At 36.6% G+C, this 72,089-nt stretch overlaps 3 protein-coding genes and 1 long non-coding RNA gene across 13 annotated transcripts; 2 read left to right on the top strand and 2 right to left on the bottom strand.

Annotated features, from left to right (window-relative positions):
• Positions 1-29,358: 29,358 nt before the first annotated feature.
• Positions 29,359-32,936, bottom strand: LOC113336638. Of its 10 annotated transcripts, none has more exons than XR_003353984.1 (5): positions 32,672-32,936; positions 31,982-32,161; positions 31,640-31,842; positions 30,491-31,559; positions 29,359-29,829 (listed from the first exon to the last, which is right to left on the bottom strand). It is a non-coding gene; the product is annotated as an uncharacterized LOC113336638 (long non-coding RNA). The 10 variants fall into 10 exon arrangements; XR_003353981.1 differs by having other exon boundaries at positions 29,359-29,966; XR_003353980.1 differs by having other exon boundaries at positions 30,480-31,559.
• A 1,656-nt stretch (positions 32,937-34,592) lies between these two features.
• LOC113336871 (transcription initiation factor IIF subunit alpha-like) lies at positions 34,593-40,030 on the top strand. The gene is made up of 10 exons (XM_026582564.1): positions 34,593-34,748; positions 34,862-35,056; positions 35,195-35,353; positions 35,809-35,954; positions 36,143-36,507; positions 37,094-37,209; positions 38,321-38,458; positions 38,551-38,772; positions 38,881-39,099; positions 39,781-40,030. The coding sequence occupies exons 2-10, from the start codon at positions 34,886-34,888 to the stop codon at positions 39,868-39,870; spliced, it is 1,626 nt and encodes a 541-aa protein (XP_026438349.1). The 5' UTR covers positions 34,593-34,748; positions 34,862-34,885; the 3' UTR covers positions 39,871-40,030.
• Positions 40,031-44,344: 4,314 nt separating this feature from the next.
• On the top strand, positions 44,345-48,000 carry LOC113336753. The gene is made up of 3 exons (XM_026582423.1): positions 44,345-44,770; positions 46,556-47,264; positions 47,352-48,000. The coding sequence occupies exons 2-3, from the start codon at positions 46,565-46,567 to the stop codon at positions 47,870-47,872; spliced, it is 1,221 nt and encodes a 406-aa protein (XP_026438208.1). The 5' UTR covers positions 44,345-44,770; positions 46,556-46,564; the 3' UTR covers positions 47,873-48,000.
• A 630-nt stretch (positions 48,001-48,630) lies between these two features.
• LOC113336903 (protein HOMOLOG OF MAMMALIAN LYST-INTERACTING PROTEIN 5-like) lies at positions 48,631-51,937 on the bottom strand. The gene is made up of 6 exons (XM_026582604.1): positions 51,733-51,937; positions 51,514-51,614; positions 50,968-51,077; positions 50,577-50,652; positions 50,280-50,420; positions 48,631-49,690 (listed from the first exon to the last, which is right to left on the bottom strand). The coding sequence occupies exons 1-6, from the start codon at positions 51,824-51,826 to the stop codon at positions 48,857-48,859; spliced, it is 1,356 nt and encodes a 451-aa protein (XP_026438389.1). The 5' UTR covers positions 51,827-51,937; the 3' UTR covers positions 48,631-48,856.
• Between the last annotated feature and the right edge of the window lie 20,152 nt (positions 51,938-72,089).

A 72,089-nucleotide genomic window follows, 5' to 3' on the forward strand; every position in this document is an offset into this window, starting at 1 on the left:
TAGACGCTCCTAGTATTTGCAAAGAGGTAAAATTTGTCAAAGCTAAAGATTCTTCTAAACCAAAACCTTCCATGATTGACAAAAGTAAAGTATCTCTACCAGCTGCCGATGATGAAAAGAGGAAATTCTGTCAAGCTCCAAAGCAAGCACATACACATCCAGGTAACACTAAACATAACTTTTTCCATTTTACTAAACATTGTTTTTATTGTGGAAAACCAGGTCACTTGCAAAGAAATTGCAGATATCTTAAACGAGATAAAACCAGATTTTATTCTGTTAAGATTACAAGATCTGATGTTCCGAACTGGAGAAAAACTGAGTCTCATAATATTAGTTCTTCTAGTATTCCCTCCAAGAATCTTCATAATTTTAGTGGGGAGAAAAAGAAATTTGTTGCTCCAAATCTACCCAGAAATGGGTACCAATGAAGATCATTAAAGCAACAAGTACTATTAAGAAGGATCTCCTAGACAAGAGTTCGACAAGGGATAACATCTTAAAAAGGTATGGAACAGTTATTGAAAGTTTCAAGGAAGTTGTTAAATTTCTAGAGTCCATGTATGATTTTATTTCGAATACATGTGGTGAGCAAGATTTTGTTCACCTCAACACAACCTGATTGTGTTGGAAGTGCATCCTCACTAAGAAGCTCTAGTAAATGCGGTGAGGATTGCAAAAGAATTGGGGAGCACATATTGTGTTTGATAATTTTTGAATATGTGGAACAATTTATTGTTTCGAGCTGAGTCTAACTCGCTTGCATATTTCTCGAAATATGTGTTGGTAAGCTTTCGCTTTAGCCAAATTCATCTTTACCTAGTGACGAAAGTCATGTTATGTTTCAATCACTTTGAAAATTGCTTTGACGAAAAATGGTATGTGAATAACGGCTATATCCGTCATCTGAGAATGTTTATGTGATTGAAATGAGAGTTTAGATTACATAACCATTGGTAGGATATAAGCATTATTGTGGAAACACATATATGTATAAGTCCTTATTCCTTGAACCAAAGTTTGCAAACTTTGTTGATCAAGATAAACGGAATGTGGCGTGATCCAAGTCCGCGAACTCAGTCCGCGAAATGGCGGAAGTTCTCTGCCTGAGAATTTCTGCTGGAGTTTGTGAACTCCTTCCGTGAACTTAAGTCTGCAAACCCAGTCCGCGAACTTGAGTAGGTGATATCTAAAAACGATAATTCTTGAACTCATGTTTAATAAACTAAGGAATGCTTTTTCAAACCGTGGCTATATAGTTCATGAACCGATTCGAGTGAATCAAATCGTTTTTTCTTCGATTGTGTCTTGTGTAGTTACATAAATATCTAAGCAATTGAACAACTCTTTAACTAGTTCATTTGAGTCATTTGAACTAGTTATGGTGAAGAAGAATATGGTTGAATACCACGAGTATGATTCTTAATTACCTAACTTGATGTGTGATTGAAATTCTTATGTATAACAGGTTAGAAGCAATAAATGCCATGGATGTTGGTTTTTATTGTCAAATAATCTTTTTCATACTCTTATGGTAACCATTCTTGGTATAAATCCTTATGGAAAAGGTTATTCTTCCTTCAAAGCATATCATGTCTTGTTTATACAAGTGTGTATCTTAGAAAAGATGATCTCAATACATGATCTTCATAATTTTACCATGAGATAGTTCTATTGTTTCTAGTAATATGATCTCATGAGAGACTTTCAATGGTTGGTTCTTAACTCATATCTCCTTGTAGGGTTTCTAAAATCCAATAAATCCTTATCTCTGGAATAAGGTCGTTCGTGTTGTTCTTTCGGGAATGACATATTATGGGGGAGAGTTCTTAATTGAATTTGTGCTTAATTGTTATATCTTTGATGCGAGAAGCGGTTGTGGAACATGTAGGGGTTAACTTATATCTTAATAAACTCCTTGATGAAGTCACTAAGTTTTTTCACTGTGATATCATCTAAAATAAAGTTGATATGCATTCCTTTGGTCAATAAGTTCCTCTATGAAAATTTCATTAGGATCCCACTTGTTTTCGTACCTTTGCCAATTTATATTGACAAAAAAGGGGGAGAATTATTTTGTAGTTCACACTAAATATACATATGGTTTACGGATCATTATGTAAGGGGGAGTGGTTTTCATTATGAGATGAAGTATTGACTAAGGGGGAGTCATACATATCACCGTAGTATTATTTTCAAAGTTGTGATACAATTGAACTTTGATGCTATGTAATAATACTATGATGGATCTTCAATAAGTACAGGATCAGCACACGCATAGTTGAAGAACCAAGGAAATCATGCATGTAGGATTTTGGAGTTGTAATGCTTTTAACAAGTACAATCCATATGTAAAATGGTTTTGTCACTAAAATTGACAAGAGGGGAGACTGTTAGAGCATTGCTCGGTTGAACCCACTAGCGTTGGTATGTCAAGTTAGTTGTCAATTTTAGTTGCCAAAATGCATTCTTGATTTAGTATACTATATATAGTTTCGGACTAGATTAGGTCTAAGAAGAGCTATTCTTGAAGGATAAAGACTGAGATTATAAGAAGACATCAACAAGGACTTCATCAACAAAGGTATGAGTTAATTTATTTCATTTGGATTCTTGTTCAATTCTACCTTTCTAATCTATCCAAACAAATGCTCACTCTATGGAACAATTCCTATGACGGTAAATGTACATTTATGTATATATACTCGAGATTATTTGAGTCACGATTTTGTGACAATAACCTCTATCCCTGGAAAGGTTCTCATGTTATAGTAAATGAGCTTACGAATTCAACGAGCCAAGAATCACTCAATTCCGAGTTATAACGATGAAGTTATGAGTGATTTATTAAAGTAACAGTTATAAGTGTTGCTGTAACTGTTACAGTTCGTTAGTAGGAAACAACCCATGGACTGCTTGTAACGGTTCACGGACTTGGGCCCAATTACGTGACTAAAAAACATTTTTGGTCAAGTTGGTGATGTTTCCTTATCTAGGCAAGATGGCTATTAATCCAAACATATTTGATTACCTTATTAAAGTGTTTGTGATAACTTTAAATTCATGCCTAAGTTAAAATGTGATTTATTCACGTAAATACAATATTTGCTAATTAATTATTTATTTAATTATTTTGGCAAAAGTTGTAACTTAGGAAAGATAGCTTTGCTTAGTTTTCAAGCTATGTTTCACTATAAATACAGAGTTCGTGAATGCTACACGGTTTTCATCCCCTTTGAAAAATTTGATGTAAGCTACATAAGGTTATTTTCCATGTCTTCTGTTCTTCGTGAACAAGAGTGAGATAAAAGTTTTTGTATTGGGGATCACAAAGCCGAGTTGGATTAATCTTCGTGATTGATTATACAACTTGTAATCTAGGTTTTTCACCTCTTGTATATTCTAAGGTTTTCTCTTCTGATATAAAACCATTCAAGAGTTGTTGATCATAAACCCTAGGTTTTGATAGATTTCAGTTATCGATCGTATACCAACAATTGTTAGTCGAAATCGGAAGCTAGAAAGAAAACTTCGATTAAGGCATCTCGTAAAAATCCTTAAGAAGTTTTAAACAAGATATCTCTAGATTTATTCTAGTTTTTCTTGTGGTAGATTAATTAGGTTTCTCTTCCATTATTGAAGAGTATAATAATCCCTAATCTACAAGTTTGTTTTGATATTACTTTTACCTTGTAATTGTTTTTATCAAAATAAACACAGGATTACCAAAACGTTGATTCACATCTAAAGGGAAATCAAACCGGTGTTTTGTGCAAACAAAATATCGAATCGTATCAATCGTGTTGTTGTATCTTCTAAAGAGAGCCTTAGGTTCTGCTAGAAGATTTACGAGAATAATTCCTAAAGACAATCGGTGTTGTTCTAGGAGTTCTATTTGTGCTGAAGAAGGTATTACATCTAGTACGAATAGGTAGTAGGAATTTGGTGTAACATCTTATAATCAGTGTGTGTTTATTCTGGACTAGGTCCCGAGTTTTTCTGCATTTGCGGTTTCCTCGTCAACAAAATTTCTGGTGTCTGTGTTATTTCTTTTCCGCATTATATTGTTTGTTAGAGCATTGCTCGGTCGAACTCGCATGCGTTGCTATCTCAAGCATGTTTTTCAATGTTAGTGATCAAAACTATAAGTCTTGATTTCTGGTCTACATAGCTAAGTCTCGGACTAGGATATAAAGTGTAGTTGAGCTCAAGGACTTCATGGCGATTCATCATACAACAACGAAGATCTACTCAAGGAACCGGTGGAACTTCATCAACAAAAAGGTATGTGGAGACTTGAACTTATCTGTCACTCAAAATTCTATCTACTCTATATCCTACTTCTTATGAGACAAAAGTCGTATGCTATATCGACTTGATCATACACATTTGATATTTCGAGCTGAGTATATCTTGTATACCTATATCTCGAAAACATGTGTTGGTAAAGCTTTTGCTTTGACCAAGTTTATATTTACCTAGTGACGAGTGTCATGATGTTTCAATCACTTTGAAAATCGCTTTGATGAGAAATAGTGTAACAACTATATAACGTCCTCTAAGAATGTTTCAATGGTTGGAATGAGGGTTTAGATCAAAATAACCAATGATGGATATAAGCATTGTTGTGAAAATACATACGTGCATAAATCCTATTCCTTGAACCAAAGTTTGCGAACTTTGTTGATCAAGAGAAACCGGTGGAATTGGCTTTTCCAAGTCCGCGAACTGACGGAAGTTCTCTTCCCGAGAATTTCTGCTGGAGTTTCAAATTCGTTTGCGTGAAGACCAAGTCCGCGAAATCAGTCCGCGAACTGGCGGAAGTCTCCTTGCCGAGATTTTCTGCTGAGTTTGGAAACTCTGCCCGGTTGCCTTAAGTCCGGGAACTTGTTTACGAACTTGAGTGGGTTATGATCTAAAGATGTGCTCTGAACATGAAACTTAAAGTACTAAGGAATGCAGTATGCAAACCATGGCTATGAAGTTCATGAGTCAATTCATGTGAATCGAATCATCTTTGTTTCAATTGTGTCTTGTGTAGTACATAAGATTTCCTTGCAATTGAACAACTCTCTAACTAGTTCTTTTGAAGTCATTTGAACTAGTTATGGTAAAGAAGAACATGGTTAATATGAGATGCTCATATGGTTAACCGTTTGGTTACTATTATGAACCAACATGTAAATACACGTTTGGGCAGGTTTTCACAAACCCAGTAAACGTATATTTCATTTGTGTATGACAAGCTAAGTTTTTGATCTAACAGTTGAGAAATATTAGCTTGAATCTAAATCGGATTTTCATCTAACGGTGAATAATGAATGCTTAGTTACCAAGGTAACCTAGATTGCAAACCCTGATTTGAAGACTATATAAAGGAGACATTTAGAATTGAGAAAACTAATCCCCACACGTCTGTGTGATACAAGTTTCTATGCTAGAGTCGATTCTCCTTTAACGTTTGGTTTTCTTCTCTAAAATCAGGTTAACGACTAAAAGACTTCATTGGGATTGTGAAGCCAGACCGATACTACTTTATCGTAGTTGTGTGATCAAATCTTGCATCTTCTATCGTACGAGTACAATCGAAACGATTGGCTTGAGATTTGATATCTCCGATAGGCAAGATATAAAAGTAATCACAAACATCTTCGTCTCATCGTTTGTGATTCCGCAACATCTTCTTTCGTTAATCGATTAAGATTGTTGTGAGGTGATTGTTTAATCGAGGTTGTTCTTCGGGAATATAAGACCGAATTATCAATTGGTTCATGTTCACCTTGATTTCATATCAAAAGACGGAAAAAAAGGTTAGGGTTTTTCTGTGGGAGACATATTTATCCTTTCATAGACTTTTCTGTGTGAGACACATTTGTTTGTTATTAAGCCTGCGATTTTCGGTCGTAACAACTCTTAGTTGTGGGTCAGATTAGCTAAGGGAATCAAGTGCGCAGTATCCTGCTGGGATCAGAGGCGTATGAGCATAACTGTACCTTGAATTAGTGGGAGACTGATTGGGGTTCAACTACGGTCCATTCCGAAGTTAGCTTGTAGTAGGCTAGTGTCTGTAGCGGCTTAATACAGTGTGTGTTCAATCTGGACTAGGTCCCGCGGTTTTTCTGCATTTGCGGTTTTCTCGTTAACAAAACTTCTGGTGTCTGTGTTATTTCAATTTCCGCATTATATTGTTTTATCTTTATAATTTGAAATAATACAGGTTATGCGTTGAAGTTTAATTAATTAGAGATCCGACCTTGTTGTTGTTGATTTCATTGATTAACACTTGGATATTGGTCTTTGGTACCATCCAAGTTATTCCTTGTATTTGATTAAGGACTCGCTGATTTCTATTAGCTCGAGTAAATCAAACAAGAGAAAGATATTAACTCCTTAAGATACTTTTATCTAGATTGAGTCTGACTGTCTAGTTGATTCTCTAGCAAATTATTTCGGAGTTAGTCATACAGATTGCTAAGCGAAATATTGGGTGGTGTTGTTAGACCCCCGCTTTTTCCTTATTTATCTTTATAATTGAAATATCACAGGTTGTGTGTAAGTTCAATCAATTGGGAATTCAACCCTTGGTTGTTGATTAAATTAATTGACACTTGGATATTGGTTTTTGATACCGCCCAAGTTATTTCTTATATTCATTCGGGCTCGCAAATTCCTATTTGTTTGATTGAGGATTGAATTGAGAAATTGATAACTCTTTGATATACTTTTCTTAAGATTGAGTCTGACTGTTTAGTTGATTCTATTGAAAGTATATTGGAGTTAGTCCATACAGATTCCCCAACGAATTATTGGGTGTGGTTGTTAGACCCCCGTTTTTTCAGGTATTATAATTAGTAGAGATGGTGATAAAATTAAGAATCTTCAGCTTATGTTAAGAGCTAAAATTCAAATTGTTAGAGCATAGATCGGTGGACCTCGCATGCGTTGCTATATCAAGCATGTTTGTCAATGTTAGTGATCAAAACTATAAGTCTTGATTTCTAGCCTATTAGCTAAGTCTCGGACTAGGATATGAAAAGCGTAGTTGAGCTCAAGGACTTCATGGCGATTCAATGACAACGACGAAGATCTACACAAGGAACCGTGGAACTTCATCAACAAAAAGGTATGTGAAGACTTGAACTTATCTATCACTCAAAAGTCTATCTATTCTATCTCCCAATTCTTATGAGATAAAAGTCGTATGCTATATAGACTAGATGATACACATTTGATATTTCGAGCTGAGTATTCAATGGTTATCTTTTTATCGAAATCATGTGTTGGTAAAGCGTTTCGCTTTGATCAGGTTTATCTTCACCTAGTGACGAAGTCATGAAAAGTTTCAATCACTCTTGAGAATTGCTCTGACGTGAATCAGTCTGTGAATAACGGATACATAGCGTCCTCTGAGAATGTCTCAATGGTTGGAATGAGAGTTTAGATTACATAACCATGTATCCCTTGAAACGAAGTTTTCGAACTTTGTTGATCAAGAGAAATCGGTAGGATTGTGGAATTGGCCTAGCCAAGTCCGCGAACTCAGTTTGCAGATTCAGGTCCGCGAACTGATGGAAGTTTTTATACCGAAAATTTATGCTGGGATTTTGCAAAACTCTTTTGTGTGCTAAGTCCGCGAACTGGCGGAAGTTCTCGACCGAGAATTTCTGCTGAGTTTGGAAAACTCAACCGATTGAACTTAAGTCCGCGAACTTGTTTTTGAGCTTAAGTGGTTATGATATAAAGATGTGCTATGAACATGATACATTAAATTACTAAGGAATGCTTTTGCAAACCGTGGCTATAATCTTCATGAGCCTATTCAATCGAATCGAATCATCTTTGTTTCAATTGTGTCTTGTGTAGTTACATAAGATCTCATAGCAATTGAACAACTCTTAACCAGTTCATTTGAAGTCAATTGAACTAGTTATGGTGAAGAAGAACCAGGTTAATATGAGATGCTCATATGGTTAACCTTTTGGTTACTATGTTGAACCAACATACGCGTACATGTTTGGGCATGTGTTTCACAAACCCAGTTTACGTTTACCAAGTGTGTATGACAAGCTTTGTTTTTCGATCTAACGGTTGAGAAATATTAGCTTGAATCTAAATCAGGTTTTCATCTAACGGTGAATAAGGATTGCTTTGTACCTAAGGCAAAACCCTGATTTGAAAGGCTATATATATGGGACTTCTAGATAGAGCAAAACTTAATCCCCACACGTCTGTGTGATACTAGTGCGCTCGCTAGAGTCGATCTCCATTAACCTTTGATTTTTTTCTCTAAAATCAGGTTAATTGAAGCCAGACCGATACTACTTTTATCGTAGTTGTGTGATCTGATCTTGCATCTTCTATTGTACGAGTACAATCGAAACGATTGGCTTGAGATTTTATTATCTCCGATAGGCAAGATAAATAAGTCATAAACATCTTCGTCTCACTGTTTGTGATTCCTCGATAATCCGCTTGTGTAGTCAGGAAGGATTATTGAGAGGTGATTGATTAATCTAGGTTGTTCTTCGGGAATATAAGACCGGATTATCAATTGGTTCCTGTTACCTTGATTTTATATCTAAAGACGGAACAAAACCTAGGGTTTATCTGTGGGAGACAGATTAATCCTTTGATAGACTTTTCTGTGTGAGACAGATTTTTTTATTGTTAAAGCCTGCGATGTTGGGTCGTAGCAACTCTTGGTTGTGAGTAAGATCAGCTAAGGGAATCAAGTACGTAACATCCTGCTGGGATCAGAGGCGTAGGAGTACAACTGTACCTTGTATCAGTGGGAGATTGATAGGGGTTCAACTATAGTCCAGTCCTAAGTTAGCTTGCAGTAGGCTAGTGTATGTAGCGGCTTAATACATTGTGTATTCAATCTGGACTAGGTCCCGGGGTTTTTCTGCATTTGCGGTTTCCTCGTTAACTAAACTTCTGGTGTTTGTGTTATTTCTTTTCCGCATTATATTTTCATATGATTGAAATAATACAGGTTGTACGTTAAGATCATCAATTGGAAATCCAACCTTTGGTTGTTGATTGATATTGATTGATCCTTGGATATTGGTCTTTGGTACCATCCAAGTTATTCCTTGTGTTTGATTAAAAAGACTCGCTATTGTTTTAGCTTGAGTATTAATCAAAACAAGTGAGAGATATTAACTCCTTGAGATACTTTATTCTAGATTGAGTCTGACTGTCTAGTTGATTCTCTAGTAAAGTATTTTGGAGTTAGTCCATACAGATTGCTAATCAAATTATTCGGTGGTGTTGTTAGACCCCGCCTTTTCAATTGGTATCAGAGCAGGCAAACACATTAAAGACCTCATCAGTCTGTGTTTGTAGCGATCTGACTATATGGACTATAAAGTCTCAATTGACGCTTCACCAGTTTTGAAAAACAATCGCAAGAAATGGTCTGACAAACTGATGTCTCTTCAAAAAGGGTTGGATGAACAAATCCGGATCAACTACGGTCTTGTTGCAGAAATTACTGTTCTTAAGGATTTGATATCTGAAAACGTTCCCTTTGAGAATTTAAAAAACCTCAGTTGTTCCTATCTTAAAAAAAGTCACAAGTCAGATAGTAATCAACGACAAGATGTTGAGAAAACTGACATGACAAGGAACCAGTCAGAAAATCTTCAAAGCGTAGGCTCATGTTGTGATCTGTTCGATCATATACAACAAGCGTGTATGTCTTTTCAAAAGAGTCTTAACGTTGCAAGTAATCTTTGTAAGAAATCTAAAAAACTGTATGACTCTCTAAAAGTTCATACAACACTACCAGGAAACTCTAAATCGATAAATACTAGTAGTATGGGTGCCTTTGCCTTAAGATATACAACCCCCTTTCAGTGGTTTCTAGATAGTGGATGTAGTCGACATATGACAGGAGATCTCACTTGGTTTGTCTCATCTGTTGACTATGAAGGAGTTCATGTAACTTTCGGAGATGGAAGTTGTTGCTACATTAGCAAGAAGGGAACGATCAAGCTACTCAGCGTTCCAGAAATTCATGATGTGGTATACGTTAAAGGTATGACTGCCAATCTTCTTTCTATTAGTCAAATTTGCGACAAGGGACATCGAGTTGTCTTCAATGCGAATAGATGTGACATTGTTGACAAATCTGGGAAAGTAATTTTCCAAGGAACTTGTGGTAAAAATAACTGTTATCTTCTCGATACTCAGTTTAGCAACCGTTGCAACTTGACTAAGGTGGAATCTACACATCTTTGGCATGAGCGTTTTGGTCACATCAATTATCGTCTTCTAACTAAGATCATTAACAAAGAACTTGTTAGAGGCATTCCCAAAATCAATGCAAAGATTGAAGGCGTATGTGGTGCCTGTCAAAAAGGAAAGCAAACGAAAGTTCACCACAAACCATCTCGAGATATTCTCACTAAAGCTCATCTTGATTTAATTCATATGGATCTCTTCGCACCAATTCAACAACCCACTGTTGGTGGTAAGAAGTATGCTTTAGTTATGGTAGATGATTACACCAGGTTTACCTGGGTGGCACTCTTGGCTCATAAGAATGAAACCCTTGGTGAATTTAAGATTATTGTTAAAAGGATCCAGAATGAACAAGGTCGCAAACTAAAGAAAATTAGAAGCGACCTTGGTACTGAATTCAAAGACACCAAAGTATTTGAGTTCTGTGACAAACTGGGGATCATTCAACAATACTCTCCACCGATCACTCCACAAGCTAATGGAGTTGCAGAAAGAAAGAACAGGAACATCCAGGAAATGGCCAGAGTAATACTCCACAACAAAAACTTACCTTTAAGGTTTTGGGGAGAAGCTGTCTTTACAACGTGTTACTTGATCAACCGTGTATATTTGCGGTCTAAAACCCTTAACACTCCTTATGAGTTATGGTATGGTAGGAAACCCAACTTACACTACCTTAGGGTTTTTGGAAGTAAGTGCTATATTCTGAAAGATCGAGAACAGAAAGGGAAATTCGACACCAAAAGTGACGAAGGTATCTTTCTTGGCTATGCCTCTGATAGTCGTGGTTTTCGAGTATTTAATATCAAAACACAAGTCATGATGGAATCTGCTAATGTTATCATCGATGACATCAGTAATTTTCATCAAGATAATTTTCCTGCTGAATTGTCTCCAACAGAGACAATTGAGAAAGTCAAAGAAATTCCAGAATCAGTTGAAGTTATCCCAACTGTTGCTGATCCTGACATTTCTAGTGACGAGGAGAAAAGCACTGATCAAGCCATTCCTGAAGAACAAGAACGTGTCCCTCCACGACATCTATGGGTTCAAAGGAATCATGATCCCAACAGTATCATTGGGGGAGGGATTCTACAGCCAGAAAAAGAGGTCAACTTCAAAATATATGCAATTTTCGTTGTTATCTTCAGCAGGTGGAACCACGGAATATTGATGAAGCTCTGAAATACCCCTTTTGGGTAAATGCGATACATGAAGAGTTAAATAAATTTGAAAGACAAGATGTCTGGGAACGTGTACCTTGTCCTCAAAATGTCAATATTCTCGGTACCAAATGGATATTCAAGAACAAGTATGATGAATTTGGCACAATTGTCAGAAATAAAGCTATACTTGTCGCTCAAGGATATTCACAGATTGAAGGAATCAATTTTGATGAAACCTTTGCACCTGTGGCACGTCTTGAGTCCATTCGACTTTTATTAGCTCATGCCTGTTTTCTCAAAGTTAAGTTGTTTCAGATGAACATAAAATCTGCATTCCTGAATGGAATTCTAAAAGAGGAAGTCTATGTTGCTCAACCTAAGGGATTCGAAGACCCTGATTTCCCAGATCATGTGCTGAAACTCAAAAAGGCGTTATATGGATTAAATCAAGCACTAAGAGCCTAGTTTGAGAAACTCACTACCTCCCTTATTAGGAAAGGTTTTTCAAGAATGGGATCTGATAAAACACTGTTTACCAAATGGAGCGGAAAAGATGTTGTCATTGCTCAAATCTATGTTGATGATATTATCTATGGATTAACATCTGAAAAATTCTCAAAAGACTTCCAAGTCTCTCTTGCTAAAGAATTTGAAATGAGCAATGTTGGTGAATTAAAATTCTTTTTAGGATTACAGATTCAACAACATAAGGAGGGAATTTACTTATCCCAAGATAAATATGCACGTAATCTCGTGTCAAGATTTTGTTTGGATAAGTCTTCTCCTAAATTAACTCCCATGCCTACTACTGGTAAATTGCACAGAGATGAGAAAGGAGCAAAAGTGGATCAAAAAATGTTTCGATCCATTATAGGTAGCCTTTTGTATCTTACAACCACTAGACCTGATATCTCTTTCAGTATTGGTTGTGTGCCAGGTTTCAGGCGGATCCAAAAGAATCTCATCTTGCAGCCGCAAAAAGAATTATACGATATATAAATCACACGGCAGGGTATGGTCTCTCGTACACTTTTGATACTAATACTGACCTTTCTGCTTATTCTGATGCTGATTGGGCAGGGTGTGTAGAAGACAGAAAAAGTACATCAGGGGGCTTCTACTATATAGGTCTCAATATTGTAGCATGGCATAGCAAGAAGCAAAATTCTCAATCCCTGTCTACATGTGAAGCAGAATATATTGCTGCCGGATCATGTTGTACTCAACTCCTATGGATGAAACAAATGCTTCCTGATTATGGAGTAGATACTGGAATAATGAAGATCTTTTTGTGATAACTCCAGTGCGATTCGAATTATTGAGAACCCTGTTGAGCACTCAAAAATGAAGCACATCGACATAAGGTACCATTTTATTCGTGATCTTTATGAAAATGGTATCATTGGGATGGAATTTGTGCCTTACGAACAATAATTGGTTGATATTCTCACCAAACCATTAGACACTGCAACTTTTCAACACTTGCGGCAGTCTATTGGTGTTGTTTTTGTTCATTAAAATGTTTCACTGACTCTTGCCCCTATGATTATCTTTATCTTTTGAGCAATCGAGTCTAAAATTCCAGTAGGTACTTTCCAGTTCAGTTTCTGTAGGGTTGTTGTTGACTTTTTAGTATCTTTTTAAGTGTTCCAAAATCCTTCTTTTCTCTTGAAATTAAGGTCGTTCTTGTTGTTCTCTCGGGAATGACATCAAATGGGGGAGAGTTCTTTTGAACTTGTGTTTAATGGTAATATCTTGCGGGGTGTGCGGCTGTGGAATTTTAAAGGGGTTATCTTGTATCTTTAAACTCCTTGATGAATGTTGTTAGCTTCGGCTATAAGATTGCATCTAAATTAAGATGATGTGTATTCTTTCTTTTGGTATATGAAATGTCTCTTGTGGAAATTTCATTATGAACCCGTTCTTTTACCTTTGCCAATTTTATTGACAAAAAGGGGGAGAAATATTGTAGTTCACGCTACTAATACATATGGTTTTTGGATCATTGTGTAAGGGGGAGTGGTTTCCATGATCGAGATAGAGTATTGACTAAGGGGGAGGGATACATACCACCATAGTATTATTGTTAAAGTCGTGATGCAATTGGACTTTGATGCTACATAATAGTACTATGACACTGTATAATAATGATCGAGAATCTCGATTTCATTCATTATTATTGCTATGGATCTTCAACAACGGTGATGCTAAACTTACAACTTTTGGGATCATTGGAGTACTTGGAAGGACGAAGATTTCAAGGAACGTTGAAGATTAGACTATGGAATAGGAGCCACTAAAGTTTATCTTTTTTGTATTCCATATGCATTAATAGTTTTTCACTAAAATTGACAAAGGGGGAGATTGTTAGAGTATAGCTCGGTCGACCTCGGATGCGTTGCTATATCAAGCATGTTTGTCAATGTTAGTGATCAAAATTATAAGTCTTGATTTCTATCCTATTAGCTAAGTCTCGGACTAGGATAGGAAAAGTGTAGTTGAGCTCAAGGACTTCATGGCGATTCAACGACAACGACGAAGATCTACACAAGGAACCGTGGAACTTCATCAACAAAAAGGTATGTGAAGACTTGAACTTATCTATCACTCAAAAGTCTATCTATTCTATCTCCTACTTCTTATGAGACAAAAGTCGTATGCTATATACACTAGATCATACACATTTGATATTTCGAGCGGAGTGTTCAATGCTTATCTTTTTCTCGAAATCATGTGTTGGTAAAGCGTTTCGCTTTGATCAGGTTTATCTTCACCTAGTGACGAAAGTCATGAAAAGTTTCAATCACTTTTGAGAATTGCTCTGACGTAAATCGGTCTGTGAATAACGACTACATAGCGTCCTCTGAGAATGTCTCAATGGTTGGAATGAGAGTTTAGATTAGATAACCATGTATTACTTGAACCGAAGTTTTCGAACTTTGTTGATCAAGAGAAATCGGCAGGATTGTGGAATTGACCTTGCCAAGTCCACGAACTCAGTTTGCAGATTCAAGTCCGCGAAGGAAGTTTTCATACCGAAAATTTCTGCTGGGATTTTCCAAAACTCGTTTGTGTGCTAAGTCCGCGAACTGGCGGAAGTTCTCGACCGAGAATTTCTGTTGAGTTTGGAAAACTCAACCGATTGAACTTAAGTCCGCGAACTTGTTTGTGAGCTTAAGTGGTTATGATCTAAAGATGTGCTCTGAACATGATACATTAAATTACTAAGGAATGCTTTTGCAAACCGTGCTATAATGTTCATGAGCCGATTCAATCGAATCGAATCATCTTTGTTTCAATTGTGTCTTGTGTAGTTACATAAGATCTCATAGCAATTGAACAACTCTTAACTAGTTCATTTGAATTCAATTGAGAACTTGGTTAAATGTGATGCTCATATGGTTAACCTTTGGGTTACTATGTTGAACCAACATACGCGTACACGTTTGGGCATGTGTTTCACAAACCTATTTTACGTTTACCAAGTGTGTATGACAAGCTTTGTTTTTCGATCTAACGGTTGAGAAATATTAGCTTGAATCTAAATCAGGTTTTCATCTAACGGTGAATAAGGATTGCTTTGTACCTAAGGCAAAACCCTGATTTGAAAGGCTATATATAGGGGACTTCTAGCTAGAGCAAAACTTAATCCCCACACGTCTGTGTGATATTAGTGCGCTAGCTAGAGTCGATCTCCATTAACCTTTGATTTTCTTTTCTAAAATCAGGTTAACGACTTAAAGACTTCATTGGGATTGTGAAGCCAGACCGATACTACTTTTATCGTAGTTGTGTGATCTGATCTTGCATCTTCTATCGTACGAGTACAATCGAAACGGTTGGCTTGAGATTTGATTATCTCTGATAGGCAAGATAAAGAAGTCGCAAACATCTTCGTCTCACTGTTTGTGATTCCTCGATAATCCGCTTGTGTAGTCAGGAAGGTTTGTTGAGAGGTGATTGATTAATCTAGGCTGTTCTTCAGGAATATAAGACCGGATTATCAATTGGTTCTTGTTACCTTGATTTTATATCTAAAGACGGAACAAAACCTAGGGTTTATCTGTGGGAGACAGATTTATCCTTTGATAGACTTTTCTGTGTGAGACAGATTTTTTTTATTGATAAAGCCTGCGATTTTGGGTCGTAGCAACTCTTGGTTGTGAGTAAGATCAGCTAAGCGAATCAAGTATGTAGCATCCTGCTGGGATCAGAGGCGTAGGAGTACAACTGTACCTTGTATCAGTGGGAAATTGATAGGGGTTCAACTATAGTCCAGTCTGAAGTTAGTTTGCAGTAGGCTAGTGTCTGTAGCGGTTTAATATATTGTGTATTCAATCTGGACTAGGTCCCGGGGTTTTTCTGCATTTGCGGTTTCCTCGTTAACTAAACTTCTGGTGTTTGTGTTATTTCTTTTCCGCATTATATTTTCATATTATTGAAATAATAAAGGTTGTACGTTAAGATCATCAATTGGAAATCCAACCTTTGGTTGTTCATTGATATTGATTGATCCTTGGATATTGGTCTTTGGTACCATCCAAGTTATTCCTTGTGTTTGATTAAAAAGACTCGCTATTGTTTTAGCTTGAGTATTAATCAAAACAAGTGAGAGATATTAACTCCTTGAGATACTTTATTCTAGATTGAGTCTGACTGTCTAGTTGATTATCTAGTAAAGTATTTCGGAGTTAGTCCATACAAATTTCTAATCGAATTATTGGGTGATATTGTTAGACCCCCGTTTTTTCACAAATTACAAGAAATATGGAGACAAGAAGAGACTATAATAATGCTCCTTTATTAGTTAGTCTTAAAAAACTGGTTAGCTAACTATAGTTACTTATACAATTTAGTGATGTCACATCTCTATTATCCAACGATCATATAAATACGAGTTTTTTTTTTATCCCAACCGCGAGATCGATATATTTTCTCATAAAACTTAACTATCGTTGTATTTTTCTTTTTTACATAGTATGTTGCTAAGTTTAATTTCCGTAAAACCTGTGACATTCCAGTGCCACAGTGTAGCAATCTTAGAGAAAGTAAAGATCTTAAAAAGACAATTAGTTTCTTTTTTGTGTTTTCAATACGCAGATAGAAAGGCAAACAAAGTCGCAAATTTGTTGGAAAAAAGGGAAGTAAGGAAGCTACTGCAGTTTTTTGGACAAATTATGTGCCTTTATTTTTCGTTCTGTTTGTACCATAATATTTGGGTATTAATATGGGTTAACTACATCATTTTTAAAGGGAAATATCCATCAGTCCATGCCTGGTAACCGTATATATATATGTTGGCTCATCCATATCGGCCCGTTTTTGGCAACCCACTTTCGCTAACCCAAAAGGAAATTCCAGATGTTTTTATACGTCTTGCTTCCCAAGTTACTTGCACATGAAGTCTATATCAGAATTAGGGTATGCAGAATTATATAAATACATGTATCCTAAATCCAAACGTGGGAGGGAAATTCTAGGTTAGCTAACTGTTAGAGCACCGCGCGGGCGAACTCGCAAGCGTTGCTATCTCAAGCTTGTTTATCAAGTTTAGTTGTCAAAACTATAAGTCTTGATTTGTAGTCTACTTATAGCTAAGTCTCGGATTGGGATAGTAAGTGTATTTGAGCATTAGACTTCACGACGTTCATCGATTGAAGACAAAAAACTACTAAGGGGAGCTTGTAGAACTTCATCAACAAAAGGTATGTGGATAATTGAACTCATCTATCACTCAAAATTCTATCTACTCTATCGATTATACACATTTGATATTTCGAGCTGAGTTTAACTCGCTTACATATTTCTTGAAATATATGTTGGTAAGCATTCGCTTTAACCAAGTTCATCTTATATTATTCTAACATCTTACATGATTTGTGTGAGACAATCATTTGATGTAGACTCAGAATGTTTCGTATTGATCATTCGATCACTTGAAAATTTCTTTGAAGCTAATAGTTTGTGTGAGACAGCTATTGTCGTCTTCTAAGAATGTTTCAATAAGTGAAATGGGAGTTTAGAACAATTAACCATGATTGGATATAGCACAATGTGCATACTTGTATGATAACTGTTGCAAGTTATTCCAAGTCCGGGAACCATAGTATGCATACCCGTAAGCGTACTGGTTGGTTAATGAAAGTCCGGGAACTTAGTATGCATACCGGTACGCGTACTGGCGTGAGTTGAAGTTCCAGAAATTCAACTGAGTTTGGAAGGTATGCGTACCCATTCGCATACTGGCGAACCCAAACTTAGTCGAACCACTTAGGTATGCGTACCCGTTTGCATACTTGAGTAGGTTATGTTATAAAATCGGTGTTCATGAACTAATATATTTATATAATAAGGAATGCAATCTTTTGCAAAACGTGGCTAAAATGTTCATGAATTGATTCGAGCGAATCAAAATCGATTTTGCTTCAATTGTGTCTTCTATACTTCTATGAGAATATAAACAATTGAACAACTCTAGAACTAGTTTCATTTGAGTCATTTGAACTAGTTATGGTTAAGATGAATATGGTTGATATGAAAGTGTTCATATGGCTAACTTCGTTAACTATTGTTGAGCCAACAAAGGTGTACACATTTAGGTACGGTTACTCATATCTAAATGAAGTCACTCTTCATTTGTGTGTAACAATCTAAGTTCGAACTAACGGTTGAAAGATATTAGCTTGAGTCTAATCAGGTTTTCATATAACGGTGAGTACTGAATGCTTTGTTACCAAGGTAACATTGATTGCAAACCATGATTTGAAAACTATATAAGAGAGAACTCTAGCAACTGTAAACCTAATCCCCACACCTCTTGTGTGATACTAGTTGCGACTAGAGTCGATTCTCCTTTAACCTTAGGTTTTTTCCAAAACCCAGTAGGTTAACGACTTGAAAACTTCATTGGGATTGTGAAGCCAAGCCCAACTATTTTCTCTGTAGTTTCCTGTTCTGATCTTGTTGTTTTCTATCGTCATTGAGTACTATATTCTCTAAGATTTGCTCGAGATTTAATCTTCGATGGGCAAGATAAAATGTAGTCACAAACATCTTCGTCTCATCGTTTGTGATTCCGCAATATCTTGTTTCGCTACCATACGATTAAGATATTTATGAGGTGATTAATATTACTAGGATGTTCTTCGGGAATATAAGTCTGTTTTATCAATTGGTTTTTGTTCACCTTGATTTATCAAAAGATGGAACAAAACTAATAGGTATATCTGTGGGAGACAGATTTATCTATTCAATAAACTTTTCTGTGTGAGACAAATTGGTTTATCAAATCTTCGACTTTGGGTCGTAGCAACTTTTAGTTGTGGGTGAGATCTTCTAAGGGAATCAAGTGCTCATAATCCGGTGTGGTTCTAGAGGCGCAAGGAACGCGATTGTACCTTGGTCAGTGTGAGATTGGTTAGGGCTCAACTGCATTCTAGTCCGAAGTTAACTTGGAGTAGGCTAGTGTCTTTAGCGGCTTAATACAGTGTGGTGTTCAAATCTGGACTAGGTCCCGGGGTTTTTGTGCATTTGCGGTTTCCTCGTTAACAAATATTTTTCGCATTATATTTGTTTATATAATTGAAATATCACAGGTTGTGCGTAAGTTCAATCAATTGTGAATTCAACCTTTGGTTATTGATTATATTGATCGACACTTGGATATCGTTTTTTGATACTGTCCAAGTTATTACTTATATTCAATTGGGCTCGCAAATTCCTATTTTTTAATTGCATATTGAATCAAGAAATTGAGATACTTTTTTTAAGATTAAGTTTGACTGTCTAGTTGATTCTATTGAAAGTATATTGGAGTTAGTCCATACAAATTGCTAAGTGAAATATTGGGTGTGGTTGTTAGACCCCGGTTTTTTCAATTGGTATCAGAGCAGGCAAACACGTTTAAGACCTCATAAGTCTGTGTTTGTAGCAATCTGACTCTATGGACAGAAGTGTTATCTCTATAAACGTACCACCAGTCTTCGATGGCTCGAATTACCTATGGTGGAAAATTGCTATGCGTGCCTTTCTTCAAGCGCGTGATTTTCAATCATGGGTTTATGTTGTCAATGGATATAATCCTCCAGTTGTTAAATAAGGCAATGTAACTTCTCCAAAGGATATCGATGATTATGATGTTGTCGAGATTCTTGCTGCAAAGCAAAATTCTGACTGATTGAATGCAATCATCCATGTCCTTACCCCAGATATTCAGCACCATGTTACTACGTGCACTTGGTCCAAAGATGTGTGGGATATCTTAGAAACCGTATTTGAAGGGAATACCTGTGAATAAGAATCTAGGCTTCAAAACCTAAATTCTGATTGGGAAAACCTTTGTATGGCAGGTGAAGATTCATTTGACGAGTTTAATCAAAAAGTGTCTGAATTGTTAATGCATTTTTTGCGTTGGTAAGACTATTCCTGAAAAGGACATTGTGATGAAAATTCTCAGATCATTGCCATCTAGATACGATTCTAAAAAACATGCCATCGTTAAAGGAAATAACCTTGAAACTCTTTCCAGAAATACTCTTGTTGGGAAGTTAAAGATCTTTGATCATGAGAATGTATCCAAATCTGGAAAGGATATTGCTTTCAAAGCACAAAAGAACACTAAATTACTTGATAAAAGTAAAAGTGTTGCCATCTCTGAAGATGATCCTTCTGAGACTGATTTATCAGATGAAGATCTTGACAAGTCAGTCTCTTTGATGACAAGACAGTTTAGAGATCTTCTTTTGAAGAGAAGTAAACGGTTCACTAGAGATAAACCTAAGTCATCAGTTAAACCTCATAATCGTGTTCCTCCTAAAAACAGGGATACTGACGATACTGATGACGAGGATATGCCACAGTGCTTCAAGTGTAAAGGTTTTGGTCATTTTGCGAATGATTGTCTGAATCGTAGAAAATACACTGGAAACAAAGGTCTTGTTGCAACTCTTGATGAAATGTCTGATCACTACGATTCTAATGAAGACGAAAAATCAAGTGTTGCACTCCTCTGTGAAAATATTGATTTTGATAATTATAGCAATACGTACATCAACCTCGATATTCTTCCGGGAGAAACTTCAACCACTTTGGAGGATAAAAAGGATTTCTCTTTGTCTACTGGAAATTTTATTTAAAAAATTTCAGGTTCTACCGTTTGTCTAGCAGCTTGCACATCTATGGCGTCTGAACCATCCTCTCTATTGACATGTTCTTATTGTACTCTCATGGGTCATTGACTCTCTAATTGTTTCAACTGCAAACATAAGATAATATATGTCAATAAACTTCAACGAAGAGCAAATCGATTAGCAAACAAGCTCAAACTTGTTCAGAAGTCGTCTGAGGTATGTAAACTTATCTCTTCTCCAATGAAGTTAATTTCAAAGATAAGAGTAGAAAGAATACGGTCTAAACAGTCTATTAAACAGGGTTTTAAGAATTCCGTTCAAGAAGATTATGGTGTACAAATCATTGTTCACCCCAGCACAACTTAATTGTATTATTGGTGTATCTTGTCTCATGTGCCTGTTCAAAAGAGACAAGAGTTTGCACATTTCAGGCTTTAGAGAAAAAAAAATTGTTTATTTTTTTCTCCTTTTAGTTTTTTTTTTCGCCTGTTGGAATACTTTTTCATATCTAACTGATATTGAAAAAGGTTTCCCTGTTTGATTATTAAAAAGAGGGTTAAAAATGACAATTCTACATTCTTTAGGGTTGTGAGTTGTGCGTACGTGAATCCTTTTAGATGTATAAAGGTTCCGTAACCATACATTCCTTTTTCCTTCTCTAAAAAACTCTTTTTATCACAAGGGTGCTTGTTGAGCTTGATTTGTGAATTTCTCTCACAATCTCATACTTGTATGGAGACTCCAAGCATCATGTATTCTGAAGGAAAAAAGGTTAATATGATTGTTAGTCCATCAATCATGAAGGAAAAAGATATATCTCCGGTACCCTGTTCCTTGAAAAGAAAAAGGAGGAATGTGAGGAAACCAAGGGATGCCCCTTCAAATCTTCAGAAGTTTTCTGGTATTCTTGAAGAGTTGAAGGAAACAAGAAAGGAGATACTGCAAATAAAGGCTATTATTTTTAAGACTCTTGAAATTCAGAAGGCCCTGGTTCGACATCAGTCAAGAAGGGTTGTTGGAATTGACTCATATCTTCATGAACCTTATGTTCCAATGGCTGTTGACGACAAGGAGTTCGGGGACGATAAAGAATTTTTCAAAGGTATTAATGTCTAGGAAAATTGTTATGAGAATTTATTCTTGTGTTTTAAGAAGAATAACTAGGGCTTGGAATAACAATTATTGTGAGTACATATAGCTATTGTCAACGTTTTTCATCTTGCAATGTTTTTAGATTTATTTATTTAAATTCTAAAGTTTATTTGGAAGATGTTTTTGAAGTATTAATATTTATTGGTTTAATATATTGCAAAAAATTGTTATGGGATATGTGTGTTTACTTCCGTGAACTATGTCTGTCCCATATACGTCAAAAGTTAAGCCTATTATGTCATTATACAAATATTGATGGAAGATAGGATGAACTTTTGATCGCAAAGATTAAGTCTATTATATGTATTTATGCAAATATTGATGAAAAATAGAATGAATCTTTGTATATTCCGCAGTATTGATCTTTCCCTGATCCACTTCTATGTGAAAGTTTTGCGTGGCTCCGTAAGTTCTCTTATGTTGAGCATTCCCGATTAAATTAATCATGGGTTCTGTTGTGGTTAATTTAATTGAGTTTTCTGGAGACAAATTCATGTTTCATGTGATTTGTTGATGTCCAAAGAAATCCATCTTTTCTTGTAAAAATAAGGTCACTCTTGTTGTTCTTTCGGGAATAACATTTTATGGGGGAGAGTTCTTAGTTGAACTTGTGCTTAATTGCCAAATCTTTGTGGGGAGTGCGACTGTGGAATATTATAGTAGTTTTCTTGTATTTTATAAAATCCTTGATGAATACACTAAGTTTCGACTACGTGAAATCATCGAAACAAAGTTGACATGTTCTCTTTTAGTCATGAGGTATCTCTATGAGAATTTCATTATGATCCCACTACTTTTCGTACCTTTTCCAATTTATATTAACAAAAAATGGGAGAATTAATGTGTAGTTCACACTACAAATACATATGGTTTACAGATCATTATGTAATAGGAAGTGGTTTTCATGTAAGATGAAGTATTGACTAATGGGGAGTGATACATATCACCATAGTATTGTTGTCAAAGTTGTGATACAATTGGACTTTGATGTTGTGCAATAACACTATGACACTGTATAACAATGATTGAGAGCTATTCCTTTCTCATTGTTATAGCTACGGATCTTCAACTACTATGATGCTGAGTTGAACACGTTCAGAATCACTAGAGTACTTGGAAGTGACGAAGATTTCGAGTAATGTTGAAGAACCAAAGAAATCAAGCATTTGGATGATAAGCTACAAAGTTTACTCATTTTGTAATCCATATTCATTGATAGTTTTGTCACTAAAATTGACAAAGGGGGAGATTGTTTGACTACTGCTCGGTCGAACTCGCAAGTGTTGCTATCTCAAGCTTGTTTGTCAAGTTTAGTTTCCAAAACTATAAGTCTTGATTTCTAGTCTACTTATAGCTAAGTCTCGGATTAAGATAATAAGTGTAGTTGAGCATTAGACTTCATGGGGTCCATCGATTGAAGACGAAGAACTACTAAGGGGAGCTTATGAAACTTCATCAACAAAAGGTAATATCGATATTTGAACTCATCTATCACTCAAAACTCTATCTACTCTATCTCCTATTTGATACAAAAGTCGTATAACTATATAGACTTCAATTATGTGTTGGCAAGTGATTGGTTTTTAATAGTGGTAAGTAGATTTGTCGTTCACTCGGAATTAATGAGATTGATTTCAGGTTTAATAACGAAAAATAATAAAAATAAAGAAAATATATATACACAAATATTGCCACAGGATGAAGAATTTACTGGGACTCAGGATTCCACTGCTTTTCATGTTCATGGGGTTCATAAATTAATCCTAGACATTTATAGCTCAAAAAAAAATAAACAATAACTCTATTCTCTGCCAAAGTAGATTTCATAAAACATTAGTTATAAGTTGTGAGCATGACGCATCAAAAGTAATTAAAACCAAGCATGCGACATCAAACAAAATAACAAATAATTAATAGAAATCATAAAACCATTAAATTCTATGCAAATAGTTATAAAAGAATTATTTTAATTACCACATGAATGAAAAACAGCCTCCTCCGTCGCCCCAGTGATGGATTTAACACCTCATGTTGTAGACACTCTCAGAAGATTATTTTATGGCTCGAAAAGTGTTTACAATGGTGAAAATGAAGGGAAATAACAAAAGCAGCGAGTTTGCAACGATGTAATGTTACAAACTCTCCGTTACAAAGAAGTAGTTGTGAACTGAAGCTAACCGTTGCTAATGGACCGTTACCGACTACAAAAATATAAGACGCTGAAAACGACTGTCTTTCACAGTATTATGTTCTTCATGTTCATCTTCATGCAGCAGCAGCAGAATTTCTCTGCAACTCTATTTTCTCGCTCTGTATCCTCTCCTAACTCTCCATCCTCTGATACAACTCCTCAGAACTTTATATATACTCGATAGGACTTGACAAGACCACATTAACTCCATAAGTCTTCACAATAAATCGCAGTTAAGAAAATATATTATCGGGTTGTTTTCTTTCCTTTCTTGCCTACGCCATGCATCTGCAGCTGTCAATTATGCGTATAATATCTCCACAATGCCTCTGTTGCGACTCAACATACTCCAAACATACACAGAACACGTTACGAACACATTGTAACTCAAGCAGAACCCATGAAGAACTCGTGTCCTCTGTTTGATTCCCCCCAACGATCCAGCCCAAGTTTGTCGAAAAAAAACACCTTACCACCCCTGTTCAACCGTAGAAGGGTGATTACAACTCCATGGGGCGATTAAATCTCGCAAATTCTCCCGGAAATTTCTAACAGAATTATCGTGTTTTCTAACTTCTTCCATGTTTTCTTCAATGTGATTATCCAGCCCAAATTCGTTGATTCCGACGACCATACTAGGCTTGTTTAGTCCATTCAAGTCCAAACCAACGAATTTCTCCGATTAAATCTCCTCAGAAATTGCCCAGAGATCGAACCCTAAAATATGTTCTTCGCTGCAACTATTCCCGCCAAAATCTGAAATTCAAATTAAGAAGATGACCTCCCCTTATCCTATACGGGTCTGCCAATAGTAGTTTCCCTGAAAATGGGTTACCCCTTAGTAATTTAGGTGCCCCTAAACCAACACTGAGAGTCCGAATAACACGTGTCCTCCGAGTGCCGTTAACAACTTTTCGAGCCGATTCTTCCAAAAAATATTTATTTTCCAAAAATATCTACACACACATAAAATGCCGAATTAGTACAAATTCGAGTGCCAACAATATATAGTATTGAGATCAAATTAGACACAAAAATGTGTCTATCAAATACCCCTAAACTTATTATTTGCTAGTCCTCGAGCAAATTTATTCTATAAAATAAAATCCTTTGAACCCCTAGGTGGCCCTATTGGCCGAGTTTTGTCTCGGGAGGGTTTACAAGAGGTGTACCCACAAAACCTTTACTCCAGACCCTAGCTATCTACGCGGAACCTTGAAAGGCACTAAAGAATCTCCTTGGTTGGCATACAATCATTGACTATAGGAGGAAGTACCCTGATGCGAAATTCCAATTACTGTACACGAGTTTGCACTCAAGCATACTAAAATTCATATAAGTGACAGAGCTCTACTCAGATAGTTTCTGTACATCATAACCGGAGTCAACCAATCACATGGAAAGATTAAGAAGATGGATGTAGAGAAAAACGTAGATGGTTTTGATGTTGACTAAGGTGAACCTATCCTAATGGACTGAGATACCGGTCTGACTAATATCAACACAACTGGCATATACAAGAGAACCAGCGGGTGATAATCCTAACTCTAGGTCAACACAACTGGAATATACAAGGGTACCAGTAGTCGACTTTATTAAATTTATTCTGGTTGGTCTGATGGTCTGGTCTCAAATTTTTTTTTTGGTATCTCAGTCACTCTATTTCACCCAATCACTTATAAGAAAATAAAAACAGAAGGTGAAAAGGATTCAACGAGATATGGCGAAACTACCATGTTTTTTTTAAAATTCTAACACCTGAGCTCTGTGCTTTTATGAATAGACTCTTTAGATGTTTCCATCTAATCAGATTGGTTCCTCAACTCCTACAACCAAGATGTTCCCATCCACTTAGATTGGTTAGTGCCAACCTTAATAAGCATAAATTTCTAAGCTCTGGAGTTTATTTATGTACTGCAACTAAAAAGTTTTTCCCATACCCCCAAACTTAAATCTAACATTGTCCTCAATGTTCTAAAGATAAAATTAAAAGCATGAACAAGGAGAAACTGTTACCAATTGAAGAAAAGGAGTTAAGGAAAGATATTACCGTGTTGCATGAGCATGGGTTACCTCCCAAGAAGTGCTAAGTTTAAAGTCTTCAGCCAGACATCAGAAGAAATTAGTCACCTCATAGAATCATTAAGTAATAGCCGGAATAACTGTGGATCACCAAAACCAAATAGGGCTATCACAAGTAAAATGAATCTGCAACATCCCAAGAAAATTAGCAAATAAAGCACACCCTTGTCTAGTTTCCTGTTTAAGACAACTACATCTAGCTGTGGTTCAGGTTCAGGTTCTATAACAGGGTCTAGATAAAATATTTTCATGGGTTGCAATTCCTCATAAGTTAGATCCGAATGTTCAGGTTCTAGAGTCTGGAAATACTCAACTAAGAATTTAGAAGCACATAAAATTAAGCTAAATAACTGGGGATCCTCTAAGTCAATCAAATTTGACTTACGCAGCTGACCACAATGAGAGTGGTGGTGTTCCTTAAACAAATGTGTCGACCCTAATCTCCTAAAGTAATTAGGTTTAGTCTCAAAACTCAATAACTGACACATTTCAAATTCAAATGTTCCCACAATTGGAATAAAAGTTTTTGGTGGGAAAACAAAATCAATCTGGGTATCATAGCCTGGGTAAACCACATCAACCAGAGGATGGGATTCTAACAACTGAACTTCTTCCTGGACATTATTAGGTTCGGGAGAGCTAGTATGACGGTAATCTGGCACAATGGTTGAGGCACATATATCAAGTCCCAAGTGAGGGACCTTTCTAAGAGTTAAAGCACACGGAGAATGATAATCACCCCCAAACTTAGAGTTTTCAGTGTCTCTAGAAAGACTAGTCACAACTTCCCTAATTTCTAGGTCATCAGATTCCTGGAAATGGTCAATTGATTCTTCTAAGTCAGGTTCATCCTCACTCATCTCTATGAGTTTATGGTCTTCTAAGACTAGTGTTTCTAAATCGCTAGACTCTAAAACAATATTCTCAGGGTAAACTCTTTCCTCTAAACCATCATCACAATCATATAAAGGATTATCACTGAAAGTTTCTACTAAAGGCTCATTAACTAAGGTGTTAATCATAATTACTTCCTATGATTCACTGATAGGCACATCAAATAATGGATTATCCAACACACTGCAGGCTAAAGGATCATGAACTACATCGTCTAAAACGGTGGTATCTCTAGTCAAATCCTCATACTTTTGAATAGGTGAATAATTATTAAATTTGGATTTGTACTAGAAACAACACTATCATTATAAAGCTCAATCGGAGTAACAAATTCCTGATCACTATGCCTACATATTTTATGTTCTTCATCAATACTATCCTCATCATAATCATCATTATAGTAACATGAAAATGATCGAACCCCATCTAAATAAGTAGTATTACCAATTCTAACCTCGTCATCTTGATTATGTGAATAAAAACTATCCTTATTTTCAAGGGTGGTATTGGGAACACTATATTGGTATTTAAGACTATCTTGAGCAAATTTTTCTACAATCCTATTTGTACTCTCAGTAAATTGCTTGAGGGACTCTTCTAGAGACATCTTAGTTGACTGCTCTACGGACTCTTCCGGGAGCGGAATATTATAAGTCTCTTTCATAAATAATTGAAATTTCTGTGTTGACTCATTGAAACTCTTGAGAGACTCTTCTAGAGAAATAGAATGATTGTTTTGCTCGTATGACCTGTGGGTATGTGGATAGTAATTGGGATCACAATGGTATGGACCATAACCTTCAAAAGTTTTGCGTTCCCAATCACTATTCACACTGTGGTCATAAAAAGGATAATGTCCAAGCTGCTCAGTCGGATACTCATTGTATTGGCTACTATAATACCAGTTTGACATCCTAACTGCAAGGGAATTCTAAACGAGCACAAAGAAGGCTGACTCGACCACAACAAGCCTATTTTATCTAGCAAACAAAAAGCATGATGGCTCCACTTAAAATATAGATACTTGGGTTTGTTTGTAGTCCAAAATATAGATACTTGGGTTTTTGTTTGTTGCCTGAAATAGAGACACTTAGAACTCGCACCTCTGGCTCTGGTCATTCCACGTACAAAACTCAAAACTAAACATAATCTAGCTAAAAAATTGTGCCCCAAGAAAACCCAAGTACCAATATATAAATCTCATTTTAACTCAATCTAGTCTCTAGTAACCCTGCAAATAATCTCTAGTAATGTACATACAATACCTTACTTTATAAGGGTTTGTAAATCAATAAGTTACTTTATACGATCTTGCTTCAATCACAAAAAGAGAAACTTGGAAAGTCTAATTCCAGATATTAAGATTAGCTTATCTTTGGGCGGAGTCTAACATGGTGATATCTTTATGGGACTCGTATTTCTATCGGCCGCTTTCAGTTGGATATGAGACGTTCTTTTTATTTATTTTTTTATTATTCCCACTTGGTTTTTTTTTTTGTGATAGACTCCAAATTCAGTCTCCTTTTTTTTTTGTGTCAGTTGTATTTATTGGATTGAGGTACCCCCTTTAAGTACATTTTTTTCAATGAATTTTTTCCTATTGACCGATCAAAATAAGGTCTTGCTTTTGCCGATTTTTACGGTCCAAAATAAGCTGTAAAATAAGCTGAAATTTAAGAAGTTAGTACAACACAAACATATATATGAAGAATCCCTCAAATTAAACTCGTTTTCATTTAATTTTAAATAATTTTATGCATAGAGATCCCGGATCTTTCCGCAACTTAAGAGTAGAGTAAAGGAGACTATGAGTGGATAAGTAGAAGAAAACTAATAGAGTAATGACCATTTCAAACTCAATATTACCCAGACTATCACCTAGATGTATTATTATTAGCACACAACAAAATCCTCAATTTATTGCTGTTATCAATTGGTATGTTCGGATGACTGAAATAGATGAAGAAAGTTATACTCCTTCACTTCCAGGAAATGTTAGTAAATGGTAGTATATATTACAGCAAGGAAAAAAATAATATTAAAAATTAAAAGTTATGGGAGTATCTCATGTAGTGGACGGCCTACCATGGAAACATGAGCAAGTAAACAACTTCGGCAAGAAACAATGATCATCTTCCCAATCAAACGCGTATTATTTCAAGCTGAAAGTGGCGTATATTTGGATCATATCGGCCCTTGTCTACTGGCACTATTGAATACATAAACCGTCCCCAGTCAGAATCGTCTCCTCTTTCCTACATCCACTCACTTTGGTTGGCATTGTGTGTGACGAAATTGTTATCTTATACTGTAGTTTCTACCATAATTTGCATAGCTTACTCACCATCATCATCATCAATATAATGGCGATCCTACTGTTTTGATTGACATGTACATTGTAAATAAAAACAACTAGGAAAGTATTAAATTTCCAACTTATTTTGGTGAAAAAGTCTCCTTTTGCTTAAATAAAACACAAATTAAATTCTCTAGATGATTTAGCCTAATCTACAGCATAAGACTTGAGAGAAAATTCTGTTGGTGACAAAATAAGTTTTATAGTACATCAAACGCTCTGACAAAGTCTCAAGAGCTTACGATATTATGCATGCATCTTCAAAGTTAAGTTTGATTTTTTTTTTTGATCGGCATCTTCAAAGTTAAGTTAAATGGTGATTTTACATGGAACCTTGAGTTACAAACTTTCTTCTGATGTCTTTCTGCAGCAGTCACTTGATTCTTTTTCTATTGCGGGAGAGATGTGTAGATCACATATTACGTCTACCCGAAATTCAATCGAGCAAGGAGAGAAGTGAACCCGAACACAGACTGGTGAAGTACATCCAATGACTTTATCATAACAGGTCACCTACTTATCAAACACTTAAAATTCAAATATCCCAGACCTACGGAATGTCTTTCTTTAGCGTATCGTATTTTTGTGCCACCTTTGCAACGACTAAATTCTCTAAAAAAAAAATGCATACAATGAACCAATCAGTTCCAAATGTTGAGAGTAATCCATAACATGCTATCTTCCCAAATCCTCTACCCAAAATGATATGCACCGAAAATTAACATGTATTTGAATACTTTGATCTCGCCCTACAAATTTGGAAAGAGGTAAAAGTTTGTGAGCACCTTTGCCTAAAATATATTGTTAATGCAGAGAAACGATCCTACAAACACACAAACTTGACAACGAACTAACGAAAGATAACAAAGTGTTTGGGTCCAGCTACCACACCTAAAAATGGCTCTGCCACTACACAACAACGTCTAGAAGAACAGACACTAAAGTTCAGCATTAGTTTGATGTCGGTTGGCAATACCTAATTAAAAGAGAGACTAAACTAATAATATAACTGGAAGAATTCTAAGGCTAAGACTTTCCCACAACAGGCGCACTACCACCATGTTAAAGAATATGTAATGATGAACTTGATTTGCCATTTAAGATGTAATCACTGTGACTGGAAAATGACATGGTGTCAGGAATTATACATTTTTCTACTTGAATGTGTGGCCAATACTCTATTCTACTGAAAAAATGTTGCACCTGTTAGAATACCACATAACTTCAATTGTTTAAGCGTAAGCATCCTTACAAAGTTGCACCTGTTTTCTACCTCTCGCTAATTCAGTTGAATCCCGAATGTGGCTTACAATTGCAAATGAAGCTTTCAGAGTGGATATCCTGGATGACTCTCATCATTTGCCTTCTTCAGGTTTGTCAATTACTGATATTTAGCTCTTGAATCTCACACCAACTACTGCAACGAAACATGGAAAGAGTCTAACAGTAGATTTCAATCTATTAAGAGAAGCGTAATCTTCGTTTGAAAGAACTGGACTGAATTAATTTCTTTCTTTTTTTTGCCGGATAAAGAAAAATATATTAATTAGCAAGAACCTGCAAACATTTACAGACCCATCCCAAGATATGTAACAAAGCTACAAAGGAAACCCCAAGAAACATTCAGCTGGAAAAACAACCCAGCTAAACTGAAAACAAAACAAATTAATAAAGGAGGTTCAAATTTAACAACTCCTTCCATCTAGCAATCACACTATCAAGGTGAATTTCAGGAATACAAATTGAACTGAATTGATTTCACCGACATAAAATTAGTTTTCTAGAAAAGTTTAAAAATGTGTAGCAGAAAACAATATACATGTAACCGTGCATCACTGCAATATAAGTTTAGACCGGGTACTACTCAAAACAAAAATGAAAAATACGGTAACATTAATGAGTGACGAACAAAATATGCTGAAGTACACAATTTTTGTAAATTTGTCATTGGTGTTCGATATGGAGTCAACAGAAAATGTGTATATAGGTTTGCAAAAGTTATGGCTATTGGCCATTAGAACGATAGGATTAAAATGGACCAAATGCAACTACCAAGTTACCAAACAATGGAACCTGTTTAATATTTTTTTCAGTAACAAAATTTCTTTCATTGGATTTAAAAATGAAATCCCAGACTTTAAAATTTATAAAAAAAACAAAACATTTGAGCAAATAAGAAAATGGTTTGCATACTTCAATATGATACCTTTGCTTTTGATGCTAGCCATAGAGCGGCAACTGCATTTCCTACATTATTTTCTTCCAAAATCTGATTGTTGAGTTAATCATACGAAGAAGGATGATTGATTCCAATGAAATCATGCCAAATCTGGTGGCTTTATCTGGAAAAAAAAAATAAAAAAAATAATTGAAACCTATCAAGTACAATAAAGAGGGAAGAACAAAGAAATATTCAACTTACAATTTCATAAAGTGGGCAAGGTTTAGCCCAGCTCATTGCTTCTCATGAATTGTGCCACTTCTGCTCTACACTTCTTGTACCTATTTTATCAAATTGTTCTTAGCTGCAGCTAAATTTGGAATTGGCAACTGGGATCCTAATCCATGAGAGACTCACATTCAAAGCAAATCCATTCAGAGGCCCAATCCATTACCATCTAAACCCTATAAAATCCAATAAAGTATCAAAATCAAAATTAGTTCCCCATTATTCACAAACAAATCCTTATATTGAACTCCATTTGGAAAACACAACAGGGAGTCAAAATTAAAATATACGATATCAGTTAACATATTAACTTACAATTTGCTATTTTTTTCGGATGTCAAAGCCACTATCATCAACAACAAATTTGTCCTATGTGATACAAATACATGCATAGCTTTGGTTAGATCAATAGTACTTCTAGCATTTCAAGAATATTTTCCAAGGCGGAGATTCCCTGGGTAGTGGATAGATTGCATTTATTTGCATATATTACACCTGATTAAGAAAATAGAACAACCTGCATCAGTACTTTCTTCAGTCAAGCATTTCCACATACATATGAAGTGCAGTTTCTGAATGTGTAAATTTCAGAACCACCATTATCCATTAATTTCACATAACGGTATTACTTACTACTCCTTTAGCAAGACTAACCACCAATATTCTTCTTCTATTGTTCTCCTCTGCAAAAAGTATCTGGTGGGAGGAAAAACTGATATAACAAAGATTGAGATAAAACGGGAGCATCTTGATACTCCTTCATTTCTATAAATGAGAAAAACAAAAACATGATACTCAGAGAGTATCGTGTTCTTCTTCAATTCCCCAAATAGAACATTTAGTTTAGTTTTGGGTATACAGATTTGACTAAGCAATATTAAGAAACCCAATAAACCCAAATCCAAATATACCAAAGGAAACTAATGAGATGGTCTCTGAGTTATTTAACAATCCAATCAAATAAAAATATAAAATAAGATCAATTCAGACTAAGATAGTAGTTACCTGGTATTCTTCAGAGAGTATGCTCAAGAAAAAAAATGGAGAAACTTGGGAAGGTGACAACAGACAACCTATCTCGAGATTTATGTAGTCGATCATTTTAAGGGGGTCGTATAAAGTAATAAATTGATTATCAGGTATGCATGGGATTGAATGTTGTAAATAATTGTTTTGATAATGGCTTGTGTAACCGGCGGACAATGGGAGGGGAATTGAAGAAATCCCTAATTTAGGGGTTATTTGGATTGGTATTAATTAGATTTTGTAACTGAAGGGTGGAATAGGTGAAAGAAGTGATCTCGCCCGTACGATTAGGGATAAAAAAGGGGCTTCATTTTCACCCACGATTTATGTTTTCATTTTCAGCCACGATGGCTCAAAAAAACATATTTACAACCGTTGGATGGGGTAACCACCATTTGTTTTTGTAAGATAGATATCACATGTTGTGTCGTAAGTTCAAATAATTGTGAATCCAATCTTTGGTTGTTTATTTTATTGTTTGACACTTGGATATTGGTTTTTGATACCGTCCAAGTTATTTCTTATATTCAATCGGGCACGCAAATTCCTATTTGTTTGATTGCGGATTGAATTAAGAAATTAAGATATAACTCTTGGATATACTTTTCTTAAGATTGAGTCCGACTGTCTAATTGATTATCTTGAAAGTATATTGGAGTTAGTCCATACAGATTGCTAAGCGAAGTATTGGGTGTGGTTGTTAGACCCCCGCTTTTTCACTAACACGAAGAAATATCATTGTATTATGATCATCAATAAAATATCTCCCTACGGGATTCATTCCTAGACGTAGGCATCACTTGTCGAACCATGTTAAACTCGTGTCTCTTTTGTTCATCTTTAATTCGTTTTCTAACCCTAATTTACATCATCATCGTCAATCAATCATGTTTAGTTCCTAGAAGTAGTTTCAGGTACAAACAAGTCCCCACCATAGCCTTTGACACAATCCAAGCTCATGATATATGTAATCTAAATATGAACTGTATATCAACTACAAATGAAGTTAATCCGAGAGATTTAGTCATCGGAAAAACAACTCAACATGACTTAGATAAGTCTGAATTGAATAATTAACAAAATAAAGAAGATGAAATAAAATGGATTGTTGAGGGAGGAGAATTCACTGTTGCAAATTGCTATAAATCTCTGGATGTGGATGGCTACCTTGTTTTTCCTCATAAGCAGTTGTGGAACTCTACGATCCTTCTGAAAGTTTATTTTTTAGTGGGGACTTTGGGTTATGATGGAGCACCTACATTGGACTTCTTATATAGAGCGGGAAAATCAAATCATGACATTTGCCTTTTCTGTAATTCTGCTCAGGAAACAAATGTTCACCTTTTCCTTCGTTATCAGGAAACTTTTAAATTGTGGAATTATTTTATCAGCAGTTTCGGAATGGACTGGGTTTTTGCTGATTCCGTAAAGGCAACTCTCTGGAAATGGCCTAATAAGAAAGGAAAGAAGATGAAGCACAAATTTTAGGGACTGCTTCCATTTGCTATTTGGTGGGCAATTTGGAAATCAAGAAACAATCGTATATATGGCACCAGAAGAAAAAATTGGAACTAGATAGTGATTGCAGTCAAATGCACTCTTTTTAATTGGGCAAGACATACAAAAATCTTGGATGATATCTTTTCAGTAACATTGTTCATAACTGGAATGCTGTTATTGGCATGAACTAATTGGTCATGTTTGTACTATGTTTTGTTAGTTTTCACTGTTTGTGAATGCCATCTTTTAATGCCTTTATCCGTAAATTTTTTTTTTTTTTTTAACAGAATCTCTTTATTTCCAAAAAGAAAAAAGATTGCCTCAATCTTTTTTAGCAATACTTTGTCCTAATTCGTGGGCATCGGAGACATTAGCGACTGACCGACCGACTCATCACAATCAACGAAATAGTTGCGGTATTTTAAGCGTTTTGGACATATTGCCATAATATTTCTCTCTCTCTCTCACGGGGAAGAAGAATGAGCAAACAAATACTCCTCCGTGTATAAAAAACTGAAAAGTGGATTCAAAACATTAAACATCTATTTGAAGAGAGGTAAATTTCAAATTTATTGACAAATCTTTAGAACCCTAATTGGAAATTTGGATTAACAGTAATAAAAACTCCGAAATGATATTTCTTAGGGTTTTTTTTTTCTTTTTTTGTAGGGAAATAGAGAAGATCAAGCAAACATGTCGTTTGATTTACAGCTAAAGCCATCATGTGGAGGTTGCGGATCCACTTCTGATCTCTACGGAAGCAATTGCAAGCATATGACACTCTGCTTGAACTGTGGAAAACGAATGACTGAGAATCGTGCTAAGTGTTATGATTGCGGTACTCAAATCACTCGATTGATTAGGGTTAGTTCCATTTTTTTTTATGCATTTCTTTTCAATTTTAAACAATTATTGTATACTTAATTCTAAGAACAACTACCTTTTCAATATCAGAACATCGATTTTATATTGTAATGTGACTTTGGGTTTTGGTTTTTGCAGGAGTATAATGTTCGAGCATGTTCTACTAGTGATAAGAATTACTTTATTGGCAGATTTGTTTCAGGAGTCCCAGGGTTTTCTAAGAAGAAAAATGCTGATAATAAATGGGCGCTCCGAAAAGAGGGACTTGCGGGGCGTCAAGTTACAGATACCTTGCGGGTACTTGTTTTATTAGTTTTCGGTCTAGTGTTCGTCTTGATTAGTGTTTTTTGGTTTCTGATTAAAATTATGACATTAAAGTTTTAGATATAATCTGTTTGAACTTGGGTCCTTGTTCTGTTTCGAAATGATTGGGTGTACTACCATTTGAAATTAGAATGAGCTGAATTATGTTAGAGTTTGCTGTCTTCTTGATGATGAAGAATGATTTAGGTTGCCAGTTACTATGATAATTCTTGGTTGCTTACTGTTGTTTCAACTTTCTAGCTTGCAAATATTAATGCGTCTTTATGTTCTTCAGTAAAAAATACAATCTTTTCTCATTCTCTTTTGTTTCTTTTCTGTTTTTCTTTTTTATAATTCTAGATGGCTTTAAAAAGTGGTTATTGTTTCTCACTCATGGTATGTTACTTTCTGTTGATTAACTGATTTGGTGTATTGTTGAAATTAATCAGGAAAAGTTCAAGAATAAACCTTGGCTTTTGGAGGATGAGACAGGCCAATTTCAGTATCATGGACACCTTGAAGGTGCACAATGTGCAAGTTACTATCTGTTAATGATGCAAGGGAAGGAGTTTGTTGCTATTCCTGCTGGTTCCTGGTAAAGCATCAATTTAAGATATGCTAAATGAATCCTATGATGTATCACTCTTTGTACCTGCTGCTGGTTTCTTGTTTCCTTCTACAAAGTTTGCTCTTCTTTTTTAAGATAGTTGACCTTCTTGTGTTTCATGTTGTTTGTTTGTACTTTCTTGATTGTTGACCTTCTGTCATTTGGTTCATATGTAGGTACAACTTTAACAAAGTTGCACAGTATAAGCAACTAACCCTGGAAGAAGCTGAAGAGAAGATGAAGAACAGGAGAAAGACTGCTGATGGGTATGAAAGATGGATGATGAAAGTAGCAAATAGTGGAGCAGCTACTTTTGGTGAAGTGGAGAGGGATGAGAAGGAGGCTGGTGGATCTAGGGGAGGACGTAAAAAAACAAATGATGATGAAGATGAAGGCAATGTCTCAGATAAGGGGGACGAGGATGAAGAAGAGGAAGCACAAAGGAAAAATAGACTCGGACTCAACAAGAAAGATGGCGATGATGATGAAGAAGGTCCAAGGGGAGGTGATCTTGACATGGATGACGACGATATTGAGAAGGGTAAGTACCTTTGTGACGTTTCATTTGTTCTTACTCATCCTAGTACCAGATAGGTTTATTTTGTTGTGCCCAAACTGTTGTCTTCTATGCTTCCCACAGTATATATAAGTATTTATTAATTTATGTTCTAGTTCTTGTTTTATGTGAATTATGCTTTTCATTGATTTCAACAGTTCATTATGACGGAAAACTTCTGGGTCAGCATATATGCATCTAGAAAATGTTTAGACAGTCTGTTTCCTTTGTCTGTGTCCGTTTTGTTTTAGCTGTTCTGTTCATATGATACTTTTATTCTCTATAATCTGTGGCCCACCTGAGGCTTTTCGTGATTCACCAATTCAAAATCCTAAACTGGAGGTCATTACATTGTTGAGTCTAAGATTTACGCCTTCTATGGTCGACCTGTGTTTTTTTTTTCAGGATCCATAAAACAAATCTCTCTCATCTATAACCTAATTGTAAGAATCGGCGCCTGTTAAAGGATTTAAGATGTTTATCAAGTCACTTTAGGCATGCACGTGCAGTATGAAAGTTCAATTTTCAGTTTGCATTTTTCTGAAATTGATTTGCTGCTAATATTTCATAGGCGACGACTGGGAACATGAAGAAATATTCACTGATGATGATGAAGCTGTTGGTAATGATCCCGAGGAACGAGAAGATTTAGCTCCAGAAGTTCCTGCTCCCCCAGAAATCAAGCAGGTTTGACCCATTTTATATCTTAAGTAATCCCTCTGGCATATTATGCGTTACTCTCCTATACTCTTTCAGAGCGTCATCTTCCTACTGGAAAGAGTTTCTTAAAAAAAATGTATACTAGCCCTCTGAAATTCCATAGACAGTTAAATATATTGACCTGCAAAATAATTTTCTGCTGGGTAAATCTAATGTTTATAATGTCTATTACTTTCGACTTTAAGTCTTATCTATTGTGTTGGTGTTTTAAGTAATAATTGCTAGATTAGACATTAACTGGAGTTATTACATGTAAATGTTAAAAACTTTGGTCGACTCTGATCCTCATAGGAGGTTCAGGTAAAAAACCATTACATGATTGGTGTTATGGATGATTTTGGGAGTACCATACTGTAAGCATGAGCTGGGTGGTGAATAGGTAGTTACTATGTTCTCGAATTAGGGGAATGTGTCGTGCACTCTAATCTGCTTCAGAAAAATTCATGAGATGACTTAGTTAATTTCTCCTTGGGGACTTGGTAGTTATTTAGTTTAGGATTCTGGGATCTTAACTTGGCAGTGGCAGTTGAGTAGCAGCTTCAAGGATTTTAATGATGTCAACTGATTTTTTTTTTTTTTATGTTAGTAATATTCAAGGGAATTGGTGCAGTTCAATTTTGTGACCTTAGGTTTGGAGTTCTTGTACTGCTCGTAAAATGAGCAGCTTTAAACCCCGAAGAGTTTTTGCAAGCAAAGGATGTGAAGTATCGTGTCATATAAATATTCCAAAGTAGTAGATGCAAGAAAAACTATTTAAACTTGTGGCATTCAATATTATAATAGTGATCTTTTATCACATTATCGCATCTTCAGTGTGTTCCTTGCTAGGATACCTCTGTAATTTAAACTTATGTCTGTGGGATGACGATTTTGGCTATTCTATTTGTCATAAAGTCCCCTATGTTTGCAATGCAAGAGTGAACCGTAGATATATTGGTGTTGGTGGATTCAACTGATGTTATTTTGGAATAGCTCAACACTCGGACTTACTCAACCTACTGGGATTACGGAAATCTGTGTTGAACTATTTTTAGTGGATATGAATTCCAAGGATTCATGCGTTTTTACATATTTCCAGGACGAAGATGATGATGATGAGGCTAATGAAGAGGAGGGTGGTGGACTGAGCAAATCTGGGAAGGAGTTAAAAAAGCTGCTAGGACGTTCAGCTGGAATGAATGATTCAGATGCCGAAGAGGAAGATGATGATGACGATGTAAGCTCATGTTATTTCACCTGAGAGTTTCTGAATTCACTTAATCTGCATGCATTATTTTCTGTCATTTTCTTACCGTGATTCGTTTGCAGGAAGCGGATGATGATGTGAGCATGTCACCTGTGTTGGCTCCAAAAAAGAAGGATACACCTAAAGAAGAACCTGTTGACACTCCTGCAAAAGCAGCGCCATCGGGATCTACTCGTGCAACCCCATCTACTACATCCAAATCTACGAAGTCAAAGAGAAAAGCATCTGGGGATGATGGTAAAGTTGCCAATAGTGCACCTTTGAAAAAGGTGAAGGCGGAAAATGTAAGTTCTTGTTTTTGCTTAAAACAGGGAAGTGTTGTTGTATCATATTGCCATCAACTTCAAGTATCTTTTTGATTGAACAATCTCCATGATGTTTTAATTGTTCAGGAATCAAAATCTTCTGCAAAAGAGGGGTCTGCATCGGCTTCCAAAGTTAACAACGCCATACCGTCAAGGAGTTCAGCTTCGTCTTCCGCCAAAGCTCCCGCAGATCAATCTACTGGCCCTGTTACCGAGGAAGAAATCAGGGCTGTCTTGGTACAAGGTGCTCGAGTAACGACCCAAGACCTCGTGGCAAAATTTAAAGCAAGGCTGAAGTCAAAAGAGGTATGCTGTTAGGCACTTTTTTAATGTCCATCTCGCCCGCTTTTGCTTCAGTTCAAGTAACATTTACTTGTCTAACTAGGACAGGCACTTTTCTGGATTTTGCCATGTCGACAGAGACTTCCCATTAACACCACAATACCTCTGGTCACTTCACTGGTTATTTGCACATAAGTCTCTTGTTTGTGGATAATACCATGTATTTCCTTTTATAGCTCTATACCAACTCCCGATGCATTTGAAGTCTGAATGCATGGTTTGGTTAACACTCGAAACAGAGGTTCAGCACCATTATAAAGTCATTTAGCCAGTGGGGTTCTTCGAACAACCCCATGCCACAATCCTTTGATCTGTAATAACTTTCAGTGCCTTGAATGGGTTGTATGTGCACCAACCTTTCAAGTTGGTGAGCAAAAATCACGCTTAGAATTTGGTGTCATTGTGTCCATGTTGACAGATTACACTAGCATAAATTAGACATTGTCCTTTCTTTCTTAGATCTGACTATCACCATTTCACAAATATATAGGGAGGAGAGAAGAGTGAATAAGTTTTCTGGACAGTCTCTTCTTCCAAAAGTTTTTGTGAATTATATATGGCGAAAGTTTTACTGTTCTATTACTTTTTGTCCCAGTAAGTAGTTTATGTTCCTTTTCTTAACTTGGTTGGAGTGTATTGCTGCAGGACAAAGATGCTTTCGCTGCAATTTTGAGGCGCATTTCAAAGATACAGAAGTTCAATGGGGCCAACTACGTGGTATTAAGGGATAAGTAATTTATGTTTACCTGTAAACCTTTATTCCTTGACTTCTTTCTTGGGTTGGAATATTAAAATTTCATTGCATCTCCTGCTGATATGGAGATCTGAGTTTTTGTAAGTGAAAACAGGAATGTGCACTTGTCTGAAGTTATATATAGCTTTCGTTTCAGGATAAGAGTTGTTTCATATTGAATTTAGTAACCCTAGCTGGAATTTGGTAAAAATATCCATTTTAAGGGAATGTTTGTTAGAAAAAGCATACCGATAAAGAGGTACAGTTATTAGTGCATGACATTTGGGGATTGCAGTTGGTTAGTCAGGAGAAATGCTAGGTCCAGTGGGTGACTATTGCTGATCAAAATATATCTGGTTCTTCATTCCACCAGGACTTTTGTTTAATTGGGGCCTATATGACTTAATTGGGGCTTATAGGTTTTTCCTTCTCACACCCCAAATTACTCTAGACACCCAAATCTTATTAAAAGTAATAATTTACCCCCACATTAATTTCTAAATCTCACTCATATAAATTCTAATCTTTCTATTTTTGGTAAATCCAAAATCAAAAAAACCTAAACTTTCTAAATTCTCAAAATCTTTCCATTTCTATCATAAACTGTCCAAATTCTCAAAACCCTAATCAATTTTTTTTTCATCCTCTACTCCGACGATCTTCAATCCAACCAAGAAGAAGCTAATCTCCATCAACCCATCTTCTTATCTTATTGATTTACATCTTTAAATCATCGTTTTGACAAATCAAAACTCTGATTCAATCCAGAATCGGTTTTTATTGACCTATCAAATAAACCGATTCTGGATTCTTTCCCGACCATGAAGAGCATGAACAACAATCGGGTTACATTAGGATTAAGTGATTAACATTATCCGATTCTGACTTAGAAATGAAATATGAAAATATATAGCCAGAATCGGTTTAGATATGTAATATGTATAATCCGATTAGTATAGTCTTTTCATCTTTCTTCCAGAATCGGATTTTATACATGTACCACATAAACCGATTTTGGTTGTTTCTTAGGAATCGGGTTACATATATTTCTTTATGTACCGATTGTTAATTTGATTTTTGTTTATTTTTTGTGTAGAATGGACTTCGGACACCTACCATTCTACAATCGCGATTTAACCGATGAGGATATCTTGAGGTAACCACAAAGAGTTCCGGTGAGGAACCTATACAAGTTTGCGTATGGAGCTGAAACCCGGCTTGAACAAGCCCTGGAATTGATTGATAAGCTTTCACTTGAAGAGCTTATTGAGGTCATCACCTTCGCCAGGATGAGGAGAAATAGGATTTCATCTGGGAGGGAGGCCCATGCACAAATGCAAGAAATGTGGGAACTAATGTCTCAAATGCAAGATGTTGCTCCTTATGATGGTGGTGATGCTGGTGCTCCTGCTGATGGTGGTGTTCCTGCTCCTGCTGATGGTGGTGCCGCAGGTGTTCCTGCTGTTTAAATTTGTATGTTTAAGTTATAAATATTGAAAGTTTAAGTTACAAGACTTGTTGTTATTTTAAGGTTTTTATTTTGGATGATATTTGTGTTGAACTTGATGAACTTGAAGCTTTAATTATATTTATGTGTTGCCTATAATTGTAGCCTGACATGTCAAGAATCGGTTTACTCGATATGTCATTGTAAACCGATTATGCTGGCCAATTTTTCTGGATGTTCTGGAATCGGACCACATATAATAATATGTAAACCGATTATGCAGGCCAATCTTTCTAGATGTTATTGAATCAGATCACATATGAAAATATATAAACCGATTAGTGTGGTGAAAATTCAAAATTTAAAATGACTTTAATCGGTTTACTTTGGTCGCAATAAAAACCGATTCCTTGTGGCATATAAACAAAATCGTATTTTATAGTCCTTTTAAAAGCCCGATTATTTCAAATTATTACACGTTTTTCAAAAAAAAGTCGTTTGGGACTTTCTCTGTAAATAGAGACCTCACCCTTGGACCCCATTTGCCCCAAAATTGATCATTTTATTCCTCCTCACTCCATATACTCCACAACTACTCATTTCATACATATACATACAAGAAATGGCATCATTCGACTCCGCGGAAGATTTGGCAATCACGAAGGCATGGTATGCGGAAATTCGTCTTAGACGTCAATCCTCCGAAAGGGAGGATTCAACAACCTTTTGGGGTAAAGTACACAACAAATTTATCCAAGAATTTGGAAATCCTAACGCAAGAAGTGTTCAAGCCATCCATGAAAGGCACCTAGTCATCGAAAATGCGATACTTGCTTTTCTAGCTCTCCAACCTCTGATTTTTAACGCTCGCCCCTTCACCTTGTCCATAGCACAATTTGTAAGTAAATTTGTGGTTTTTTTTACGTAACCCATGTTGTTTTATCTTCCAATGAAACACCAGTAACAAATATGAGCTTGTTTTTGTGTTTTTGTAGCACGAAGTCGTGAAAGCGCGCTACTTGGAAGTAAAGGGGGAAGCATTCGCATTCGATGCAAGCTATCACTTCTTGGCAGATAGAATCCCGGAGGATAACCCAGACTACTTGGATGCGGTATCGTCTTCGTCGGAGGAAGATTGATGGCTTTAGAAGTTTTTGTAAAGGTTTTGTGGGTAGACCTCTATGTAAACCCTCACGAGACTATAACTCGTCCACTAGCGTCGCCTAGGAGTTTAAAAGGGTTAATGCATGTGCTAAATGCATCCTACAATAATAATGCGATGAATGAAAATTGGTAATGAAAAGAAACAATCGGTTTATATGTGTCATAAGAAAAAACCGATTTTGATAATCGGGTTATAAATCATGTAAAAGTAAACCGATTCTGGATGTCCTCTGGTAATTCTAAACACCAATCCAGAATCAGTTTACAAGTGAATGAACATAAACCGATTCTGTGTAACTTTTACGAAAAAAAAAATCAAAATGTTGATGTTTTGATGAACTCTCTAACATTAATTAATCTCACATTCAAAACAAAATTAACCCCTAATATGATTAGTTAATCAGGGGTAAAATAGGTAGTTTGGTAATTATTTTGATAAAGGGTGGCGTGAAGTGATTTTTAATGGCTTTTTTTTGTCATCTAGCTATAGGCTCCAATTAAATTATATAGGCCCCAATTTAACCAGGTTTACTAGCTATAGTTGTAGTTCGAATTGCAAAACAACTTGCAGGCAGCCTAGCAAACTGGGCGTGCCCAATACGCTGATGAAAAATATCCCAATCTGCCTGAGATTCCGCAAAACACTAGATTTCACGTCAAAAAGTGCCAGCCTCCAGGTTTTAAACCTTAAATAAACAAGATAAACAATACATATATAAATGCTACATATATAAATGCAAATGCAGTCAAGCCACTAGCAGGACCAAAACCCGACAACACCATGAGTCAAACCATAAATGTAGGATTAGTGGTTTTCAACAATACTGTACTTAAAAGTAAAAATGTACCACCTTGAATAATCACTCAAATCAATTGTCGCTTTGTTGTAAATTCTTGTTCTGGGGAGTAAAAGATTTTAATATCAGCTTCTTCAGGCTCCCTAAAAGTCACGCGTTTCCTTGTTTTCCCATTTCGGCTTCTTCTTGGTGAAGCGGAACAAGAAGATGCAGAAGACAACAAACATGTTACATGTTCGTCTTCATCTTCTTTTACCATGGCCATCCCCAGCCTAGGAAAAGTCTTTAACGGTTTAGAACTGTAGTTGGGGTAGGGAGTAATATGCAATCTAGTATTTGTAGTAGCAGATGGATAAACCCTCGAAGAAGTTCTGATCGTGTGAATGTCTCCATCAAGTAACTCCTGGTTGAGCATTGGAGACTGCAAAAGACATTCCTCAAGGGTCAACCTTCTTACCTTGCATATCATTTTCTCTTGAGAGTGCAGCTGAAATCGCCTGTTGGTTGTCTTGTTTTTCTTATTATCTATTTTCAAGCACCTGTGACTACCTAATTGCTGTCCCATTTTTGATTATGGAATGCAGAATGAAGTTAAGAAATGGTGTCAATGAAGTTCCTCCGTAGACGAATTTAAAGGTTAGAGAGAGGCGGAGATAAACTATCAAAGAGGAAGAGTAAACTTGTTTTTAAAACAAGAGTACAACTTGGGTATCAACAATTATGTTCGGGCACAATTTGTCCTAAATTAAAAAGGACAAAAAGTTTCAGCTCTGACTGTTCTTCAGCTCTTTCTCAGCCTTGTCAACTAATTTTTGTTTCTTGGAAACTGGTGGTTGACAAATTGAATTCTAGTGTTTACAGAAGATACTATTCAAGTTGGGCAAAACCCTTGCTTTGTACTGGCAATGCATAAATCTCCTAGATGAACATTTTAAACAGCAAGAAAAATGACAAATTTGCACAAGTATCCTTTTCGTCTTATCGGTGGTGACGGTTTGGGTTTTCTCCAACAGACCCATATGTTGGTCTTAGTGTGTTGCCGGTTCGGGAAAATTTCTAACTCAAACCCAGTGTAGTCAATTTCGGCCATCTCGGCCGGAATTCCGCCGGAAATTCCGTTTCCGGACCAACGCAACCCGGAATGCAACTTTCCGCCGAAACGGAAAATGCCCGAGATGTAACCGAAAATCCGGCCGAGATTTTACACATAAACCGGAATTCCGGGCGAGAAATCACACAGAGAAATTTCGAGTTAACAACTTAACATCACTTTCTCAATTTGGCAGAGAAAGAAAAAAACCCAGAAACAGATCGAGAGAAGAAAAAAGAGAGGTAGTTGGATCGATAGAGCAAGATTTACAGCGAGAGAAGTAGATATAGATGGATATAGAAGAGTCAGACTAGAGAGTTTGGTGACTTGGTCGGGTTTGAGAAAGAGTTTCAGGAAGATTAGGTTTTCAATCAGAGAAGATTAGGTTTTCAATCAGAAAACAAGTAAGTAATCCAAACCCTTTCTTTATTTTTGTTAAAATAGACTGATGCATGATGTTTTTATTGATTATAATCGAAGTTGAGATGATTGATGTTCTTAAATTTAGGGTTTATGTAATTAGGATTTATCTGAAATTGGGAATTGTTGAATACCAATTTTTGAAATTGTATGATAGTATGATACCAATTTAGTCCAAGATGCTTAATATATGATAGTATGATACCAATTTTTGTTTCTGATTGTGTTTAGAAAAATCATTGTACTGTATGCTATGAGTCTATGACCATCTTAACAGGATGACTGAGCAAACAACCACTACTTGGGGGCAATTTGATATGGATGCTTCTGTTTGACCATGTGATTCGTGTTCTCATGTCTGAAGCTCATCGTCGTGTTTCATTTTTCCTATTTCTTGCTTTAGCTAATTGTGTACTTAGTGTCTTCCGCATTGCGAGCTGTTTATGTGTGACAAGAGGAAAAAGGATATTTCTCAATTGAGGAAAAAGTTCTATGATGAACTTGTTTGCGCTGTGTTTGCTGGTAGTGTGTACAGCACTTCATATCAACCATCGGCATGTTCATATTTGAGCAATATTTCTTGTGGTGTGTTGGCTTGGTAGTTTTTATTTCGTCTCTAGCTTAGTAGCTTCGCACTTTCATCTTGATTCATGTGTTACATTGGTGGTAAGTTATCTTTCAGGTTCTGATCACTTTGCTGTGTTACAGCAAATTCTGTTTAATGCCTTAAGATAAAAAAATATCTTTCTTAGCTAATCGTCGCTTCGATGCATATATTTTTCCATTTGTAGTGACTGAAAAGTTGTTAGATGGGTAGGCAGTTAAAATCTAGCACACTGTGAGCTGCTATTTAGTTTTCCTCTTACCACAGTTGGGTTTCTTTCCTGTTGGTGTGTGTGCCTAAGCTTAATTTCTCCCTCTGTTTCCTCTTCTTGCCTTTTTAATCAGTCTTTTGTCTAAGCATAATCAAAAGAGAGATTACTTCCTTGATATATATTCTTTTCACTGGCCTTATCATTGATCTATTCTGACAGTAACGTGGATTTGTTTAAATTAGTTGTTATTGCTGGTGTTAACATTAGAAGTAACAATATGCTGCTTACTTCAAGCATGTTCGTTGAGACCTGTGGCACAATTTTGGCTTTCATACCACTTGCTGCTTAAACCGATGAATTCATTGCGACTGTATTTTTTTCTTCATTTCTCAATCTTAACTTAGGATGATACAAAAGCTATGTCGTAATCCTTTTTATTGCTTACAGTTTGATGGTTTGTCTGCAAGGTTCTTAACTGCTGTGTTTGTTCATTTCTTCAATTTTATTGTTTTAGTTCTGGTTTCATATAATACTTCAGTATTTGCTGCATATGAATTTCCCCCTCTATTCTAACTGATTAGAAGACAGATAGAATCATGATACAGTAATCCATATTGCTTCGATTTCGATCATTGATAGTCAAATCCATGGATGGGAAACTAGGCAACTTTGTAAGCTGTAGTTGTTTTCTTTTTCTCCAATTAGTGTCACTTATTGGCATCAATCAGTAAGGAGTTCCCGCTCCAGCTAACCATTTACTCAATGCAGTACATCATTTTTATTCAAACTAGGCCTAGCTTTCTCCAATCACAGCAAAGCAATCCTTTCCTGTTTCTTAAACGGAAAAGCAACCAATAATGTTACTAGTATCTAGAATTTCTAGACATACTCAAAATTTGAACCAGTAGCATGTCTTACTATTTTCTGCATTTGATTTAAGTTCTTTCATTTCAGGTTGTGGTTATGGATTCTTCCAATGCATCCAATTCGAACACCTCAAACACTGCATGTGGATCAATGCTGCCTCAGTCCTCTACTCAGACTCAAAATAAAGATCCAGCATGGAAATGGGCTAAATTGAAAGACCCTGCATTTCCGAAGAAACTAAGTTGTGTACTTTGTAACAAAGAAATGCGTGGTGGTGGAATTACTAGGCTTAAGGAGCATATCACACAAATCAGGGGGAATGTTTCTTCATGTTTGAAAGCATCGGCTGAAGTTATAAATGAAATTAGACTAGCTGACAATATAAAGAAGTTAAAGAAATCTCACAGGGATGATGTTGATGCTATGTATCAACGTACAAAATCTGATGAGAAGTCTGATGCTGATACTGATGATGAGGACCTTGATGTGCAAGAAGTTGAAAAGGTTTCCAATGTGGGAAGTGCTAGTGGTAGTCAAGAAGTTGTTCAGAGTCAGAGGAAGAGAAAATTCAAGAGACAAAGTAATTGTAGGGGTCCCATAGATTTACTCATGCAGACAGACCACCGTAAAACTCAACAAGCCACTCTTGAAAGAAACAGTTCAGCGAAAGAGAAGTTACTGAAAGATGCATGGAAAAGCATTTCAGCTTGGATGACTGAGAATTCCATATCTTTTAATACTGTTCGTTGTCCAAGTTTCCAAGAAATGATATATGCAATCGGTGAATATGGGAAAGGTATATAGTGCTCTCAGTAATCTTTTATTACTTTTGGTTTAATTGTTTTCTTACTTATGCCTTTTTTGTTTCTTCTTTTGATGTTAGCTATGCCCGCGCCATCTTACCATCAGATTCGTACAAATCTTTTCAAGGAGCAGTTAGAAGAAATGAAGAAGTTTGTTGATACATTTAGGGTACATTGGAAGAGGTATGGATGTTCTATTATGTCCGATGGTTGGACAGATGGGAAAAAGCGACATCTTATCAACTTCTTGGTGAATTGTCCTAAAGGGTCAGTTTTCTTGAAGTCTGTGGACGCGTCAGATAGAACCAATGATGCTGATTTCATACGTGAGCTTGTAAAGGAGGTAATTAATGATGTTGGGAAAGAAAATGTGGTTCAGTTCATTACCGATAATGGTTCAAACTTTAAAAAGGCTGGGAAGGATTTAATGCTTGAATACCCAAATCTATTTTGGACTCCTTGTGGTGCTCATTGTGTCCAGTTGATGCTAGAAGAACTTGGTGACAAGCTTACACGAATCAAGACAGCCGTCATTCTAGGTAAAAGACAAAAAGTTTCAGCTCTGACTGTTCTTCAGCTCTTTCTCAGCCTTGTCAACTAATTTTTGTTTCTTGGAAACTGGTGGTTGACAAATTGAATTCTAGTGTTTACAGAAGATACTATTCAAGTTGGGCAAAACCCTTGCTTTGTACTGGCAATGCATAAATCTCCTAGATGAACATTTTAAACAGCAAGAAAAATGACAAATTTGCACAAGTATCCTTTTCGTCTTATCGGTGGTGACGGTTTGGGTTTTCTCCAACAGACCCATATGTTGGTCTTAGTGTGTTGCCGGTTCGGGAAAATTTCTAACTCAAAAGTCAAACCTTAGATCGGAGATATCATAAACTAAATTTCTTATAAAAGACCGAGTTCAAGAGCTTTCGCCTTTCGTACGTACATCAATAAACACTCCATGAATCATGCAACACCAAAACCTCTGGAGACGGTAAAAAAATTGAAAATGCCCATCTTAAGAAAATTGGTTGTACACAAACACGTACCCATCTAATAATAGCATCAACGTCAATGGTTTCCAACCAGTTGAATTTACCCATAAACTAAATTTCTTATAAAAGACCCAGTTCAAGGGCTTTGGCCTTTCGTACATACATCAATAATAATGCAACACCAAAATCTCTGGCGACAGTAAAAAAAATTGAAAATGCCCATCTTAAGAAAATTGGTTGTACAAAAACATGTACCCATCTGATAATAGCATCAACGTCAATCGTTTCCAACCAGTTGAATTTTCACCTGGTGATGCTGATTCGCTGAATATGATGTTAAGTTGATATGAAAGAAGTGAAAGCAATGATAAAAAATAAAAAAAGTAAAAGCAATAATCAAAGATAATAGTGGCAACTGTTTTTTGCTCTTCTGATATAGCAACCTAAGCCTTTTTATTGCATGCCCAAGTATTCAGATGAAAGTGAGACATCCCATATATATTTAAACCAAATATCAAACAACCTTTACAATAAATAAAGTTAAAACCCAAGCAACAGCAGGAAACACCCCAGCTTTCAAATATTTAATGCAGGACTTACTGGCTTCCTGCTGATGGATTTGTCAACAGCTCAAGGGATTTTCTGAGGAAATCCACTGCAATAGCTACGTCACTGAAGGCAAGAGCTCCAACAGCAAATCTTGCAGCCTTGTGAGCCTCAGCTATCTTTTCAGGGGCTGGTAGGTAATTGCTGTCATACTGAAAAGCCTGCATAGCAGGTTCTGAGTTTCTTCTACCAGAAGGGTATTCTGCTGTTGTGGGGTGTTGCGGTACAGAGGGAGGTGCCGACTGGTGAGATACAATAGGTGGCGACTGGTGAGATACAGAGGGAGGAGGTGACTGGTGAGAGAAGGAGGAGCTATCAGGACCTTGATAGTAAGATGGTTGGTGCGTCGGGACTGATGGGAGGCTGTGGTCGGAAAAGCTAGGGTAAGTTTGAAAATTAGGATAAGAGAAAGACGAAGAGGGAGTATCATGAGAAGGGTAAGTTGGTTGCCCTGGTTGCTGGGGTTCATGTGGGAAGGGTTGGTGCTGATAAGGCGGAGGAGGGTCAAAGTTTTCAGGTCTGTGAGTTGGTGGATGAGGTAAGTAAGCAGAATTATCAGGTCTGTGGGGTGGTGAGGTAGGTTGGAAAGCAGAATCATCCGGTCTCTGAGCTGGTGAAGTAGGTTGGAAAGCAGAACGATCGGGTCTATGGGGTGGTGAAGGAGTAGGGTAAAATTCATCAGAAGGGTAATCAGAAGTTGGATATGAAGGATGTACTGTAGCTGAGTTCACTGGCGGTTGGTAGTTTACCCTATCATGGGACTGAGTTGAATTGTCTGGTATTCCATGATGATTAGCTGGTGAGCTTTCACTTGGTCCAACATCCTGTAAAGTGAAGTCTAGTTAGAGAATCCTTCCAAGACGATTACTACCTTCAAGCGGCTAAGTACCAAAGAAATCAAAGCAAACCTGCTCATACAAAAGAATATTATAATAATAATAATACATCTGTATTCGAACAAAAAGTGAAAGGAGTAGGATATCTATTGTTCAAAATACCTCGCTAATGTACAAAGGAATGCTTCAGACTTATGTATTAGTGAAGATTGAACATGCAGTTCAAGAACTCAAGCTACACATAATCACAACTCAAGTGTAAACATGTACTAAACCATGATTAACCAAAAATTTTAAGCCCTACTCTATATAAGAGATACCTGGCAGCAATGATACATTATTATTTTTTTCAGTATAAGATCTTCAAATCATTTTCAAATCTCAACCCTTCATGTGTTGATTGATTTTCATGCATCACCAGTTTTATGCAGATACAAAAAAATTATAATTAAGTAACCAGTTCCAGTTTTTACTTATTGTTTCTGCTAAAAGTCTCATGTAAGTTATTCCTTTCTTCACCCATTTACATCACTTCATTCATGCATGTTAACTGAATTTTGAAAGTTTAGAATCTTACATATGAGCTGTTTATTTCATCTGAAGCATCTAGTTCATCGTTATCACCACCAGGGGGGCCTGGTTCAGGTTTACGCCCTTCTTTCAAAGCTTTTCTTATATCTGCTGCTTTCCATGCAGCATACTTCTGCCTTTGCTCAAGCTTTCAAAGATAAGGATGTTGTCAATATATCGTACAAACACAGCTAGTGGAGTTTCCAAATGCAAACTAATTTGCTAAAAGACAGCTAGGTCACTAACAATTTGTCAAAAAATAAGAAGCATGAAGTAAAAACAGATATCATGGTTAGGAACTCACTTCAGGCTGGATTTCGCCAAACTGGTTTAATATCTCAAAGAAGATACTTGCTGCGTAAAAGGTTTTTGCAGTATTCCTGTGCCAAATTCAAACATACTGAATCACTTAGTATGAAATGACGGAGAGTTTCCACAACACAGGAGATCTCATACACAACTAAGTAGTGTGCTATGTAATGTTCATGCATGCATGAAGGAGAAACCTAAGATCTAATGAATCCCACCTTAAACATTCCCATACAATAAGAATCGATCAGATAACCACAAACTGTCATAAGAAGTCATCTCTGCTATATGTTCATTGTAATAAAGAAGACACGGATCTAACTATTATGTGGAACTTAGATTTCACACAACCAATTAACCAAATAAAAGAGGAAAATTTGACATACAGGTCTGCACGTCCAGCCCTGTCTATCTTATCAGCTTTCGCGAAAACGTTGGAGGCAAATCCCTCCACATACATGCTATCTTCAGGTCCCAATTTTATGGACTTCTTGTCCTGTCACAAGAAATAAGAAACAACTGAGACCACAATAGCGAAATGAAGATGTCTTACAACATATCAAGATGATGAACTAAAATTTGGAGGACGAATAACAATAATGCAGCACTTATACAATGGCAGACCTAAACTAACATCAACCTAACTCATTAAAAAATACAAATCAGATATGCACAAACACACTGCAGAATCACAAGCCTTCAAACGAATAACGCCTATGACTGAAATGTTCCTCAAATAGTATGTGTATGTTATGTTAAAGATTATGGACAATCTGATTGATAAACGGATTAATGCACTTGCATAGTTGTAATTCAAAAATAAACAAAATCAGCATATTCCCAATTTTCGGTGTTGAATATAATCTAATAAGAATTATACCGATGAAAAGTCTCCTTATATCAATAAATTTCAAAAGAAAAACAAATCAGACCTTTTCAAGCTGATTCATGAGCGAGATAAGGAGAGAATTAGTAGTTTTCGTCCGTTGATTCGACGGAATTTTGAGTCCTCGTTCCATCGCATACAGTCGACCTAAAAAACAAACCACAAACAAATTTAATCATCATAGAAGTAAAATATAAATCATAGCAATGAAATCAGAGATGAACAAAATTGAAATATGAAAACTAGGGTTATGGTTGGGGCTTACAATAATAAGCAACTAAAGGCTCATGTTTCTGCAATTCGTCAGCTCTTTGAAGGTAAGGTAGTAGAAGTTTTGCTGGTTCACTTTCGCTCCCCATAGTTGCACTCGAAAGGAAGAGAGATGGAGAGGGTTTTTGATGATCTTTGACAAGGAAAAGGTAATGATGGAGATATATGTTGGGTAAATTACTAATAATGTAAATGAGAAGAAGATACTTAGCTCAAACCGATGTTGCTGGAGATGCACAGAAAATGTAGAGGCACGTATATGATACGCTGTCCTAAAGGTAATATCGCCTGCCACTCCTCTGAGATGCTACAGTAGTTGTCGAGTCACCTCCGGGATACAACTACAGTTAGTACCCCTCAATGTAGCATACAATGAGGGTACCCTTAGAGCTTGGTAGAACTTAAAACAGTAAAAGAGATGTTTACAGAAAAACAGAGGGAGAGTAGAAGAGATGTTTCTCTGTGGTGTGTGTTTTCTGAGCTTACAACTACTCTCTTATATAGTGTTTGTGTAGTTACAAACAAGAAAGAAAACCCATGCTTATGACAGAAATACTGGTAATGTTGGGTTAAAGATAGTGCAAGAAAAGTTGTTTTGTCAGGCATGGAGCAGTGTGTTGCTGCCAAGCCAAATACGTACAGACAAGGGATCCAGGACAAAACACGTACAGACAGAGAAGCCAAGACAAGCACGTTCAGACAAAGAAGCCAAGACAAGCACGTTCAGACAAAGAAGTCATGACAAACACGTACAGACAAAGAAAAGATTCTTCTACTTGTGTGGAAAACACGTACCAAAAATTTCAGCAAAAAGATAGGATCTAATGAACCCACACCCGAACCCGAGCCCGACCCGACCGGACGGACGGCGGCGGCGTGCGTGCTTCTGTGCGAAGCACCGCGCGTACGGGAAAGGCAACCTTGCCCTAGTCTAGGCCTTCCCTCCAAGCACAAAAGTCTAATGACCCAAGGGCCATGCCCTTATAGCCAATTCTATGGTATTTAAGTCTAAAGCTCTTTAGATTTTAGTCAATGTGGGACTATTGTTTTATCTATTCAAATGAAAAAAAACAATTAATGGGCAATAGGTCTAGGGATCAAAACATAGTCCACGGAAAAATTGGTATTTTTTAAAGCGTTTTTCTAACAATCGCCCACATGAATGATAAAACATATCGACGAAATACGAGAAAACATAATACATCAATATTAGGCTAAGGTGTCCCAGAGATTGAACCTTAACTTAGTGAGAGGTTACCGGAACTGCTTGTTCTTACGGTGAACACAATGTCTTGAACCGTCAACAGTGAGTGCAATTCAGAAATAACAACCACACTTTGATGTCTCAAAGAAAGCTGCCAAGCTCTTGCCGTTGTGCCCGTTTTGGCCGTGGGCTAAATCCCGGACTTAATGAATGTCTCTAGAGAAAAAGCTCAAATTCTCATAGGAAGCGGCCCCACTTCCAACATCCACATAGGTGAGTCCATTAAGAGTGTCCCCACACTCCGCTTTAAGCAAAGCCATGGAACTCATTAAGATCTTGACAGATCATCCTAAAACATGCAGGCAGCACTATACGGTTACACCATAGGGAGGGACAAAGATAGTGCTTCTCTCGACATCACCAAAAATTAGTTATCTCATTGAACCTTGATCTTGGAGCTCCATTCACAAGGTTGAGTGTCCTTCATGGCGATTTATTCTATGAGCTTGAGTCCCATCCCCTTCGATGTGGATCTAACTACCTCTCTAGATAACCCTTTCGTCAAAGGATCTGCAATATTCTCTTTAGACCTTACAAAGTCTATAGAGATGATGCCAGTAGAGAGTAGTTGTTGTTTCACTGTCTTGTGTCTTCTTCGAAGATGTATAGACTTTCCGTTGTATACACTATTCTTTGCGCATCCAATAGCAGCTTGACTGTCACAGTGGATTGCGATCGAAGACACAGGCTTGGGCCAGAGTGGAATTCCACCCAGGAAACCTCGTATCCATTCAGCTTCCTCTCCAGCTTTCTCCAAGGCTATAAACTCAGACTCCATGGTGGATCGGGCTATACATGTCTGTTTGGTAGACTTCCATGACACAGACGCACCACCAAGTGTGAAGATGTACCCACTAGTGGATTTGCACTCATCTGAGTCTGATATCCAGTTAGCATCACAATACCCTTCAGCACAGCAGGATACTTCCCAAAACTTAAGCAATAGTTTGAAGTTCCTCTCAGGTACCGTAGAACTCTGTAGAGAGCATTCCAGTGATCCTGCCCAGGGTTGCAAGTGTACCTGCTTAATCTACTCACAGTATAGGCAATATCAGGTCTTGTACAGTTCATTAAATACATAAGACTGCCAATAACACGAGAATACTCAAGTTGATAAATACCCTCACCCTTGTTCTTTTTCAATTTGCAATTGGGATCATAAGGAGTAGTTGCAGGTTTAGCATTTTCATGATTAAATCTCTTAAGCACAGTTTCAACATAATGAGATTGACTAAGACTATATCCATCAGACATCTTTCTGATTTTCATCCCTAAGATTACATCAGCAGGGCCTAAGTCTTTCATGTCAAAGTTTTCGTTAAGCATGCTTTTAGTGGTATTAATACTATCAAGGTTACTACCTAATATGAGCATATCATCAACATATAGGCACACAATAACATGAGAATCATCCACAGATTTAATGTAAACACATTTATCAGATTCATTAACCTTGAAGCCATTAGATATCATTACATGATTAAATTTTTCATGCCACTGTTTAGGTGCTTGTTTTAAACCATACAAAGATTTTTTCAGTTTGCATACTTTATCTTCAAAACCTTTCACAACAAAACCTTCAGGTTGGTCCATATAAATTTCTTCATTCAATTCACCATATAAAAAAGCAGTTTTAACATCCATCTGATGTATATGCAAATCATAAATAGAAGCAATAGCAATCAGCATCCGGATAGAAGTGATTCTAGTGACCGGTGAATAGGTATCAAAGAAATCTAATCCTTCCTGTTGTCTATACCCCTTAGCTACCAACCTAGCTTTGTGTTTTTCTATAGTTCCATCTGTTCTAAGTTTCCTTTTGAAGACCCACTTGCAACCTATGGTTTTACTACCAGGAGGTAAGTCTACAAGCTCCCAAGTTTCATTTTGTTGAATGGAATCCCACTCATTATTTGAAGCTTCTTCCCAGAAGGGAGCTTCCGGAGAAGTCATAGCTTCCTTATAGGTTTGGGGTTCAGACTCTACCGTAAGAGTCACAAAATCTGGACCGAAACCTTTCTCGGTTCTGACCCTCTTACTTCTTCTAGGTTCGGTTTCAGCATCTAGAGACGGGGGTTGACTAGTCGAAGGAACATCTGAGAGATCATCGCGGACCCTTTTATGAGGTCCAGACCCTAAAGGGAAAATGTGTTCGAAAAACACTGCATCTCTGGATTCCATTATGGTGTTCTCACCAATTACCATGAACCTATAAGCACTAGTGTGCTCAGGATATCCTAGGAAAACACAATCTACAGTTTTAGGTCCTTTTGGTTTTCTTGGAACGAGGAGTGGCCACCTTGGCCAAACACCCCCACACTTTAAAGTATGCATAGGACGGTTGTCTTCCTTTCCATAACTCATATGGTTTTGTCGGATTTCTTAAATGGAACTCGGTTCAAGATATAGCAAGCAGAGAGAATTGCTTCCCCCCACAGGTTCGAAGGTAGCCCTGAACTAGCTAACATAGCGTTCACCATATCTATGAGTGTTCGGTTTTTCCTTTCAGCTACTCCATTCGACTCAGGTGAAGAAGGTGCAGTAGTTTCATGAATGATGCCATTAAGTTTGCAGAATTCTCCTATAGGTATCACATACTCACCGCCTCGGTCCGACCTAAGAGTTTTAATAGTAACACCTCTTTGGTTTTCTACTTCAAGTTTATATAATTTGAAAGCGTCTAGGCTTCATCTTTACTTCTAAGAAGATAAACCTGACAGTATCTTGAGTGATCATCTATAAAAGTGATGTACCATTTTTTACCCTCTAGTTGGTGTTGATTTCAAATCTCCCAAATCGGAGTGGATTAGTTCTAGGGGAGTTGTACTACGTTCAACCTTTTTGTTAAAGGGTTTTCTAGCATATTTAGATTCAACACAAATTTCACATTTATGACCTCTGTCAAAGTTTATTTTAGGAATGCAGCCTAATTTAGCAAGTCTTTCAATAGATTTGAAATTAACATGTCCTAGTCTATCATGCCAAACATGTGAGGAGTCACAAACATAAGCAGAAGAAGATGCATTATCATTCAAGTTCAAAGAAAGTACACTAAGCTTAATCATGTTATCAGTGACATATCCTTTTCCTACGAAGTCACCACCTTTAGAGATTACAACTTTGTTAGACTCAGCTACAAATTTAAAACCTTTCCAAGTAAGATGGTTTCTGAGATAAGATTCTTGCATATGTCCGGGACGTGATACACGTCATTCAATGCGAGAGTTTTTCCTGAAGTGAGCTTCAATTCAACCTTGCCTTTTCCTACCACTTTAGAGGTAGAAGAGTTTCCCATAAACAATTTCTCATCGTCTCCTACTTTGTTATAGGAGGAGAAAGCATTTCTGAACTTACAGACATGGTGGCTCCAGAATCAAGCCACCAGTCTCTCACATTGGTCACATTAGAGACAAGGTTGACTTCAGACACCATGCCAGTAAAATATCCAGAATCATCTACTACGTTTGCCTTATTTTTCTGTTTAGGATCATTTTTGGTCTTTTTAGGTGCCCTACAGTCTTTGGCCATATGACCAGTTTTTCCACAGTTATAGCAGTCGCCTTTGATGGTGTTTTTGGAGACACCACCCTTTGGATTAAGATGGTTACCTTTGGAGTTACGTTGTTTGTTACGTTTACCATTTTTGCTGTATTCTCCTTGCCTTTTCTTTGACGCAGCATTATCGTCCAGGATATGAGCTTTGTTGGACATGTCTTTGCTCAGCATCAGGCTTTTGTCCTTGCAGCACAGAAGTTCCTCCACCTGGATCTTTTTCCCCAGCTCCACCATGGTGATTTCGCGATTCTTGTGTCGCAGCCTCCTCTTGTACTCGTTCCATGAGGGTGGTATCTTTTCAATTACTGCAGATACTTGTAGAGATTCATCAATATGCATTCCTTCAGCAAGAATTTCGTTGATGAGTAGCTGGAGTTCGACGAATTGTTCTACAACAGGCTTTTCATCAGTCATCTTATATTCCAGGAACCTAGCTACCAAGAACTTCTTGCTTCCAGCAGCCTCTGCAAGATATTTTTCTTCTAGGGCTTCCCATAAATCAAAAGCAGTAAAATTCTCTTTTGCATTATAAAAGTCGTACAAGGAGTCATCCAGACAGTTAAGAATGTGGTTTTTGCACATGTAATTCTTCCTAGTCCACCTATCCAGTCTATCTTCATAGCCACGGTCATGAAGTCTTCTTGAGGGTCTTTCTAAGGCAACTTCATCTAGCCTTTGGTCTTTTAAGAAGAATAACATTTTGGACTGCCATCGTTTAAAGTCTTTGCCACTAAACTTTGGGGGTTTGTCTACAGTACTCTTTCCCATGTTGTTACAAAATATAGTAAAGAGGATATTGCCTTTAGATTGTTGGGTAAATTACTAATAATGTAACTGAGAAGAAGATACTTAGCTCAAACCGATGTTGCTGGAGATGCACAGAAAATGTAGAGGCACGTATACGATACGCTGTCCTAAAGGCAATATCGCCTGCCACTCCTCTGAGATGCTACAGCAGTTGGCGAGTCACCTCCAGGATACAACTACAGTTAGTACCCCTCAATGTAGCATACAATGAGGGTACCCTTAGAGCTTGGCAGAACTTAAAACAGTAGAAGAGATGTTTACAGAAAAACAAGGGAGAGTAGAAGAGATGTTTCTCTGTGGTGTGTGTTTTCTGAGCTCACAACTACTCTCTTATATAGTGTTTGTGTAGTTACAAACAAGAAAGAAAACCCATGCTTATGACAGAAATACTGGTAATGTTGGGTTAAAGATAGTGCAAGAAAAATTGTTTTGTCAGGCATGGAGCAGTGTGTTGCTGCCAAGCCAAATACGTACAGACAAGGGATCCAGGACAAAACACGTACAGACAGAGAAGCCAAGACAAGCACGTTCAGACAAAGAAGCCAAGACAAGCACGTTCAGACAAAGAAGTCAGGACAAAACACGTACAGACAAAGAAAAGATTCTTCTACTTGTGTGGAAAACACGTACCAAAAATTTCAGCAAAAAGATAGGATCTAATGAACCCACACCCGAACCCGAACCCGAGCCCGACCCGACCCGACCGGACGGACGGCGGCGGCGTGCGTGCTTCTGTGCGAAGCACCACGCGTACGGGAAAGGAAACCTTGCCCTAGTCTAGGCCTTCCCTCCAAGCACAAAAGTCTAATGACCCAAGGGCCATGCCCTTATAGCCAATTCTATGGTATTTAAGTCTAAAACTCTTTAGATTTTAGTCAACGTGGGACTATTGTTTTATCTATTCAAATGAAAAAAAACAATTAATGGGCAATAGGTCTAGGGATCAAAACATAATCCATGGAAAAATTGGTATTTTTTAAAGCGTTTTTTCTAACAATATATTGCAGTTAGCTTAAGCGTTAAGAGTATATTATTGGAGAGGGAAGAACTTGTGGAATGGTGATGTCTCTTTTACTAATACTCGTATAAAATAAAATAAAATATACTACAAAAAAAATCCGGTTGGGTGACTCGAACTAGCTCAGTAGAGATTGTTCCAGACAAGAATATGTTTCCGATGTGCACCCAAATCACCAATCTCACTAGAATCATAAAGGGAGTTATATAAAAGTTCGGAAAAGAATGGACATGCATGTGTTGATTCGTTAAAAAACTAGGAAGAAAATTTCATAACGGTAAAAACTTGATGAAAATAGAGAACAACACAATATGTCCACAAAATTATAAGTGTATGGTTTCAGCTTTCTACGGCGACTGAATATTTTTTCTCTTGTATGATTTATGATTGAATATGTAATTAATCGTTAACGATTGAATCTGTCGTTAAAAATTTGATATGATCGCTTTTTTTTCTTGCACGGTTAATGGTTTCATCTCACGGCGACCGAACTTTATTTTTTTTTAAATTAATTGTATTATTCCAAAGAAAGCCAAATTTATATATTAAAAAAAGACATTCTCTGTTGAATTCCCCCTATATTTGACTTGACAGTCAATATAAAAGAAGCCTCCAACAAAGTATGTCTCCCAAAAAGAAAAGCTAGAAGAAAACATGTCATTACGAGAGTTCAAGTTCAGATTGTAACATGTAAAATAAAAATGGGCTTTATCACTAATCCACATTTGAGCTAAGTTCTTTTGTTTTTTCTCCCTCTGCCGAAAAAATCAGCAACTTTATACCCTTGCCTATTAATGAAAGTAACACCCAAAAAGATGTTGCATCTTCTCAACAGCATCATATTTTATTTAATTATTGACTAATATTACCACATGATTGAGCTTCATTTACCATTAGCATGGTCTGTTTTCTCATTTACCATAAGGAGTTTACAAAGCATTCTACAAGCTTTTAGTTCATGTTCTGGTCAGCTTTTGAACTACCAAAAATCTAGTATCATTTTCAGCAAAAATATCAGTGCCTCTACATCTGCTACTATTACTAGACTTTTTAATGTGAAGAACATGGATGAGGATGAAAAGTATCTCGGTATCCCACTTTTTTTGAACAAAAAGAAGAAGGTCTCGTTGAATAATCTCATTGGAAATTTGGAAAGAAGACTATCTAAATGGAGAGGAACTACACAATCACAAGCAGGTAGAAGTATCATGGTAAGAAACGTTCGAAGTACCATTCATCTTCATCAAATGGGTTCATTTAAACTCCCTGGAGATACTATAAAGAAGATGAATTCAATGCAGCTGAGATTCTCGTGGAATAAGACAAAAAAAAGGGTTATTTTTTACTTTTTTTCATGCATATGAAAAACTATAGATGATGGTGGTCTTAACTTCAGGAATCTTAGGTGTTTTAATCATGCATTATTTGCCAAGGCAGCATGGAGACTCTGTACTATAACTGATAGTTTGTTAGTACGATCTCTCAAGGAAAAATATTTCAAAAAATCTCGTCCTCTTCATGCCCTTAAAAAGGCGGACTCTATATGGTGTTGGAAGAGTGTCAGTTCTGAGTTTGATTTTATCATGAAATTTAGCTTTTGGTCAGTTGGGAATGGAAAAAAAAAATCTTATTTGGCATGATAAATGGATTTAGGATAAGGACGTCCCTCCTTCTCCGGATACCACAACAACCAATCTTTCTTCTTACATATATGTTTCTAAGTTGATTGATGAAGATACCAAAAGTTGGAAGTCATTCCTGGTTAATAATCTATTCGATACAACTATTGCTCAACAGATTCTAAGTATGAGGATTCCATACAAAAGTGAAGATAGACTTTGTTGGGCTTTGACGAAGAACGGAAACTTTACTGTCAAATCTGCATATTATGCGTTTTATAATATAAAGAATCACAATGGCCAAGCTACTTACAAACCTAATCCTAACAATACTTGGAAGAAGGTCTGGAATTTGGATATGATTCCCAGAGTTAAACTATTTATCTGGAAGTGTGTTAAGGATATTGTGCCTTCAAAAGAAAGACTGAGAAGGAGAGTGATACAGGATGAAATCATTTGTAGCAGATGTCAAAGTGCTACTAAGACTACCCTTCATATCCTCATAAAATATCCCTACGCTAGGCCTGTTTGGTTCTGTGTTGGTTACAGACTTGAAAATCGAAACTGGAGTTCTCCTAAAAAGTGGATTGATTCTTGGTTCACAATTCAGGATAACACTATTATAACTAGAATGGAAACCATTTGCTGGTATTTACGGAAAAATGGATGTTGTCTGGTCTTTGACAACAAATCCTTGTGCCCTCAACAATTGATGCAGGCAATTGAAAGATTTTTGCTGAGTGCTGCCTCTGTCCAACACAATAGTACTAAAATGCAGTCTGATATAGTAGTTCCTAAATGGATACCGCCTAACAGAAATTATATTAAACTGAATTTTGATGCTTCCTTTTGTGAAATAACAAAAACTGGTAGTTATGGACTAATACTCAGAGATTTTGCAGGTACACATGTAGCTTCAAGCTACATTAGCTTCAACGGAGCATTGGGAGCACACCATCTGGAGAGCTTAGCTATTTTGGAGGGACTACAGTGGGCTATCCAGTTAGGTTTCAAGAAGATAATTATTGAAGCTGACTATCTAAGCCTAATAAGCTATTCAAGTAAACTGCTTTGGATATTTCATGGGAGCTGAGAGGAATTATTTAAAATATTTCTTTTTTGTTAATTTCATTTGATTTTTGCCGTTGTAATCACATTAATAGATTGGCTAATAATTGTGCTGATGTCTTAGCTAAACATGCTCGTAAAGAAGGAGTATGTAATAGTTGGAAAGGAGATCCTCCTTATTTCCTGATAAACTCTATTATGTATGACGTCCCTTAGATCAATAAAATTTTCTCTTGAAGCAAAAAAAAAGGGATTGTTTTCCTCTCACAATCCCCTTCTAACCAAAGAGAGTGGATTCTTGTCTGACCTGCCCAAAGATTTTGCCCGTAGCAAAGATAAAGATTTTGCTTATTCAGTGCTGGGTACTTTGAGCTCCCCGGTACAAGCTATTATCCTAATTTCAACAATATTTCTCGATATTAGACAATAGCATTCACATTGGTTATTTCAGATCCCCAAAAAAACTATTGTTTAACTTAGTTTCACGCTGAAGGAAGGAAATCCAAGGTCGGGTTTCAAAGTAAAATTAGTATTGTGTTCTGGAAAAGAATCGTCTTCGTCGATAGAAGGATTCCAGAGATCCAAGTGTCTTTGAATAAAGATGTTTGTACAAAGTATAAGATTTGTTGATGTTATTTCGTCATTTTTTAAGGTTTCATTACCATTTTTCCGAATTTTAGAATAATGTAAAAAGCATGGGTCATAATTCAAGAAGATTCAAACCAGCTAGAAGAGAAAGCATCCAAACAAATTTGGCATAAGCGTTATCAAAGAAAGGATTGATTGTTTCAGCTGAACACAAAATTAAAAATCATTGAATTTCCTTATTTATATTAACATGCAAAGTATTATTCAAACATTTTCAAGTAAAAAGCTTAATCCTTTTTGAAATATCAAGTTCCATAAAGATTTCCAAAAGTTTTCCCTAGTGCCTACAATAAAAGTTGCATCATTATTAGCATGTGCTTTTGACGGCAAAAAACACCATTCAGAATTAAAAGCTACCTAATCTTGATTTTTACTAAATTCCTTTCATGATTAAGTACATTCAGATATTGAAAAATCAGTATATAATTTAAGTTTAAAACACGTTCAAATCACTGGGATATGACAAGCATATAATTTCGATATCCAAAAAGATATTGAAAAATCAGTTTCAGAATCATGCCTTTAGTATCAAAGGAAAGTATTCGAACATTCAGATATTTAAGTTTAAAACACGTTCAAATCACTGTGTAGATATTATGAAAATTCCAAATATAACCCATGTATATATCGATGTCTGCAGAAAACCAAAGATAAAAAATATATCAAAAGTCTAAATATCGGCCAGACATATAGGACCAGGACTGACTTAAATCCTTGCTAAAGATCAGTATTGCCTTATATCTTTAGATTCACTTCTAGTTTAGATCCCTATTAGGGATCGTTGGTAGTTGAGATCCTTACATGGACCGATTCTTAGAATAAATTAGGGATTGGTCCTTAGAGTAGATGCTCACATCACCTTTTTAACCACGAAACAGGTTTCACAAGTATACTTTTGAAAACTGTGTAATTGAACATAATTCTGGAAGTTCAACACACTAAATAATAACTAATTACCGATTACTGCAGTGCCGACAATACGAAGTCCATAGATCAAATATACTACGTAATTATATATATTCAAGTTGTAGAAACAACTAGTGTACCATTCATTGATATTTTGATCATAGTATAATGGCCAAGTCACCAATACTAAAGTCATTGTAAACAAACTTTACTTCATATGTTATGTTTTCAATAAATACTTACTTGAAAGAACAAATGATGGAAATGGAACATGTCAAGTCCGTAATTACTAACTTCGAACTGAAGAATGATGTTTTTATTGTTGCGTGATACGTTTTCAGGCTTTTCGTGAGTGACAAGAAAGTCTCAACATTTATATGTTCCTAGTCTTAGCCAACAAAGTTTACTTTAGTAATCAAATCAAGTATTTTCGGGTTTTGGAAGTAACTTGATAACCAAATTTGACACAACAGCGCTTGGTGAGTACAACCGAGCAATAGTCTAACACTCTTTAAACCTTAAATTTGACTGGATTTTATAAAATAATCACATACCAACTCTCTTAATTTTTTTATGGGAACTCCAAGGTTTAAGATCCTTTATAATAGACCTACTTCCATAGGAGGTTCACTTGCTTCTACTACTAACGGGTTTGGAAGGCCGTTTAAAGATTTGATATCATAGGGTGAATAGAATCTTTCATTCCCCTCTTTCTTTGGTAATTCTACTATGCAGGAATATGATTGACATTGATGCTTCTAAATGGATTTCTTCTGCAAATGTCATGTTCACTACCAAGACTTTGTACAACTCTATACACAACTATAACAGAGTGTAAACTCCCATAGGGTTGTGGTATGGGACATCCAAACCGTTTATAGGATATTATTATTTTTCTATAAGTGAATCCAAGATATGGTCCCTACATGTGAAGATTGGCTTAGTTCACTAACTTACCAAATGTATGTCCTTTATGTTCTCAACAAAATAAATCTTTTTAATATATTTATATATATATATATATATATATATATATATATATATATATATATATATATATTTGAATTCTCTTGACGGAAATGTTTGATTTGTCTCAAACTATAATATCTTTCCTCATAACATTTATCCTTCTTTACTAAAACAAAAAATGTTAGATTGGCATAAAACTCATGTAGGTGGGAATGAAGATGAAGGCAAATGGAACGATGTTAGAGAATTACTCGGTCGAACTCGCATGCGTTGCTATCTCAAGCATGTTTTTCAATGTTAGTGATCAAAACTATAAGTCTTGATTTTTAGCCTATAAATCTAAAGGTCTCGGACTAGGATAGAATGTGTAGTTGAGCTCAAGACTCCATGGCAATCATCATACAAGACGAAGAACTACTCAAGGAACTGGTGGATCTTCATCGACTAAAGGTATGTGGAGACTTGAACTTATCTATCACTCAAAAGTATATTTACTCTATCTCCTACTCTTGAGACAAAAGTCGTTTTTGGTATAGACTTTCATTATACACATTTGCTATTTCGAGCCGAGTTTAACTCGCCTATCTATTTCTAGAAATGTGTGTTAGTAAGCTTTCGCTTTAGCCAAATTCATCTTTGCCTAGTGACAAATGTCATGTAATGTTTCAATCACTTTGGAAATTGCTCTAACGAAAAACGGTCTGTGAATAATGGCTATATAACGTTCTCTGAGAATGTTTCAAATGATTGGAATGAGATTTTAGATTATATAACCATTGGTAGGATATAAGCATTGTTGTGGAAACACATATATGTATAAGTCCTTATTCCTTGAACCAAAGTTTGCAAATTTTGTTGATCAGGAGAAATGGAAGTTGGCGTGAGCCAAGTCCGCGAACTCAGTCCGCGAAATGGCGAAGTTCTCAAACCCGAGAATTTTTTTCTGGAGTTTGTGTACTCCTTCCATGATCTCAAGTCCGCGAACCCAGTACGCGAACTTGAGTAGGTTATATCTAAAACCGGTTGTTCTTGAACTAATGTTTAAATAAACTAAGGAATGCTTTGGCAAACCGTGGTTATAAAGTTCATGAACTGATTCGAGTGAATCAAACCGTTTTTGCTTCAATTGTGTCTTGTGTAGTTACATAAGATTTCCTTGCAATTGAACAACTCTCTAACTAGTTCATTTGAGTCATTTGGACTAGTTATGGTGAAGAAGAATATGGTTGATATGAAAGTGATCATATGGCTAACCATTGATTAACCATTGTTGAACCAAGAAATGTTAATGTTTGGGTACGGTTCATAAACCCAAAATTGGACATTTCATTTGTGTGTAACAATCTAAGTTCAACGGTTGAGAAATATTAGCTTGAATCTAATCAGGTTTTCATCTAACGGTGAATATTGAATGCTTTGTTACCAAGCTAAGATTGATTGCAAACCCTTATTTGAAAGACTATATTAGGGAGAACTCTAACAACTGGGAAACCTAATCCCACTGTGGATGGGGAAAAACGGTTCGCCGGTTTTTCGGGAAGTGAAGAGACGAGCGTGCTGTCGAGACTCCTCAGCCGGGAAAAATGTTAATCCTCACACAGATGCACCGTTGCAAAGGGGGTGCTTAGATTCGGGAAATGAATCTGTATGACTCCAGCTTAAACCAAGACAATGGCCGTTCCAGAGTCAATTCGGTCGCAAAGGGGGAGATGGGTTGATCTGTAGGAGGGAAGCTGAGAATTGTGCGGGATCAGTGATGATCGAGGATTGTGGGTGTGTTGAAGGTTTCTGCAGTATTGGTGAATTGTTGAGTTCGAATAAGCTCTGGGTAATTGATGAATTCTTGAGAGTAATTACTCGAGAAATTCTGTGTGGATGATTACTGATGTTGTAATTCGTTGTTTTTCAACCATGGATTCAGAGACTTATTTATACTGTCAGAATGATGAACCACTAATCCCCGTAAGTGTGGCGGTTTCTCGAGTGAAAGAGTGGGAAAGTGGGAGATCGTGTTAAAGTCAGTTCCATGTCGTGTGGAGAATTCTGATCATGCACCCACTACTTTGCTAACTCCTTCTACCGTTTACACGAATTACGCACATTTCTCGTTGTGGATGAATCCACGTGCCGTGGATTTCCAGCCAAAACCCTACGTGATATCCCCCAATTTGTGACGTGATTGATGTCTCACAAATCGTGGAGTCTACAGGGTAAACGTGTGTTGATTTAGTCAATTGTAGACTAATTAGACAAGGAGTCTAAATTTTGGTGAATCGAGCATGAATGGTGAATGCTCAGCGATTCATAGGTCGAACATGTAGTTCTCTGGAAAGATGTCAGTATTGTTGATTCATTGATAAATTACTGACTAGTTGAGCGATTGAGCAAGTATTGCTCAATTCTGCGAATTAGGAGAATTTGATGAGCAACTGAGCAAGTATTTCTCAATTCTGCGAATTATGGGAATTTGATGAGCAACTGAGCAAGTATTGCTCAATTCTTCGAATTATGGGAATTTGATGAGCAACTGAGCAAGTATTGCTCAATTCACCAAGTTAATGATTTTGATAATCTGTCGTGTAACTGAGCAAGTATTGCTCAATTCGGAAAATTATTGATGAGTTGTCGAATATTGGTCAATATTCTGGGAATTGAGCAAGTATTGCTCAATTCAGCGAATTATTTACTGGTGGCGTGACCCAGTAAAATATTAATTAAAATATCGGTAGATTATCGAATATTGTATAATTAATTTAGATGTTGATTGATGGATCAATCATAAATTCATTAGTGTTTGAAATTGCTCAGAATGATGGTTTCACAAAGCATTTGTTCAAAACCCTAATTTTTGATCAATTCTCCATCAATTGGCGAATTGCTGAAAAATTGATCATGAGTAATGAGGACCGACCACATGGGATGAGGAACGTCCATGTGGTACCCAGTGTTCCAGTGAGCACACACCAGGATTCTCAGTTTGAGAGTTGGTGAAAAATCATGAATAAATGGTGGATTCACCATTTACTGAAAATATTGATGGGACCGACCAAGAGGGCATGGGACCGGCTCCTAGTGGTCACGTGACCAGTTTTTGGTCGTTTGGAGGATTCTCCAGTTGGTTGGAGAGAGTTCGGGCCTAGTATGAGCAATTGAGCAAATTAGGTAAGAATTTCGAAAACGTGTGGGACCGGATTCGTGCAATCCCTAGGAATGACCTGGTCGGTCATGGAGGCACGCACGTGTTTCCATGATGTCCGTGTCTTCATACTGAGAGTTTCATTATTTTCTGATGCGCATTTGAGCAATATCGTGAATTTTCAGAAGAGTTTCATCTTGGCTGAGAATTCTCGATTTTTTGGTGGAATGAGCATGCATGCTCAATTCATCGATATTTTAAAAATATTAAAATAAAAATATTTTAATATTTAAAATTTCCGTGAGAGGCTAGCCGTCCGTGTGACCATGTTGGCTTTTGGTTTTTCGTGATTCAAGCAATATTTGAGAAAATATGGAGAACTCACGAATTTTACTCAAACCCAGGAGTTTCATGAGTTGGGAAATAATAATTATGACAAATTAGGGATTGCAAGGTGTGGGACCGGCCACGGCTAGGGCATGGCCGGCCGACCAAGTTGACCGGTCCCGCACACGTTTCCCTATTTTATTATTATTTTTTATGAATCCTTGAAGTCATGGAGAGTCCTTGAAGATATGGAGAATCCATGAGTTTTTGTGGAAATAAGGAGTTTAATTATAAAAAGCTAAGGATTGTAAGGTGTGGGACCGGCCACGGCTTGGGCATGGCCGGCCGGCTGGGTTACCCGGTCCCGCACACCTTTCCTTATTTTATAATATTATTTGGAGAATCCACCAAGTTATGGAGAATTCATGAGTTTTGCAAAACAAGGGAAGTTGCTGAAACCAAAGAGTTTTCGTGAGTCCACGAAATAACAAAAAATAAGGAGAATAGTGGGAGGGGCGCGGACCGACCGTGGCTAGGGCACGGCCGGTCGGCCGGCCGGCCGTGAGCGCCTCCATTAGTTTATTATTATTTTAATATTTTCTCGTGTTTTCCGAAGGATTCCCCATTGTTTCATGTTTTTGGATGCTCGTTCGTGCATTCAGGTGCTCAGTCATGCATCATTGTCGAGTACACTTGCACCATTTTTGTGGGGCTTACTCAGTGATGGTCCAGATGCCCAGTTGTTGAGTATTTATTATCAATTTATGAAATTCAGTGGAGAATAATTCATGAAACTGAGTAATAAAAGTGAATAGATGTTTCATTATTAATTCATAGGATCAGCTGGGGATTCGACTACGAATTCAGAATAATAAAACAAGCATTACCATCCCATGGGATCGTGGATTCGACCATAGAATCAGAGTTATTAAGATTTATCTATCACCATTTCATGAGATCAGTGAATTCGATCATGAAATCGGAGTAATGAGATAATACAGTTGTTTCATTGCTACTCTATGAGATCAAGCCGTGGATTCGATCACAGAATTAGAACAATTGTTTATTGCCATTCCATGGGATTAGGTCGTGGATTCGACCATGGAATAGGAGTAATTGTTATTACCATTCCATGGGATCAGGTCGTGGATTCGACCATGAAATATGAGCAATTGTTATTGTCATTCCATGGGATCAGGCCGTGGATTCGACCATGGAATAGGAGAAATTGTTATTTTCATTCCATGGGATCATGCCGTTGATTCGACCATTAGGAGCAATGATAGATTATTCTGGGAATTCAGTAGTGAATGTCACGGCAGAGGTAATCTACTTCAGAAAAGACATTAGCCAGTCAAAGCGTCACATATATTCTGAGTGGTGCGCAGTCAGGGAGTCACGATGTTGTTTACGACCTGAAGGCGTTAGTGTTCTCAATCTATGGAGAACCGCCTGAATCTATGCACTCTCTCCACATAATCATGGAACGGTGAAGTGTCACCGACGTCCTGAAGGCGTCCGTCGCCCAACTATTCTTCTATGTGGAGGTGGGTCACTCTCCTGCAGTCAGGGAACAGTGAGTATCACCGACGTCCTGAAGGCGTTAAGTTCTCAGTCTACGGAGAACCGCCAAAATATGTTATTCTGCATAGAGGTCACGATGAAATGTCAGGGATCAAACGCTCAGCTAGTGGAGGCTTTTCGAAAACATATTCATCATGGCTTCGTAAAATATGAATCGATGCATGCCTGAAAACCGTGTCAAAAACATGCCTCATGATTTTACGGTTTTTCCCTTTGTTGAAAATCCACCATCTACACCCACACCTTACGTGTGATACTAGTTTGCTAATCTAGAGTCGATTCTCCTTTAACCTTGGGTTTTCTTCTTCTAAAACCAGGTTAACGACTTAAAGACTTCATTGGGATTGTAAAGCCATACCGATACTACTTTTATCGTAGTTGTGTGATATGATCTTGTTGTTTCTATCGTTACGAGTACGATTGTAATAATTGGCTCGATATTTATATCTCTGATAGGCAAGATAAAAAAGAAGTCACAAACATCTTCATCTCATCGTTTGTTATTCCGCAATATCTTTTTTCGCTGCGTCGATTAAGATTATTGTGAGGTGATCTATAATACTAGCTGTTCTTCGGGAATATAAGTCCGGGTTATTGATTGGTTCATGTTCACCTAGATTTATCAAAAGACAGCACAAAACTCGTAGGTATATTCGTGGGAGACGGATTTATCTATTCTGTAGAATTTTCTGTGTGATACAAATTTGTTTATTAAAGTCTTCGAGTTTGGGTCGTAGCAACTCTTAGTTGTGGGTGAGATCAACTAAGGGAATCAAGTGCGTAGTATCCTGCTGGGATCAGAGGCGTAGGGAGCATAACTGTACCTTGGATCAATGTGAGATTGATTTTGGTTCAACTACAGTCCAGATCGAAGTTGGTTTGGAATAGGCTAGTGTCTGTAGCGGCTTAATACAGTGTGTGTTCAATCTGTACTAGGTCCCGGGGTTTTTCTGCATTTGCGGTTTCCTCGTTAACAAAATTATGGTATCTGTGTTATTTCTATTCCGCATTATATTTGTTTATATAATTGAAATATCACAGGTTGTGCGTTGTTCAATCAATTAGAATATCCGACCTTTTTGGTTGTTGATTTAAATTGATTGACACTTGGATATTGGTCTTTGGTACCATCCAAGTTATTTCTCTTTGATAAAGACTCGCAGATTTCTATTTTCTTGAGTATATATCAAATCGAGAGATTGAGATATAAACTCGTTGATATACTTTTCTCTAGATTGAGTCTGACTGTCTAGTTGATTCTCTAGAAAGTATATTGGACTTTGTCCATACAGATTGTTGATCGAATTGTTGGGTGTGGTTGTTGTACCCCCGCTTTTTCCAACGCAATTTGTGCAACAACATGTGGCATATCTGGAAGAGCAGTGGTCTCGCGCAACTGCACGGGACTGCTCAATAAGCAAGCAGCTTATTAAGCATTGGATCATCTCACCAACGGTTCGATTAATATTTATTAAGCTTTTACAGTATACACATATGGCATATTTTTTTTATTATAAGTAGGTCTTTTTTCGGTTTTCTTATTTTATACCATGTCCCTTTCTTTATTTTTGTGTCTTATTTTGAACTCAATAAAAGAATTAGCGTTAGATTATATTAATGATCGAAATATAAACCCTATAACTCCACTTTCATTTCTTGATTACACTGTAAGAATTCTTGGTTTCAAGAGTAATCTCCATTGGGAATTTATGCAGAGATGTGAAATTCTCCTCTCTCTATAATTTCATATTCAAGATTTGTATGTCATCTTCCATTGGTATATTAGCTGCTGCAGCAATGCTACATGCAATCAACAATATTAAGCCTTGGGTTGCAACTGAATCAGTAGCTGTGGCATCTCCAAAACCTTCTTTCAAGAAAAACCGAGTTCAAATTCAACAATTGCGATTACCATCTATAAACCGTGTTGTTGTTGAGCTTCTCACTAGTCCTCGTTGAAAAACACCAAGCTCTTCCCATTTTCATAATCTCTACTCCTCCTTTTTGGAATTTGTCAATATTCTTTTGAATCTGTTAATACAATATTTATCACTATTGTCATGTTAATTGAATTTTTAAGTTAAGTGGAATTTGAAATTTTCTTAATTTTCATCTCCACATTTTTCTATGATGAAATTCATTAATGAGAAGAGATGACGCAAAGCAATGCAATGAATACTACTTAATTAAGAGTGATTCAGGATTAATATTAATTCTCTAAGTATAAATAAAAAAACTTATATTAATAATTAAAACCTTTACAGGGTTTTGCTTACAGAGAACAAATTATCATTACTTGATATTGATGATTGGGATGATATATCTATAATGTAGTGTAGTTAATGGAAGTAGTAAATGTTTTCTCATAGCTATTAGATGTTTTATTTAGTCATACCTCCGCGTCCCGCTAGTTCATTATATATTTGAAAAGAGAATGAAAGTTTGATAGATAAAAATACACATAACAGATTCGTAAAGAAAAAAAAGACTAGTATGCAATGAAAAGAACTGAAAAGGACCTACTTCTAATTAAAAAAATATGCCAGTTGTTTGTATACTGTAAATGTGAAAGCTTAATAAATATTCATCTAACCGTTGGTGAGATGATCCAACGCTTAATAAGCTGCTTGCTCATTAAGCAGTCCTTCGCAGCTACGCCGGACATCACTGCTCTATCTGGAAAGCCAAATGTGACAATTATTCAGAGATACAAACTTAAACCCTAAAAGAATTTATGCAACTGTATGAAAAGGAACATAAACTGCACAAAATTCAGAAACGTACTTTAACTAAGACTATTCAGATCGACCATACTCCTATTCAGACTTGGCATTCCCTACCAGTTGGAATTATGAAGATTAGTATTGTAACAACCTTTGACAGGAAATCTAACATGGATATTGTTGTTTTAATTCCCACAAGCGCAATTGGTTGGTGCATGGAGGTAATAATGTTGATGTGTCAATGTCTGGATAAAATTAAGCTCTAGCTATTATAGAATTATTTAGATAGACCAACCTGCTTAACCACAACAACGCACAGATTGAAGAAACTTGCAGCACACTTCTTAAGACCATGAAGGGAGACCATATCAATATAGACTGATACACTTTATCTAGGATAAAATATAATTATGAAAGGCATTAAGGCTCTGCAACGAGCCAACAAAATACTTTTCTAATTATTGTGCGGTAAAGGGGCTAACCAGGCCGTCTTTGCAGGGCATCCTTTTATTTTAGCACACCTTCTAATTTTATGTTTAAGACTTAACCATTAAGGAATATTTCTATGTGCATGTTAAACATCATAGTTTGTCACTTTTCCAATACTATGGGTATGGAAGAGTGGAAAATGTATATGCGAAAGTGTCAAATATGTCACTTAGGCATACGCGGCAAAATTTCTATCGAGCGATATGGAACCAATTTTTCGATGGTCTCAACAGATACAT

The sequence above is a fragment of the Papaver somniferum genome, unplaced genomic scaffold (genome assembly GCF_003573695.1).
Source record: "Papaver somniferum cultivar HN1 unplaced genomic scaffold, ASM357369v1 unplaced-scaffold_154, whole genome shotgun sequence".
Lineage (NCBI taxonomy): Eukaryota > Viridiplantae > Streptophyta > Magnoliopsida > Ranunculales > Papaveraceae > Papaver > Papaver somniferum.

Coding starts and splice junctions, on each gene's coding strand:
- LOC113336871 (XM_026582564.1), top strand. CDS start 34,886: ATGTCGTTTGATTTACAGCTAAAGCCATCATGTGGAGGTTGCGGATCC. Junction 37,210..38,320: donor CTCCCCCAGAAATCAAGCAG/GTTTGACCCATT, acceptor ACATATTTCCAG/GACGAAGATGATGATGATGA. Junction 38,459..38,550: donor AGGAAGATGATGATGACGAT/GTAAGCTCATGT, acceptor ATTCGTTTGCAG/GAAGCGGATGATGATGTGAG.
- LOC113336753 (XM_026582423.1), top strand. CDS start 46,565: ATGGATTCTTCCAATGCATCCAATTCGAACACCTCAAACACTGCATGT. Junction 47,265..47,351: donor AATCGGTGAATATGGGAAAG/GTATATAGTGCT, acceptor TTTTGATGTTAG/CTATGCCCGCGCCATCTTAC.
- LOC113336903 (XM_026582604.1), bottom strand. CDS start 51,826: ATGGGGAGCGAAAGTGAACCAGCAAAACTTCTACTACCTTACCTTCAA. Junction 50,421..50,576: donor TTGGCGAAATCCAGCCTGAA/GTGAGTTCCTAA, acceptor TATCTTTGAAAG/CTTGAGCAAAGGCAGAAGTA. Junction 49,691..50,279: donor ATGAAATAAACAGCTCATAT/GTAAGATTCTAA, acceptor TTCACTTTACAG/GATGTTGGACCAAGTGAAAG.